This window comes from Pan troglodytes, chromosome 1, assembly GCF_028858775.2.
Source record: "Pan troglodytes isolate AG18354 chromosome 1, NHGRI_mPanTro3-v2.0_pri, whole genome shotgun sequence".
In the NCBI taxonomy this organism is placed as follows: Eukaryota; Metazoa; Chordata; class Mammalia; order Primates; family Hominidae; genus Pan; species Pan troglodytes.
Window position 1 is genome coordinate 101,142,483 of NC_072398.2, and position 72,089 is coordinate 101,214,571.

Here is a 72,089-nt window from a genome sequence, read left to right on the forward strand (position 1 = left end):
ATTCGAGTCCATTTGATGATTCCATTCGATTCCATTTGATAATGACTGCATTCAGTTCCATTCGATGATGATTCCAACAGATTCCATTTGGTGACTCCATTCGATTCCATTCATTGATGATTCCATTCGATTCAATTCGAAGATGATTCCATTTGATTCCATTTGATGATGATTCCATTTGATTCCATTCGATGATGATTCCATTTGATTTCATTCGATGATTCTATTTGATTCCATTCTATGATGATTCCCTTGTATTCCATTTGATGACTCCATTCGATTCCATTTGATGATGATTCTATTCGATTCTATTTGATGATGATTCTATTCAATTCCATTCACTGATGATTCCATTCGAGTCCATTCGATGATTCCATTCAATTCCATTCGATGATGATTCCATTCGAGTCCATTCAATGATTCCCTTTTATTTCATTCGATGATGATTCTATTCAATTACATTCGATGATTCCATTCTATTCCATTCGATGATGATTCCATTTGAGTCAAATCGATGATTCCATTCGAGTCCATTTAATGATTCCATTGGGTTCAATTCGATGATGATTACATTTTATTCCATTCGATGATTCCATTTGTTTCCATTCATTGATGATTCCATTCGACTCCTTTTAATGATGATTCCTTTCGATTTCATTCGTTGATGATTCCATTCGTTTCCATTCGATGATGATTCCATTCGATTCCATTTGATGATGATTTCATTCGATTCCATTCAATGATTATTCAATTCCATTTCATTCGATGATTCTGTTCGATTCCATTCGGTGATAATTCAATTCTATTGCATTTGAGGATTCCATTCGATTCCACTCGATGTTGATTCCATTCGAGTCCATTCGATGTTGATTCCATTTGATTCCATTCGATGATGATTCCATTCGATTGCAATCGATGATGATTCCATTTGGGTCCATTCGAATATTCCATTCAATTCCATTCGATGATGGTTCCATTGGTGTCCATTTGATGATTCCATTCCATTCCATTTGATGATTTTATTCAATTCCATTCGATGATGATTCCATTCGTTTCCATTTAATAATGATTACGTTTGATTGCATTCGATCATTCTATTTGATTCCATTCAAAGATGAGTCCATTCTATTCCATTCAATGATTCCATTTGATTCCATTCAATGATGATTCTATTCGATTACATTTGATGATGATTCCATTCGATTCCATTCGATGATGGTTCCATTCATGTCCATTCGATGTTTCCATTCGATTCCATTCAATGACGATTCCATTCGAGTCCATTAGATCATTCCATTCGATTCCATTTGATGATGATTCCATTTGATGCCATTCGATGATTCCATTCGATTTCATTCAATGATGATTCCATTCTAATCCATTTGATGATTCCATTCCATTCCATTTGGTGATGATTCCATTTGAAACCATTCAATGATTCCATTCGATTCCATTCGATGATGATTCCATATGAGTCCATTAGATGATTCCATTCGATTCCATTTGATGATGATTCCATTTGGGTCCATTAGATGATTCCATTTGATTCCATTCAATGATGTTTCCATTCGAGTCCATTCAATGATTGCATTCGTTTCCATACGATGAAGATGCCATTTGATTCCATTTGATGATTCCATTCTATTCCATTCCATGATGATTCCATTCGGGTACATTAGATGATTCCATTTGATTCCATTCAATGATGATTCTATTCATGTCCATTACATGATTCCATTCGATTCAATTCGATGATGATTCCATTTGGGTCCATTAGATGATTCCATTTGATTCCATTCGATGATGATTCCATTCTATTCCATTCAAAGATGATTCCATTCGGGTCCATTAGATGATTCCATTTGATTCCATTCGATGATGATGGCATTCTATTCCATTTGATGATGATTCCATTCGGGTCCATTAGATGATTCCATTCGATTCCATTCGATGATGATTCCATTCGATTCCATTCGATGATGATTCCATTCTATTCCATTCAAAGATGATTCCATTCAGGTCCATTTGATGATTCCATTTGATTGCATTGATGATGATGGCATTCTATTCCATTCAATGATGATTCCATTCGGGTCCATTAGATGATTCCATTCAATTCTGTTCGCTGATGATTCCATTCGGGTCCATTCGATGATTCCATTCTACTCCATTCAATGATGATTCCATTCAAGTCCATTCGATGATTCTATTAGAGTCCATTAAATGATTGCTTTTGATTCCATTCGATGATGATTCCATTCCATTCTGTTCGATGATGATTCCATTCGATACCATACTATGATTCCTTTCTATTCCATTTGATGTTGATTCCATTCGATTTCATTCGATGATTCTATTCGAATCCATTCAATGATGATTCCATTTGATTCCATTCTATGATTCCACTTTATTACATTTTATGATGATTCCATTAGATTCCATTCAATGATTCCTTTTGATTCCATTCGATGATGATTCCATTCGAGTCCATTCGATGATTCCTTTCGGTTCTATTCGATGATGATTCCATGCCAGTGCATTCAATGGTGATTCCATTCGATTCCATTTTATGATTCCATTCGTTTCCATTCGATGATGATTGCATTCGATTCCATTCGATGATTCCATTTGATTCCATTCCAAGATGGTTCCATTTGATTCCATTCGATGATGATTCCACTCGAGTCCATTCGATGATTCAATGTGATTTCATTCTATAATAATTACATTCGATTCTATTCAATGATTCCTTTCAATTCCATTTGATGATGATTCCTTCCAAGTCCATTCAATGATTCCATTCAATTCTATTCGATGATGATTCCATTCAAGTCCATTCGATGATTCCATTCGATTTCATATGATGATGATTCAATTTGATTCCATTTGATGATTCCATTCAATTCCATTCATTGATGATTGCATTCTAGTCCATTCTATGATTCCATTTGATTTCATTCGATGATGATTACATTCGAGTCCATTTGATCATTCTATTCGAATCCACTTGATGATTGTTTCAATCATATTTGATGATGATTCTATTCGAGTCCATTCGATGATTCCATTCAATTCCATTCGATTATGATTCCATTCGTGTCCATTAAATGATTCCATTCAATTTCATTCGATGGTGATTCCATTAAATTCCATTCGATATTTCCATTCGATTCCATTCGATGATTCCAATGGTTTCCATTTGATGATGATTCCATTCGCGTCTGCTTGATGATTCTATTCAATTCCATTCGATGATGATTCCATTTGATGATGATTCCATTCCCGTCCGTTTGATCATTCCATTCAATTCCATTCAATGATGATTCCATTCGAGTCCATTCAATGATTCCATTCAATTCCATTCGATAATGATTCCGCTCGAGTCCTTTCGACAATTCCATTCGAGTCCATTCGATTATTCCACTAGATTCCATTCGATGATGATTCCATTTTATGCCATTCAATGATTCAATGATGATTCCATTCGTGTCTATTCCATGATTCCATTCAATTCCATTTGATGATGATTCCATTTGAATCCCTTCGATGATTCCACTCAATTCCATATGATGATGATTCCATTCCAATCCATTCGATGATTCCCCTCGATTCCATTCGATGACTCCATTCAGTCCCATTCGATGATTCCCTTCTATTCCATTCGATGATCATTCCATTTGATTCAATTCAGTGAATCCATTTGATTCCATTTGATGATGATTCCATTCGAGTCCATTCAATGATCCCATTCAATTCCATTCAATGATTATTCCATTCAAATCCATTTGATGATTCCTTTCAACTCCCTTCGATGATTCCATTCGATCCCATTCGATGATTCTCTTTGATTCCATTCGATTATCATTCCATTCTATTCAATTCGGTGATTCCATTCGATTCCATTCAATGATGATTTGATTCAATTTGATTCGATTATGATTCCATTCAATTCCATTCAATGATGACTCCGTTGGGTTCCATTTGATGATGATTCATTCGGTTCCATTCGAAGATGATTCCATTTGGTTCCATTTGATGATTCCATTCGATTACATTTGTTGACAATTCCATTCGATTCCACTCAATGATGATTCCATTCAATTCCATTCGATGATGATTCCATTTGATTCCATTCGATGATGATTCCATTTGATTTCATTCGATGATTCTATTTGATTCCATTCGATGATGTTTCCCTTGTATTCCATTCAATGACTCCATTTGATTCCATTTGATGATGATTCTGTTCGATTCCATTTGATGATGATTCTATTCAATTCCATTCGATGATGATTGCATTCGAGTCCATTCAATGATTCCGTTTGATTTCATTCGATGATGATACTATTCAATTCCATTCGATGATTCCATTCTATTCCATTCGATGGTGATTCCATTTGAGTCGAATCGATGATTCCATTCGAGTCCATTTAATGATTCCATTGGGTTCAATTTGATGATGATTACATTTTATTCCATTCAATGATTCCATTTGTTTCCATTTGTTGATGATTCCATTCGATTCCTTTCAGTGATGATTCCTTTTGATTTCATTCGTTGATGATTCTATTCAGTTCCATTTGATGATGATTCCGTTTGATTCCATTTGATGATGATTTCATTTGATTCCATTCAATGATGATTCCATTCCATTTCATTCGATGATTCTATTCAGTTCCATTCGATGGTGATTCAATTCTATTGCATTCGAAGATTCCATTCAATTCCATTCGATGATGATTCCTTTTGATTCCATTTGATGATGATTCCATTCTATTGCAATCAATGATGATTCCATTTGAGTCCATTCAAAGGTTCCATTCGATTCCATTCGATGATGGTTTCATTGGTGTCCATTCAATGATTCCACTCCATTCCATTTGATGATGATTCTTTTCAATTCCATTCGATGATGATTCCAATCATTTCCATTCAATGATGATTCCATTTGATTGCATTCGATGATTCTATTTGATTCCATTCGAAGATGAATCCATTCTATTCCATCCGATGATGATTCTATTCAATGACATTTGATGATGAATCCATTTGAATCCATTCAATGATGATTCCATTCATGTCCATTCAATGTTTCCATTTGTTTCCATTCTACGACGATTCCATTCAAGTCCATTAGATCATTCCATTCGATTCCATTCAATGATTCCATTTGATGCCATTCGATGATTCCATTCGATTTCATTCAATGATGATTCCATTCTAATCCATTTGATGATTCCATTCCATTCCATTCCATTCGATGATGATTCCATTCGAGTCCATTCAATGATTCCATTCGATTCCATTTGATGATGATTCCATTTGAGTCCATTCAATGATTCCATTCGATTCCATTCAATGATTCCATTTGGGTCCATTAGATGATTCCATTTGATTCCATTCAATGATGATTCCATTCGAGTCCATTCGATGATTCCATTTGATTCCATTCTCTGATTATTACATTCGAGTCCATTCAATGATTGCACTCGATTCCATATGATGAAGATTGCATTCGATTCCATTTGATGATTCCATTCTATTTCATTCCATGATGATTCCATTCGGGTACATTAGATGATTCCATTCGATTCCATTCGGTGATGATTCTATTCGTGTCCATTACATGATTCCATTTGATTCCATTCGATGATGATTCCATTCTATTCAATTCGATGATGATTCCATTCGGGTCCATTAGATGATTCCATTCGATTCCATTCGATGACGATTCCGTTTTATTCCATTCAAAGATGATTCCATTCGGGTCCATTAGATGATTCCATTCGATTCCATTCGATGATGATTCCATTCTATTCCATTCAATGATGATTCCATTCGGGTCCATTAGATGATTCCATTCGATTCCATTCGATCATGATTCCATTCGTGTCCATTCGATGATTCCATTCTACTCCATTCGATGATGATTCCATTCAAGTCCATTCGATGATTCTATTAGAGTCCATTGAATGATTGCTTTTGATTCAATTCGATGATGATTCCATTCCATTCCATTCAATGATGATTCCATTCGATTCCATTCTATGATTCCTTTTGATTCCATTTGATGTTGGTTCCATTCTATTTCATTCGATGATTCTATTCGAATCCATTCAATTATGATTCCTTTTGATTCCATTCGATGATTCCATTTGATTACATTTGATGATGATTCCATTTGTTTCCATTTGATGATTCCGTTTGATTCCATTCCCATTTGATGATGATTCCATTCGAGTCCATTCGATGATCCATTTCGATTCTATTCGATGACAATTCCATGTGAGTGCATTCAATGGTGATTCCATTGGATTCCATTCGATGATTCCTTTCAATTCCATTCAATGATGATTGCATTCATTTCCATTCGATGGTTCCATTCGATTCCATTCAAAGATGATGCCATTCGATTCCATTCGATAATTCCATTTGATTCCATTTGATGATTCCAATGGATTCCATTTGATGATTCCATTCGTTTCCATTCAATGATTCCATTCAATTCCATTAGATGATTATTCCATTTGAGTGCATTCGATGTTTCCAATCAATTCCATTCAATGATGATTCCATTCGAGTTCATCCGATGACTCTATTCGATTCCATTCAATAATGAGTCCCTTCGAGTCCATTTGATGATTCCATTCGAGTCCTTTCGATGATTCCATTCTATTCCATTCTATGATGATTCCGTTTGAGTCCATTCGACACTTCCCTTCCAGTCCATTTGATGATTCCATTTGAGTCGAATTGATGATTCCATTCAATTCTGTTCTGTGATGTTTCCGTATGATTCCATTTGATGATGATTCCATGTGATTCCTTTTGATGATGATTCATTTTGATTCCATTTGATTATGATTCATTTCCAGTTCATTCAATGATTCCACACGATTCCATTCGATGATGATTCCGTTCGAGTCCATTCGATGATTCCTTTCGATTCCATTAGAAGATGATTCCATTTGATTCCGTTCATTGGTGATCCCATTCAATTCCATTCAATGATTCCATTCCATTCCATTCAACAGTGATTCCATTTGATTCCATTCGATGATTCCGCTCAATTCCATTTGATGATGATTCCATTCGATTCCTTTCGATGATTCCATTTGATTCTATTCGATGATGATTCCATTTGATTCCATTCGATGATTATTGCCTTCAATTCCATTCGACGATTCAATTTGATTCCATTCGATTCCATTCGATGATTCCATTCGATTCTATTCGATGATGATTCCATTTGATTCCATTCAATGACGATTGCCTTCAATTCCATTCGATGATTCCATTTGATTCCATTCGATGACAATTCGGTTTGATTCCATTTGATGATTCCATTTGAGTCCATTCGATGATTCCATTCGATTCCATTTGATGATGATTCCATTTGAGTCCATTCAATGATTCCATTCGAGTCCATTTGATGATTCCATTTGATTCCATTTGATGATAATTCCATTCGTGTCCATTCGATAATTCCATTTGATTCCTTTCGATGATTCCATTTGATGATTCCATTCGATTCTATTTGATGTTTCCATTTGAGTCCATTTTTTCATTCCTATCATGTCCATTCGATGATTCCATTTGATTCCATTTGATGATGATCCCATTTGATGATGATTCCATTCGAGTCCATGTGATGATTCCGTTTGATTCCATTCGATGATGATTCCATTCGAGTCCATTCGATGGTTCCATTCTATTCCATTCAATGAGGATTCCCTTCAAATCCATTTGATGATTCTATTCAAGTCCATTCAGTGATTTCTTTTGATTCCATTCGATGATGATTCTCTTTGATTCCATTCGATGATGATTCCATTCGATGTCATTCTATGATTCCATTAGATTCCATTCGATGTTGATTGCATTCGATTCCATTCAATTATTCTATTCGATTATTTTCGATGATGATTCCATTTGATTCCATTCAGTGTTTCCAGTTGATTCCATTTGATGATGATTCCATTCGATGTCATTCTATGATTCCATTCGATTCCATTCGATGTTGATTGCATTCGATTCCATTCGATTATTCTATTCGATTATTTTCGATGATGATTCCATTTGATTCCATTCAGTGTTTCCAGCTGATTACATTTGATGATGATTCCTTTTGATTCCATTCAATGATTCCATTTGATTCCAATCGATGATGATTCCATTTGAGTCCATTCGATTATTCCATTCGATTCCATTCAATGATGATTCCATTCGAGTCCATTCAGTGATGATTCCATTCAATTCCATTCCATGATTCCATTCGATTCCATTCGATGATGATTGCATTTGATTCCATTTGATGATTCCCTTCGATTCCATTCAAAGTTGATTTCATTCGAGTCCATTCGATAATTCCATTCGATTCCATTCTTTGATGATTCCATTCAAGTCCGTTTGATGATTCCATTCAATTCCAGTTGATGATGATTCTATTCGAGTCCACTCGATGATTTCATTGGATTCCATTCGATGATGATTCCATTCGAGCCCATTCGATGATGATTCCATTCGAGTCCTTTTGATGATGATTACATTCGCGTCCATTCGATGATGACTCCTTTTGGTTCCATTCGATGATGATTCCACTCGAGTCCATTCGATGTTGCTTCCATGCGATTCCATTCGTTGATGACTCCTTTCGGTTCCATTCGACAATGATTCCATTCGGTTCCATTTGAAGATTCCATTCGAGTCCATTCGATGATTCCATTTGATTCCATTTGATGATTATTCCATTCAGGTCCTTTCGATGATTCCTTTTGATTCCCCTCGATGTTGATTCCATTTGAGTCCATTCGATGATTCCGTTTGAGTTCATTCCATGATTCCTTTTGATTCCATTCGATGTTGATTCCATTCGAGTCCATTTGATGATTCCATTTGATTTCATTCAATGATGATTTGATTCAATTCTGTTCGATGATTCCATTTGATTCCATTCGATGACAATTCCTTTCGAGTCCATTCGATGATTCCATTCAAGTCCTTTTGATGATTCTATTTGGTTCTATTCAACAATGATTCCTTTGAATTCCATTCGTTGATGATTCCATTCGATTCCATTCGATGACAATTCCATTCAATTGCTTTCGATGATGACTCCATTTGATTCCATTCAATGATGATTCCATTCGATTTCATTCGATGATTCTATTCAATTCCTTTCTATGATTATTCAATTCTTTTCCATTTGATGATTCCACGTGATTCCATTCGATGATGATTCCATTCAATTCCATTCAATGGTTCTATTCGTTTGCATTCGATGATGATTCCATTCGGGTCCATTCAAAGATTCCATTCGATTCCATTCGATGATGATTCCATTCGAGTTCATTTGATGATTCCATTCGACTCCATTTGATGATGATTCCATTCGATGCTATTTGATGATTCCATTCGATTCCATTTGCTGATGATTCCATTCGACTCCATTCGATGATTCCATTCTATTCCAATCCATGATGATTCCTTTCAACTCCATTCAGTGATTCCATTCGATTCCATTCGATGAGGATTCCATTCGAGTCCATTTGATGATTCTATTTGATTCCATTCAATGATGATTACTCTCGAGTCCATTTGATGATTCCATTCGAGTACATTCGATTATTCCATTTGATTCTATTCGATGATGATTCCATTCGATGCCATTCGATGATTCCTTTCGTTTCCATTCAATGGTGATTCCATTCGTGTCCATTTGATGATTCCATTCAATCCCATTTGATGATGATTCCATTCATGTCCATTCGATGATTCCATTTGATTCCATTCGATGATGATTCCATTTGAATCCATTCGATGATTCCTCTCGATTCCATTCGATGACTCCGTTCAATCCCATTCGATGTTTCCCTTTGATTGCCTTCGATGATCATTCCATTTGATTCAATTTGTTGATTCCATTTGATGATGATTCCATTCGATGATCATTCCATTCGATTCCATTTGATGATGATTCCATTCGCTTCCATTTGATGATGATTCCATTCGAGTCCATTCGATGATTCCATTCGATTCCATTCAATGATGATTCCACTCAAGCCCATTTGATTATTCCATTCTAGTCCATTCAATGATTCCATTAGATTCCATTCAATGATGATTCCTTTCGATGCCATTCAATGATTCCGTTCGATTCCATTCAATGATGATTCCATTCGTGTTCACTCGATGACTCCATTGGTTTCCATTTAATGATGATTCCATTAGAGTCCATTCCATGATTCCATTCAATTCCATTCGCTGATGATTCCATCTGAATCCATTTGATGATTCCATTTGATTCCCTTTGATGATTCCATTTGATCCCATTCGATGATTCCATTCGATTCCATTCGATGACCTTTCCATTTGATTCAATTCAATGATTCAGTTTGATTACATTCGATGATGATTCCATTCAATTCCATTCAATGATGACTCCATTCAATTCCATTCGATCAAGAGTCCATTTGATTCCATTTGATGATTACTCTGTTCAGTTCCATTTAATGATGATTCCATTCAGTTCCATTTGATGATGATTCCTTTAGATTCCATTCGATGATTGCATTCGATTACATTTGTTGTTGATTCCATTCGATTCCATTCAGTGAGGATTCCATTTGATTCCATTTGATGATGGTTACATTCGATTCAATTTGATGATGATTCCATTCGATTCCATTCAATGACGATTCCATTCGATTCCATTCGATGATGATTCCATTCGCTTCCATTCAATGATGATTCCGTTTGATTCCATTCGATGATGATTCTTTTTGAGTCCATTCGATGATGCTTCCATGCAAGTCCATTGGATGATGATGCATTTTGATTCCACTCGATGATGACTCCATTCGATTCCATTCGATGATGATTCTGTTTGATTCCATTCGATGATAATTCCATTCGATTCCATTCAATGATGATTCCATTCGATTCCATTTGGTGATGATTCCATTCACTTCCATTCAATGATGATTCCATTTGATTCCATTCGATGATGATTCCTTTCGAGTCCATTCGATGATGATTCCATTCAAGTCCATTGGATGATGATGCCTTTTGATTCCATTCGATGATGACTCCATTCGATTCCATTCGATGATGACTCCATTCGATTCCATTCAATGATGATTCCGTTTGATTCCATTAGATGATAATTCCATTCTATTCCATTCGATGATGATTCCATTCCATTCCATTCCACTACATTCCATTACATCCAATTCCATTCCACTCCATTCCACTCCTCTCCTCTCCACTCCACTCCAGTCCGTTGCATTCCATTCCATTCTATTCCACTGCTTTCCATTCCATTCCTTTCTTTCAAGAGTGTGTCTCTCTGTCACCCATCCTGTAGCACAATGGCACAATCTCATCTCCCATTCCATTCCATTCTTCTCCATTCAATTCCATTCGATTCAATTCCATTCAATTCCATTCCATTCCATTCTATTCCATTCCATTCCATTCGAAAAAGAAAAAGAGTTGCAAAGTCATACTCACTTTTCTGCTCTTGTCAGACAATTAAGGGTTCTTTGAATACTTCAGCCCTAATAATTTTCTTTTTATCATACATATTGCAGTGCTTATCTAATTTTAAATATATTTTTGTTTCAAAACACAGTTTCTTATTTGTTCTATCTGTATGTTTGCAATATATTTTACTCTCTGTTCATTCTTTGATTTCAGAACTTCAACCTTTCTGAAGCATATTTTCAGAGTTTCTCTGTAGTTTCTTTAGTGGAATTCTGCTGGTGGCGTTTTGTTTTTTATCCCCAAATATGTTATTTAGCCATAGGTTGATGAACATTTTTCTTCATTTAGAAATTCAGAATGGCATTATTATTCTTAACAAATAATATTGTTTATCTTACCTTTCATTTTTTTCAGATTTCAAAATGATTAAAAGTAATTTCATTTTTCTAGTGCTAATTGAAATATTTTTCCCTTCCTCGTTGTTTACTATTTCTCTAGGAGATACATAGGTGTAGGTTTATCTCCATTGTAGCTTGCTTAGCATGCATGGAATTTTTGAACATGCAGATTAGTGTCTTACAAAAGTCTAGGGAACTTTCAGCCAAAATGCCATCACATATTGTCCCTTCCCAATTCCCTTCTTCTATTAGAACACTCACTAAACACATGCTACACTTTCTCACTGTATCTTCCATGTCTCTTCATCATTCTGTCCACATTTTACATTTTTTAAAATTTTCAGTAATGCATTCTGAAATATTTATGAACTCTCACCTTGGCCATGTCTAATCTGATGAGTTCATTTTTGAGTTTTTAATTTAAAATAACTATATTTTTATACAAACTACTTTCCAAATTTACTACATGAATTTTTTAGTCTCCTAACAATATATTCATTTTTTAAAAAAAATTTTGAAAGCAAATATGCTTTATAATCTAACAGTGATATTTCTACTAAAGAACCTTTGTGGATCTGTTTGTACTCTTTTTCTGCTTTCCTTTCAAATGGTGGAATATCATTTCCTTGCATACTTAGATGCCTTTGAATGACAAATATTTATTTTTCTCTGAAAATTATTTTTGTGCACTTTTGTGGATTAGTAAATAGAAAATTTGCCAAAGAGAATTTCAATTTTTTTGTGATTCTACTAAAGGCACCACCATTCTGGGACCACATTATGTTAATTCTTGGCCTAAAGGTGTTCAGACGTATGTTTGGACTGCACATTTAAACAATTTTTAAATTAGTTGCTGTAAATCATTAACGATTGAGTTTCTTTAAGTCTGTCCAATCTCAAGTCATTTTTATTTGCCATTTCCAGGGAATGTGAAATGGGACTAATTTACCTCTGATTCTTCTTTATACTGAGGATATAAATTTTGGTCCTAGCTTTAGGGAGGAGCTCCTGTGTGATGCCCTATCTTGGGAAAAACTACGTATTTTTTTACTGTCCTATGTGATGTATGACAGTAGGAATCTGCACTCATTCATTTTGCTACATGTCTGTAGGGCAAAATCAGTTTCGGTGTTTAGTTATATTTTGTCTGCTCCCTGCATTCCCATGGTTTTGACCTTATATTTTACTTTTATTTGTGAACATACCAGTGCTTCAAATTTTTTCCAGTAATATATTCAACTATATTATGAGAAAGAGAAAAATTTTGATAAAACACAAATTTCATGTTTTCCTTCTCTAATTGGCTTTTACTTAAAAATACAGGTAAAATTTATTTGTGCTTTTTTGCTATTTCTGTTTTGCTATTCTCTGTTTGTCTATGTCTTCTCCACATAGACACAATTAGGGAATTTTGTACAACCTTGGGCCAACTGCTTTGATAGTAACAAAATGTATTTCTCGAACTCCTAGGTATAAAACTCAAGTATCCACAATTTAAATTCCTTTTTGCTCACTTCTATTATGTTTCCAGTCTCAATAGAAATCGATGCCAATCCAGAAATACAAGCATTATTCTAATACTTCTCACACATTACAGGTATAGATTAAATTTTCTAGATCTCCTTAAATACTATCATTTTCACTACTTGTATCTTAACTGTTAAGTTCAGCATTTTCTATAATATTAATAAGTTGTGAAAATTTCCTTACTTTCTTATATGTCCCAAGTTCAAGGTTTTGCAGTCTCTACCTCACCCTGTGAAGCATAAACATTGTACTATGCTGTACAAATATTACATAGTTCATGTGCTTAGAGATTACACAATTTTTATTTGGTTGACAATAGCTAAAGTTTTCTTCTTCATTTTCTATTTCCTGATTTTTCTTTATTTAGTATATGCTACATTATCATAAAAATGAGAACGTTTTACAAACTAAAGCAAAAGAAACCCTAGGAAAAAAATGCACAAATAAAATATGAAAACATACATTTAGATGTACCATGTACACTTCTAATTTATTTAGACTTTTAATTGTAGTACAATTTTAATTAAAGTCTGTGTATTATCTGCCATCGTCTTAGTATTTTTTATATAACAAATTGTGTAAATTAAAAAGCCTCAATGTCATTATAAACTATCTTGGCAGAGGTTGATGTCCAAGGAATAATTTCTCTCCCAAATTATGTCAATCAGAATTTCACTCTACCATAATTCTTTTAATCAGTTTCAGAGGAATCATAAATTTCAAAACTGTTCAAGGTAGTTGTTGTAGTTCAAGTACATTTAGACAGGTGTAAAACTGTAGACAGACTGATCCAAACATATTCTAATTGACACAAAAGTATATGGGACCTATTTTAAAATCTAGATTTTAAAATGTCGTGTCAACGTACACATGTTCTCCTTGTGAAATAATTGCTTTTTATTCTCTGGATAGTATAATTTAATCTTTAAACCTTCAATTCACTGTTAAAAACAAAATATTACATAAGGATATGCTTATAAAATAATTCACAACTAGCTTTTCAATTCAGAAATATATGTGAAAAATCATCAAGCATCTAATGGATTTCAAGGAGAAATGGGTTAGTAATTTATTCCATATGTCTCAATTTTTCCTAGATTCAAGGCTTCCTTTAAAACAATTGTAGGCTTTTAAGAAACCACGTAAACTAAAAAGAAGAAATTGTGACACTACTGCTTAGGTTTTTTAAATCTTTGGACATGAATCAATATACATTTTAATTTTATCTTAATTAGACATTGTGAGTTCACTATCTTCCTGTCAGTATAGCATCCAAGCTGATTATCATAGATTACAAGTTCAACTATCAACTGTGTTCTGAGACTCTAAAAAAATAAATGAATGTATTTGTTTGGGTATTCTTAAAGCAGGAGTGAGGACACAGTGAAAGTGAGACAAGGAAGAGAGAACAAAATAAAACAGGAAAGTTAGAAAAGCCAGTACCACACGTGTTAAGAGGCAAGTTCCTCTGTTAGATATCTGGGCTTAATTCTATGGGAAGCTATGTGGAACATGCCTCAGAATTACATTACTGAATCCAGGGAGATTCTTCTTAGTTACCCTCACCTTTTCTTCCCACTTCATGCCCAGTATCAAACTGCCGTGCTGCTAGAGAAAGTCCTCAGTTAGAGACAGCTGCAAATTCTGGAGATGAGACCCTGTAGAGTGTTAAGAATGGTTTTCTTCCAGGCAGCTACAGGTAAGGAATAGGGTCTGGGCTATTAATACATCTGCTACAAATCAATATACCCCTTATGCTCCTTTTGGTGATCGACGATGTATTTTAAAATATTAGATGATCAAGAAGGGCTGCAGAAAGGAGGAAAAAGAAACAAACAACACACCTCTTTGTTTATTTTTATTCATTTCATCAGTTTCAAGGAAAATGTGTTGGGAGTTCCTGGCATAGAGAATGTCACAAAGATATGTTTTCAATAGTGGTGCTATCCCTAGGGCAGAGAAGATCCAGAGAAAGCCCAAGTGGCTGCTGGAACAAAGTCAGACACCGTGCCACCTGTCCACACTCCTTGGCTCTGCCATCATGCTGAAGATTGGTTGAAAGGGCTGGCTTCCCTCCCAGCAAAATGAAAAGAGCACAAACTGAGAAACTGAATGTGGGAGGCAGCAGTGGATTATGCTGTTCTCAGGGGTCACCTCAGGTTTGGAAGCATTCTTTCAAATTAACCCATCTCAGGCCATCTGCAGAGAAGAAAGGTGGTACCTAACTTTTTTTCTTGTCAGCACTTGGTAGGGGTGTTTTATTGACCAAATATGTTCCCACAACCTAGTTTTTTGTAACTAACTAAATATAGTAGATTTTTAAATTTTATCATCAAAATCTATAGACAATTTTTTATTAAAATAGGCTCCACATCTATGTCCTGCTTTTCTTCTTATTAATTACATTGCTGTATAAAAGAACAAGACTTCAGAATCAAGAATATCTTGTCTGTTGGCATTGAATTTATACAAGGTGCTCTTTCTTTAATGCTGTCTCAAAGGACATATTTTTACTCATTAAAAAGGAATATCGGAATCTAGTTGTATGCACTGCTCCAACATATTAATAATTAAAATTAGGATGTAAATGTGGTCAAAGCTATAGAAAGACTTGGGATGTCATTTATATTGATTACTGTATAACACTGTATAAACAGAAATTGTGAAATAATAGTTTATATAAATATTTTGTAGCATTTCAAATATTGGAGTGCCTGAAGTTTCTCCTCTTATATAGTTCAGATTATCAATTTGAAGTCTTACTCCGCTGGTTAAAAAGTTTTTAGTCTCTTTTGAGTATTATATAAAAGCAATTTTCAGCTAAATGTGTTCTGCTTACATAAAACATTAGAAATTAGTTAGTATTTAATAACATTTTCGTGTTCCTGTAATGCCTTTAGAAGATTTTCATATTATTACCTATCAATATATGTATGCTTTGTCTAAGAAAAATCAATCATATACATCATTGAAATTGAAACTTTTTAAAAGTACTTATTAATTCTATTGAAAAACCACATCCATAGGAGCAAATACAATATAATATTGTGAACATGTAAATATATATCCTATGTCTATTTTATATATAAGCATATGTGATTAAAAATATAGTTAAGAATTTTTAAACCTAGTATTATAAAGTAAAAATTAATTAAACTTCTGATGATTATTTGTTAATTAAGATAAAATTATTTTGATTTGGGTGATTTTAAATGAACAAAAATATTAAATTACATGACAAAAATTCTTTATAAAATGTTTACGATTTTTACATTGGTTTTATCACTTTATTCCACTATTTTATTTTAAGATGACCTGCCTTGTTTAAAACACTGTATTCATCTCAGTTAAATTAAATTCCATTTGTAAAAAAGTTAACAAATGATTTGCTCTATTATACAGTGCGGTTATAAACTGAGTCAGTATCTCAAGATTTGATCCCCATTATCGTCATCCGTGGCCCTATTTGTTTGATAAATGTAGTGTCTTTTTCCATGCCTGTCACATCTCTATTGCTCATTTATTTTTCTCCTTGTCCCTTAGAGGGAGCATTGCCTATCTCTAGATTAAGCAAAAGTTGCATCTTAAAAAAGCACAATAACCTGCTCAATCTTTCTCACACAGAGAAATGTTTGTTAAGTAATTAAAGTGTAGATTATGATACAAAGAGCTTGATTAAATAAGATGCCAAAGTACCCTTGTGATTCAGAATATGAATGGTATTTAATGCCTTTGAAATCAATAATTGCTGAGTGACATTAATTAATGCCAATATTTCAGAAGTTGTTCTGGTTAGTGAAATGTGTACAACATGTAAAAATTTCCGAACTCTGAAGGGCAACATTATTCTATAATTAAGAATTAAGAATTAATTCACATTAATTGTTGGGGAGAAATAATTTTAAGAATTAATGACTGAGAAAACGTTTTTATTTTTTATTTAGAAAATTATTTTGTGCATGAGCATTACTGCAAGTTTTGCAAGAAACATAAATTTATAGAAACAATTATGTGCACAAGATGAATTTAATAACATCTTGATATTTTCCACTATTACAGTTGTATTTGGTAGATCTTTAAATGCCCATCATCTAAAGATCATAAATGAATCTTGGAAATCTTGTAGGTAAGGGTAAATATAAGGATGTATCCAATTACATTTACACACACATACAATTATATTTACACAAACATGCATGCACACACGCTCACTGATACAGGTATGCATATAAATGCATGAATTTACCAATTGATTTTAACTAATATTTATAAGAGCCTGTAGGATTGATATATATTGTTGAACCTGAAAAATATTTATTATATACATGTTTAAAATACACAAAGAAATAAATAGTAATTGCACTAGGCATTTGAAACTGTACTTAAATATAAGCTGTGATCATTACAAATTCTTACACTGAATAAATATTTTTATTTTTATAATAATATGTTTGATACATGTGTACATTTTTTAAAATGTATAATTTTTGTCATAGAGTCATGTCATGTATAATAATATTTCAGTCAAAGATGGATTACATATACAAAAGTGGTCCCATGAGATTATAATACATATTTTTACATACTTTTCTATGTTTAAGTATGTTTACATACATAAACTCTTACCACTGTGTTCTTATTGCCTGCAGTATTCAGTATATTATGTAGTACACAGGTTTGTAGCCTAGGATAGAGAGGTTATACCATATAACCTAAACGTGGTAGGCTGTACAAACTAGGTGTTTGTAATATTCTCTCTGACGTTTGCAAAATGATGAAATTGCCTATGGATGCATCTGTTAGAACGTATCCCTGTCATTCAGTGATGCGTGACTGTGCTAAAATGCTAAATCTAAGTTTCAATGACCTCCATAAAATTGTTGTACTGTGAAATACAAATCTCTCACCTACGGCCTGAATATGTTTGCAAACTAAGCAGATAATGGGAAGGAGAATGTGCTGGCATCGCAGGGATGATTTTCTCACACTACATGAATAATATCTCCAGACTTTGTGAATATGAGCCACTTGCATAGAGTTAAAGTAAGCATCTCTTTGCTGGGAAATTTATCAAATGGGAGTATGAAGTGTTTTTAAAAGATACTTGTTTGTTTGTAGCTGGTAGGCCTACAGTGGCTCATGGCAATGGTTGAGGTTGCTAAGATTTGGTGGAAGAAGGCAAAATGAAATGGCCACTTATATGGTATATGGATCACTTGTTTCTGTTGAGTTACAGATTCAGCTGGCTATTTCTCCCAATGTTAGTTATTTGGATAAAAGAAACATGATAGTAATTTTGGGATAACAAATACAATATTTGATGAAAGCAAATTTATTGAGGGTTAGACAAACTACAAGATAATTTAGGCTGCAAAGTCAACACGAGACTTCTGGCCCAAATTCTGCAGAGTTTGCGTCCAGCTGCAAAGTTCAAAGGAAGAGGCCATATAAGATGATTCGCACTTTTGTCACCAACTGCCAGTTCAGGGGTTTCCCCAGAACACTCTCAGTTTCAAGAATTTACTAAAAAGACTCACAGAACTCATTGAATGCCATTGTACTCATGGTTTATAATAGAGAAAGGGTAGAAATTAGGACCAATCAAAGGAAGAGACATATCACATAAGGTGGTATCTAGGAGGATTTTGAATGTTAAGTTTCCATTGTCTTCAGGACATATTACCTGTCATTGTTGTACAGCAATAAACATGGAGTACTACCAACCTGGGGAGCTCACCTGATGCTAAAAAGACACTATTTAGAAAATGAAAAGACAAAGGAAAGGAGGAGATAAGATGACCTTCCACTTTAAGGCACTGGAAAGAATAGCAAACTAAACCTAAAGCAAGCAGAAGGAAGAAAATTAAAATTAGAGAAATTAAGAATTTATAATGTTAATCATATTTGTTAGTATTGACTAATTGATATTAATTCTTGACTGGCTTTTTTAAAAAAGAGAAATATTCACTTCCCAATTTATTCTGTGAGGCCAGTGTTACCTTGATACAAAAATTAGTCCAAATAGCATAGAAAAATAAAACCACTATAAGTATAAATGCAAAATTCCTTAAAAAATACTAACAAATCAGATCTAGCAACATATAAAAGAATTATACACTATGACAAAGTGAAATTTAGACTAGTAATCTCAGGTTGGTTTAACAGCCCAAAATCCATTAAGGTAATACATCTTATCCATAGAATAAGAAACGAGAATTGCATGATCATGTCGATAGATTCGGAAAAGACATTTAACAAAATCCAAATGCTTTAACGATTAAAAATAAAAATAAAAACTCAATAAACCAGGAATAGAGAACTTTCTACACCAGATACATGGCACCTGCAAAAAGCCAACAGCAAGCACGCAACTTAATGGTAAAGGATGCTTTCCCGCTATGGTCAGAGATAAGAATAGGATATATACTTTGACCTCTTCTAGTGAACACTGTACTAAAGATTTTATGCAGGGCAAATTGGCAACTAAAAAAAAAAGAGTCACCCATATTGAACGGGAAGAAATAAAACTTTATTTGAAAATAACATTCTTGTATATAGAAAATTTTAAGGAATCCATTGAACGATAGAACTAGTAAATTATTTCAGCAATATTACAGCATACAAGATAAATGTACAAAAATCAATTGCACACATCTACAATGAAAACCCCAAAATGAAGTTAAGAAAACACTTCAATTTAAAATAGCATCAAAAAAAGAAATAATAATTAATTTGGAAAATGTGATACAAGATTTTACTCTGAAAATTAAAATTATTGTTTGAAGAATATCTAAATAATTAGCAAACATCTTCCACCCATTAATTGGAAGATTTAATATTGTAGTACTTTACAAGTTGAACTACAGATTTCACGTAATCCCTGCAAGTATCCCAACAGACTTCTGTCTAGAAACTGACAAGCTGATTCTAAAATACACATGGGATTGTAAGGGACTCAAAATAGCCAAAATAGTCTTGATAAAAGAAAACATGTTAGGATAATTCACACCCCCGTGCTCCAAACCTTACGGCAAAGCATCAGTAATCAAGACAACACAATAGTGATGAAGGAAAAATACATAGATTGATGAAGTGAATTGAGAGTCCATATATAAAACTATGTATCTATAGTCAATGGATTCTTAAAGTGGTGCCATGTGCAATTCAATGAGGAAGAGACAGTCTTTGAACAAACTGGGTCAACAACGTACACGTGGAACGCCACTTGCAAAATAGTAAATTGGAAGCCTTACCCCCAAAGCATACAAAAATATTAACTCAAATGAATTAAAGACATACATGCAAGAGCTAGAATAAAGCATATGCGAAAATCTTCAGGATTTTGGATCTAGCAAAGAAATAGCTGTAACACCAAAAACATGAGCAACAAAATAAAAATTAGATATTTAAAATTTCTTAAAAATTAAAGACATTGGTGTTTCAAAGGACAACCAAGCAAGTCAAAAGGCAGCTCAAAAATTGTGAGAAAATATTTGAGAAACACATATCTATATGTCTGCATATATATGTATCTTGAATATAGAAAAATTGTTTTAACTCAGTAACAAAAATCCCAACTCAAAACTGATAAATGATAGGAATAGATGTATATCCCAAGAAGGTACACGAACGGTCAATAATCCCATAAAAAGATACTCAACAGCATCACTCATCAGGCAACTACAAATCAAATCCATAGTTAGATACTCTATGGCTAGAACTGGCCACTTTGGAAAATAGGTTGATGGCTTCTAAATATATTAAACATAGTATAGTCATATGACCCAGAAATATATTCCTAGGTATACCCCCAGAGTATTGGAAAGAGGTGTTCAAACGCAGATTGTGCACAAGTATTTTAACAGCAGTATTTAAAATAGCCAAAGGCTGAACACAACTCAAATGTCAATAAAAATATTATTGGATAAACAAAATGTTATATCCATGAAATTGAATGTTATACAGTTATAAAAAGAAATAAAGTACCAATACGCATATGAACCTTGATAGCATTATGCCAACTGAAAGAAGCCAGGCACAAAAGGCCACCTATTGTATGATTCTATTTAGATGAAAATAGAATAGGAAGATCTACAGAGACAGAAACCAGATTTGTGGTTGCTTAGGATTGAGTAGGGGATGAGTGCATAGGAAGTTAACAGCTAGGGAAGGTGGGGTTTCTTTTGGAAGTGATTAAAATGCTCTCAAATTCATTGTGATGATGGCTCCACTTATCTGTGTATATACTAAAAGCCATTGACTTGTAGACATTAATATGTGCACTCTACAGTATGTAAATTATATCTCAATAAATCCTTTCAAAAATACACAGAAGACCAAGGGGTTTTGGACTGTTGCACCTGGGAGGCAGTTTGAAATACTGAATAGGTCTCATCGAGAATGTGAGGTTTCAGTAAAGACTTGAGGAAGTTGAATGAGCTGATCAATGGATATATGGAAGGTTATCTTTCAAAGCCAAGAAATTAACTAGAGTCTTGATCATAAGACAGCAGCATGTTGGCATGTACAGAGGACAGTGAGGTGGCCAGGACCACTGGTAAGATCAAGGGTGAAGACATAAAAGAATTTTGGCGGTTAACATGCCGCAGATCACGATGGGCTTGCAGACCATTGTAAGAATTGTGTCTTTTAGTGTAAATGAAATGGGGAGACAAATCATTATCCCATTATCAATATTTTAACAAATTGGATCCATGAACCAAACACGATGAGATTAAATCAATTAGTAATAATATGCAAATTTGTATTAAAATTACAAGAATTCCTTGCACATTTGAGAACAGGAGAGTCATGATTTTTTATCAGCAATAATAAACTATTAATTTTAATTGTCATCAACTAATTGAGATTAATTGCAATACCTCATGCTTTAGAATGTGACTGTCAAAAGGAAAATATGATTGTAATCTTAAATTACATCTATCAATGTCTTTGATTCATAGGACTATAGACTAAGCCCCTAGTTTTCAAAGCCAACTGATGAGGCAGCGACATCTTATGCAAGTTTGCTGCTTTCTGCCACAGTGGTCCTTGGTCAGCTGGCACAAATTGTTTTACAAACACCAATAGGTCTAAAAAAAGTTTGGATCACAATGAACACAGAAACACCTTCGTCCCTTCAGAAATACCTATCAATTAGTTCCAATACAGAATGAAAAATTGACAATGGAAGTATGTTGATTGTAAAAATGCCAGATAGCTTGCATCTACATGAAAGAAAAATGCCATTTTTATTACAATAGATCATTGTTTTACATGAGTTTTGGTATAGCACAATGTTGAACCAAGGGCAAAGAGAGATGAATTAATGAAGTCTTAAGATATCAAGAATTTGAAAGAAAAGTCAGGTCATCTTTGAAGGTTAGTGACATAGCATTCATCTTCTGTTGTCACCTTTTCCGTCATTCCCTGTATGCCTGATGGACAGCTTTCACTCAAGTTCAGAGAACAGCATGCAAAGATTAGCTACCAACTAATTTTTATGAAGTGAGCTTAATTTCTAGCCAGACTGAGCTTACGTTTTAGCAGGAAGCATTTTTGGGAAATGTTTATGTTAGAGTTTGCCCTTCTTGACAAGGTGAGACATAAATGTCTACTTTATAGACATGAATTAAGATGGGAAGATATTTGGGGGAAACATTTTCTCAAATGCTAAATAACACAGGTACACAAAGGGGAAATTATACTAGATTTATTTCCCACTTGTTTTCTATGTCTCATCCAATTCTTCTTGATTCCCTCCCGTTTCTGTTTAATGTAGAAAGTGGCATTTTTATTATTTTAAGCTTCTAGCACAATGAAAGAATTTCTCTTTTTCATGAACTGCATCATAAATGAAAGGGAGGAAGAGTGTCCAATATCATATTTATTGTTCAACAAAACACTGCTCCACTGCTTAAATTCAGTTTAAAAAAGAGAATTTATTGAACATCTGACACATACAGAAAAGGCAGTAAAGACAAATGAGAAGAGGGCAGGATATTGAAGTATACAGACTTTAATGCTGAGTTTTGTATCTTAGTAAGTTACTGCACCTTACAGAGACTCAATTTCCCCTGATTTAGGAAGGCGATGCTAATGGATATTGCATAGGTGTAAGTATAAAAATGTTGTATTTAAGAGAATCCCACAAGCTTGGTATAAGGCAGAAAATAAATAGATGTGACATTAATGAGTAGTGTATTACATTTGTATGCTACCTGCAGACTAGAGGAAGCAAGAAACACAGCCACTATGCTTGATTAGCATTATATTCTAATTTGGAATATAAATAGAAAAGAGAAAAATAGAAAGCTATGCATAAATACATGCATTAAAATGAATTTTATGTGGACTCTTTCAGGAAAATGTTCCTAAGGTATTTTATATTTTTATTGTGGTAAAACACACATAACATAAAATGTACTCTGTTAACCATTTTAAGTGTACAGTTCAGTGGTACTAAATAGAGTCATAACATTGTGCAGCCATCTCTACCATCCATCTCCATAACTCGTTTCATCTTGTGAAACTGAAACTCTATACCCATTAAACAGTACTTCCCCATGTCTTCCTCCCCCCAGCTTCTGGCAATCATCATTGTACTATCTCTATGATTCTGTCCACTTTAAGTCTCTTATACAAATGGAATTATACTGTATTTGTCCTTCACTGATTAACTTATTTCACTTGGCTTAATATCCTCAAGTTTCATCCAAGTTGCAACATATGTGAGAATATTTCCCTCATGTTTAAGGCTGAATAATTTTCCATTGTATGTATATATCGTGTTTTGCTTATCCATTCATCTGTTGTTGGACACTTCAATTGCTTCTACGTTTTAGCTATTGCCAATAATGCTGCAGCAAACATGGATGTGCAAATATTTTTTCAAGACTCTGCTTTCAATTCTTTTGCTATCTTGAGATGTGGGGCTGCCGAGTCATAAGGCAATACCATTTTGATGTTTTGAGGAACTACCATACTCTTTTCCACAGCAAACATAGGGTTTGTCATTCCCTCCAATATTGCAAAAGAATCGCCACATCCTTCCCTGTGGATTTTATTCACAAGTCCTGTGGATCTCTCTACATCCCGGCCACCATGTGTTATTTCCTGTTTATATATATGACATCAAAGTTGCAGGAAGTAATGAACTAAATTGGAAGGATAAACATGTAGAAAAATAGAGGTAAATACTGACTACATAAAACCATAAGAATAAGAATTTTGGATGATCTATTATATATCTATTTATCTAACATCTATCTGTTCCTCCATCTGTAATTAAAATATATTACAGTTAGAGAACAGAGAAAAAAGTAGGAATACATGAATTTAAATTTTATTTCTTCTTAGATTGTCTCACAGCATCATTATATGACAGAAAATTTATAGGTCAGTATCTGTTAACTATAAATGTAACATTTTTAAAGTATTCAAATACACTGAATTACAGCATGAATAACATATTACAATCCATTCAAGTTTATTTTATTCCAGGAACACAAAAATACAAATTTCATTTGCAATTCAAGAAAAACAGAAATCGATACATATGATTGATGTATATACACATTTAATGTATTTTTAAATATACATTTTTAAAAAATAAAATTTTTCTAGGACAACTACTTAAAGTATCACTGAAAATAGTGTTATTAGATAATACCTTCCTAATAACTCTGGTATTACATAAGAAAAGAAAATTAAAATTTCAGATAAGCTGAGAAACTAAAAATTTTAAAAATATTATTCTGTTCTCCATATGTTCATATTTAATATTATTTCTTGTTTTCATTCTTCTTCAGTGTTGCTCTACTAAAATATAACATACAATAGTTACTTTTGATTTCTGTTCTTATTACTCAAAATTGTATACATTTTCTCATGCTCTTAATTTAGCTATGCTACTTGTCTTTACTCCTGGAATTTTCACATTTGTGTTCACTCTCTTTCGAGTTCCCATAGTATCAAATAAGCTTCTTGCCCTCTTTCTGATTTGAAGGTTCATCTTCTCATAATTATTTTGTCCACTCAGTTTCTTTTCATTCTCAGTTAAGTGCCTCTCACCTGGCTTCTTTTCATTTGTAAGGTTTCCTTTCATCTTAAGCCAGTCTTTTATTTATATTTTGATTATGTTTTTTGGAGGACACGCTTCCCTGAATTTTAAGGAAGAGTCCAAAAGGTTTGTTCAAGTTTTTACCTGATACATTGGATTAAATTATCTAATGTACACACTCTTAATTTAAGTCTAGGGGCGACTGTCTACTCTCGATTTTGTATAGTATTATTTTTCTTAACATCCAAGTCCATCTTCATCTATTTGTATATGATCAATAAAAATATATTTGTCCAGAACCCTGCTTTGGTGGAGTTACTTCTTTCTAAGGAGGAGAGGTAGCAGTTGAGACATGAGCTGGGTTCTGGGTCAGTTTAGAGGGCTGGGCGACATTCCTCCTTTTGGTCTGTATGACTGAATGAATGCGGTTCTTGCTGTCTCGCTCCTCTCCTTAACACATTGAGCCATTGCAGCAGATAAGAAGGAATAATCCTGATCTGCCATTCAGGTGGAACACTTGTTCTCTCCAACCACATCCATAGGTTGTACTCACACTCGGCCAGAAGGTATCCTGTCAATGATATGGAGATGTATCTAGCTATCTAGATAGATATCTACTTTGGTTTATGCTCTCTGGTTGCCCGTAAATTATCTCCTTAAAGTGAATATCAAAAGAGAGCTTAGTGATGGCAGTGTTATAAAATCCTCAAAATGCAGTACCCACACCCAGAGGAATTTGTAGATTCTGGGATTCTAATTCAGATACCAAACTATATAAAAGGGGCATTGGTCATTGAGGGTTGCTAGGCTCTTTGTGGAGCATATTTGCTCTTTTCATGACTTTGAAATTATTTTAAAAATCTAACCTTTTTCTCGGTGTGCTGCAAGATGATTTGATTTTAATGCACAAGCACTAATTCTCCCCTAAGATTTGTACAATATATTTGCTCTGACAAGCCATAGCCAGCAACTCACTTCACAGCAATTTATAGCATTTCCACGACAATTTGAATTATTTTTAACTAGACTCTCTTTGCCTTAATAAAAATATGAAGAAGCAATATACTTGTTCTAGTTAGGTTCAAAAGTTGGCAGTCTCTCTCCTGGAAAGAATAATAAAACTTTTCAGCAGCCTAATATGCATCTATAGACACACACACATGCAAGCACTATTCATAATATTTAAAGCACATTCTGTTCTATGACTTCATTTGTCTAGCACAAAATAAAACGATCTCAGTATATGTCAAGTACCAATTTTTTCGTATGGCCAATTATAGGTATTTTATTTTTTAAAGATTAGAGTGTTCTTGAAGCTCTTTCTATTTCTTTGTCAATGAACTAAACATTGGCAAATATGTAGGGTTTCCCACATAAGAACATTATTAACATCAAAATAGAAAGCTGGTGGTAGAAATAATGATTGGGAACACAGAGTCTCTACTCAGCGTTCTACTTCTGCCATACCATAACTTTGTGATCTCATGAAATATCTCTCCATGTTCTCATCCCTATGTATAGTTCTGTCATTTTTCAATAAGAGCTTTTTGCTTAATTATGAAGTACTAGTTACTATAACCATTATTTTGAGCTTCATGTAAATCAAGAACACATGGATTCCACTTGCAAAACATTGAAAATGTAATTAGGGTTGGGGGCACAAAGCAACATTTTAAAATGTGTAAAGACAATGAGTAAGCAACAAAGTGTCCAATTTTTTAGGCGAAAGTTGCATACATCAGGAAAAGGCAGGATTAAGTAACAGAGAATTTGAATGATAACTGGCCAATTGGTGTCCTTTACAATTGCAAGTCATACAAATGAAGTTTGCTTTTTTAAAGAGAAAAGGAGTTAGTTAGAATGGGTCAACCTATTGGGGAAGCAATGTAGTTAGAGACAATGCCCAAAACCATGTGAGCAAATGCTCTGTAGAGCGCACCCCTGCAATGCTGCCATTGTGAGACCAAGTCTCTCCTTGTCTTGGTACTGAGCCCTCCATTCTGCCTCCATCATTGCCACTGTAGCTGCCACAAAATGATCCCTCAACCACCGTTGCCCAGGAACAAAGAAAGATTTCTGTCCTTCTGCGCTCTCAGATCAATTTCCAACATCAGGTGAGACTTTGATGGGCACTATTCAGTTCCCATATCCCTGAAATAGATGCAGTAAAAACATAGAAACTGCCTATGTGTTTCCCAATAAGACACATATGGAAGCCTGTTTTCCCACAACAGGAAGGGGTTTCCACGATGGGTGTTCAAAGGAACAATATTCCCTGTAAACCATACTTTGCCCATATGAAGAAGAGCAATAAAGATTATTTAGTAAATAGACATGGAAACTCATCCAGGGTTGGCTGATGAGAAGCTGGTTAGCAAGGGGGTCTGCCTTCAGTTAGGACAGGCCTGTGCTTCCCACGGGTTCTCTCCACAGCAGGAGGGATGCAAACTTCCCTTTCCTCCCCTGCACCTACCCTCAAATGGCCCAGAGGTCTTCAGGTGCTAGAATTTCTCAATTAATGCTGCACAAAATAACAGACAGCCTTGACTGTCACTGTCTGTTCTCATGAAGCTAGTCTCTGCTTACTACATAAAACAGAAGAGTAAGAACAAGCGAGTTAAACACTACCCTAGCTCAAACAAGTTTCTCTCTGTAGGATGCCAAGAACCTGGGAACCAGTGCATCTGCTGCTTTCCCTTCTCGGATTCTAGCCCAGACAAAAGAGGCAAGGGGCATTTCTTCAGAGGCCTTGAGCTTCACTACACAATGCCCCAGGCTCTACATGCACCCTCTTTATATATTTCTACCTTGAAAAACAATTTTTATATAATATTAATAATATATATTTTTATATAAGGAACACATATGTTTATTTTATAGATAGATATAGATATACATAGATAAAGATCTCTAGTCTGCCTTTTTTAAGGCTGGGCTGATTGCGGTGCCCCAAAACTATAATCCCAGCACTTTGGGAGGCCAAGGTGGCCAGATCTCTTGAGTCCAGGAGATGGAGATCAGCCAGGGCAACATGGTGAAACCCCATCTTTACAAAAATTAGCTAGTATGGTGTCATGCACTTGCAGTCCCTGCTACTCAGGAGACTGAGGTGGGAGAATCGCTTGAGCACAGTATGTGAAGGCTTCAGTGAGGTCTGATCACATGACTGCACTCCATCTTGGGTGACAAAGTGAGACCCTCTCTCAAAATAAAATAAAATAAAAAGGCTACCACCATACTCACAGATAAGTGTGTCAGGTATATTTGCAGCTATCTTTCCTATATTCTATTTGGTAAAAAAAAAAAAAAAAAATGCAAGGAACTCTTCTCATTCTAGATTTTTGTATTAATTAGACATTTGAAGTTTATAGCAGAAGAGCTATAATCATGTTTGGTATGTGTACTCTATACACCAGATAGTGCAAACATATATCAATGCTTTTTAAAAGTATATAAGGTTATTAGAAATATTTTAAACTACCTATAGGTATATATGTATCTAATTGAACTATCAAATGCAAGTAAGATCATTTCCTTAGCGTGTGAAATGCACTCAATTTATTAAAATATTTTCTAATGTCTATAATAATATTTCTTAATTAGCTAACATAAGAGGAGTTTTAAGACATTTATTTATGTGTACTTACTAGATTCAAACTCGATTCCACTATTTTCAGAAATCATGCTCCGAGACAAGTCCTTTTTTTATCTAACTATGTTTCTACCAATATTAAAAGACAGATACGGCAATTTTGCTAATCATGCTGTTCCAAACCTCTCCATCCTATTTTTTGGTTTGTTTTATTAGTCATTCAGAGACTTACTTATATTCAAATTTCTCTCTAGGTTTAACATTTCTGTATGTCTTCTTGTGTTTTTGTCTATTTTTGCTGTATATAATTTAAGACATTTATTGACATATATCATACATGCAGAAAAGTACAATGATTAAATATGGATAGCTTCATTAATGAAACACATGTATTTGCTTATAACCATGTATGAAAATAGAACATTACTAAAAATAGAGATACTTCTCCTGCCCCTTTCCAAACACTAACCCTCATCCTCAATAGTAACAGAATTTTTTTTATCATAGAGTAATTTGGTCTATTTTCAAATTTTTATTAAATAAATCAGAGTATCTACTCTAAGTCTATGTTTCTTTCACTGTTGTTATTTTGCTTATAGTATTTATCTGCTAATGGACATGGTAGATTAAAGACGGCTACATACACATTTTTTAATTAATAGATTTTTTGAGCACTTTGTGGCTCATGCCTCTAATCCCACCACTTTGGGAGGCTGAGGTGCGTGGATCATGAGGTCAGGAGATCGAGACCATCCTGGCCAACGTGGTAAAACCCCTTCTCTACTAAAATACAACAAATTAGCTGATAGATAACATCAAGATAACATCTGGGTTCTTAGCTGCACTGAGTCAAGCCTACTTACATCTTTGTCTTCCTCTGCACTTTTCCTTCCACATCACACTCCAGGAATGCCAAGCTGTGCTGGCCTTCTACCCCATTTCCACTATTTTGCCCCGCCGACGCGGCTTTTTGCCGCCGTGGATTTTTGACCCCGCCGCTGCGGGTTTTTGCGGCTTTATGCCCCCGCCGCCGTTGCTTTCTGCCCCCGCTGCCGCGGCTTTCTGCCCCCGGCCTCGCGGAATTTAGCCCCTGCCGCGGCGGCTTTTTGGGGCTCTTTACCCTGGCCGCAGCGGATTTTTCCCTCGCCGCCGCCACGGCTTTTTGCCCCCGCCGCGGCTTTTTGCCGACGCAGCTTTTTGCGTCTTTCTCCCCCCGCTGCCGCGGCTTTTTGCCCCTGAAGCCACGGCTTTTTGCGCTCGCCGCCGCGGCTTTTTGCGACTTTTTTCCCCCTGCTGCCGCAGCTTTTTGCTCCCGCCACCGTGAATTTTTCCGCCGCGGCTTTTCATGGCTTTTGGCCCCCAGCGCCGCGTCTTTTTACTGCTTTTCGGCCCCGCCGCCGCAGGTTTTTCCCGCCGCGGCTTCTTGCCCTGCCGCCGTGGCTTCTTGCCCTGCCGCCCCGGCTTTTTGCGGCTTTTTGCCGCCGCGGCTTTTGGCCCCCGCCACCGCGGCTTTTTACGCTTTTTTCCCCCGCCGCCGCAGGTTTTTCCTGCCGTGGCTTCTTGCCCCCACTGCCCGGGCTTTTTGCGGCTTTTTGCCCCTGCCACCACAGCTTTTTACCCCCGCCGCCGCGGCTCCTTGCCCCCTACGCGGCTTCCTGCCCCCGCCGCCGCGGCTTTTTATCACCCCAGCAGCTTTTTGCCCCCGCCGCCACGGGTTTTCGCCCCTGCCGCCGAGAGTTTTTGCGGCTTCATGTCCCCGCCGTCATGGCTTTTTGCCGCCCCTGCTTTTTGCCCCCTCCGCCGCGGCTTTTTGCGGCTTTTGGCACCAGACGCCGCGGCCTTTTGAGGCTTTTTGCCCCCGCCGCCGCGGCTTTTTGCAGCCGCCACACCGTTTTGCCCCCGCCGCGCCTTTTTGCCCACGCCGCCGCATCTTTTTGCCGCCGCATCTTTTTGCCGCCGCGGCTTCTTACCCCGCCACCGCGGCTTTTTGCCCCTGCCGTCGCGGCTTTCTGCCCCCGACGCTGGGGCTTTTTACGGCTTTTTGCCCCCGTCACCGCAGCTTTTTGCCCCCGCCGCCGCGGCTTTTTGCCCCCGCCACAGCAGCTTTTTGTCGCCGCGGCTGTTTGCCTTGGCTGCCGTGGCTTGTTGTCCCCGCCGCCGTGGCTTGTTGCCCCGTCGCCCCGGCTTTTTCCCTCACCGCCCGGGCTTTTTGACCCCACCGTTGCGGCTTTTTGCGCCCGCTGCCGCGGCTTTTTGCGGCTTTTTGCCCGCGCCGCCGCGGCTTTTTGCTCCAATCACCGCGGCTTTTTACCCGCTGCCGCGGCTTTTTGCCGACACGGCTTTTTACTCCCGCCGCCACAGGTTTTTACCGCTGCGGCTTTTTCACCCCGCCGTCGCGGGTTTTTGCCCCCACCGCCGCGGGTCTGAGGGCGGGATCGGCAGACTCGGCTGCCAGATCTACCGGCGTCCTGGATAAGGCAGCACCGAGGGTCACTCCTGGTCCAGCTCTCCCGGTTCGGGGGTTCCTTGCCTAGACACCCGCGCCCCAGGCTCTGTTCCTGGGCTGCTGCAGCCTGCATAGAGCGGCGCTGCGCTCGGCCCTGATGGGAGAGAAGAAGGAGAGCGGTGGCGGGGGTGACGTGGCTATCGCGGAGGGAGGTGCAGGGGCCGCAGCCAGCCGGGTGCTGCAGCAGTGCGGGCAGCTCCAGAAGCTCATCGGCATCTCCGTTGGCAGCCTGCGCGTGCTGCGCACCAAGTGCGCTGTGTCCAAGGACCTCACCCAGCAGGAGATACGGACCGTGCAGGTAAGGGGGTCGGGGACCAGGGCTGGGCTCCAGCACCGGACTGGACATCTCCCTCGGGGCCCCAGTTAACTCCTGGCTGAGTTGCATCCTTGAGCCCGCGTCGCCCCCTTGGAGGCTTCTCCTCCCTCCTGCACTTGCTGATGCGGCAGCCAGAGGACCCGGGACCAGCCCTCACCTTGGGCAGGATTTGTGGGGTGGGTGCGTGTTGGGAACTGTGATGGAGGCTCAAGGGGCCCGTCGGTGGGGTGGGCTGCGCATGGACATCCCCTTACGCCCCGAATTTCCATCTGATGCAGCCTTCTCATCTTGTAGGTGAGGAAACCGAAGACCTGAGGGAGAAATGACTTGCCAGGAACCCCTGTTAAGGAAAATTAACAAAGTGTGGTTATCAAAGGAGAACTGAGTTCGGATTCAGACCTGGAGTCCCACACCCTTGGTTAAGACATTATACCACCTTGAGTCTGGCCTGTTGACTGAGGGTGAGCCACTCCATCCTCGTCTGATTGTGGGGTCTTGACCTCAAGTGGTTTCCTTCAGGAAGAAGCAAATGGGTTTGCTTTCCTACCTCTGTCCAGTACCTTAGGGACCCTGAGAACTGGAGAGATTCTTGGAGAGCCATCTGGTGTATGTCATGGGTGGGCCTTGTTTGAAAGTCAGTCTGCCCAGTGGGCTGGCTCAGCCCGAATGAACTGTCTTGAATCTTTGGAGATGTCTGTGTACTTTTAAGGGTTTCTCATCCTTGCACCAAAAGATCCCCTGGAAATTAGGTGGGAAAACCTTAATTTTTGTGGAGCCTTGTATTTGTCTTAAAAGTTCATGCACATAGCCAGGTGTGGTGGCTCACGCCTGTTATCCTGTCCTGGATCCCTTGAGTCAAGGAGTTTGAGACCAACCTGGACAATATAATGAGACCACATCTCTACAAAAAATAAAATATTAGCCAGGAGTGGTGTGCACTACTGTGGCTGAGGTGGGAGGAGCACTTGAGCCTGCACTGAGCTGTGATCTCACCAGTGTGTTCCAGCCTGGGCCACAGAGCAACACCTTGACTCAAAAAAAAAAAAAAAAAAAAAAAACCAACAAGAAAAATTCTTGAAGATTTTGCATTCTGTCCCACTATCCATTGGTTTTCATGTCAAGATAATGTCAGAAATTCTTTACAATTGCTTCCAGAAGGAGTAGCCTTTTGATCTAGTGCACAGGTGTCCAGTCTTTTGGCTTCTCAGGGCCACATTGGAAGAAGAATGCTCCTGGGCCACAGATAAAATACACTACTGCTAATGATAGCTGATGAGCTTAAAAAAAAAAAAAAAGGTTTGTGCATAATTTTCATGATACCCACCACCACAGATAGGCGGAAAAGTCCTTGTAGTCAAAGGGTTGGACACGGCTGATCTAGTGTCTTGTCGTCAGTTTTGGCTTTCTCCCTGATTCCAGAATGCAGGTAGAGATGTAGAGACATGCTTTCAGGACAGCTGTTGAGATTAAAAAATTCTTGTCATTTATTCCCAAGGACAGCTGTTTGCCATTTGCATTGAAAAAGTCTCCATTTCAAACTGCTGTCACATATAAAATCTATTTACATGTATATATTTTTCTGTTGTCTTGGCCTTTGTGGGCAGTAGTGTGTTTTAACCGAGAAAACTATCCTTCCAAATAATGAAGCCGAAGTCAGCCTACCTGCTTGCCATTTTTCTTCCCCTTCCATTTTTCTAACCTCAGGATAATTGTAAGAATGAATTAAGATTTGTCTCTAAGGCCGGGCACAAGGTCTCAGACCTGTAATCTCAGCACTTTGGGAGGCAGAGATGGATGCCTCAGGAGTTGAAGACCAACCTGGGCAACATACTGAGACTCCGTCTTGTATAATTAAATTAAAATTTAAAAAAAGGAGAGAAAAGGACCTGTGTTTAAAATTCTAAAACAGGAGGGAAGGTGTAATGCAAAGTGTGGACTATGCTAGCTATGATTGGGAAAAATAATTTTTCATACAGCATTATCTGTTGACTTGTATTAGCAGCATACTGGTCATAAGCGTTTTGCTTTCCTCAAATATGATGAGGTAAGCTACTTTAAAGTGTGGTGGGGCTTTCTTCTGCATGGCTCCTGGAGGTGTTGAGTCCCAATTTAGCCAATTAATTTGGGTTTAGTTTTGATATGGGTAAGGGAGACCGGCTTCATTCATGATGCACACACAGTTTTGCCAGTAAGGAAAAAAAAAAAAGCAACCTGAATGTTCCTACTCATTAGATGCTATCTGGAGAGCTCCTACCTCACCGCCACAAAGGCCCTGGCCCTTAAAAAGACTCAGTGCAGCCTTTCTGCATCTCATACTGTATTCTGCAAGATGCTCCTGGGAAAGAAAGTTGTGCTGCATCAGCCATCTCCCTCCTGAATATCCCTGTGGATGAGGATTTTTGTTTTAAAGGTTCTCAGAAGTCCTGCAACAACAGTTCTCAAACTTATTTGTCCAGGGGATCTTTTCTTCCACTGAACATAGTTGGGGAGAAACGGCATTAAGCCTTGAGCAGAGAAAGAGACAAGAAACTGTTGGCTCACTTACAACCAAATGTTGTGTTTATGTTTTAGGTTTTTATGAAACTGATTTGCTGTTTGAGGTTCTGAATCAAATTGGGTGGTTCAAGAGAGGCTGGTATCCCTGTAGACTTAGCCAGCCATGAGAGGTTGAGTTTTGTTGAAGGAGGTGTTTTACAAAGGGAAATAGGGTGTTTCCTGGGCATCACATTAGCACTTAAATACATGTATCACTGAAATGAAATGAAATGATGAAATGATGACATGAAATGAAATGAAATGATGAAACGAAATGATGAAATGATGAGATGAAATGAAATGAAATGAAATGATAAAATGATGAAATGATGAGATGAAATGAAATGGTGAAATGATGAGATGAAATGAAATGCTGAAATGATGAAACGGAATGATGAAATGACATGATGAAATGAAATGGTGCAATGAAATGAAATACTGAAATGAAATGATGAAGTGAAATGGTGAAATGAAATGAAATGATGAAATGATTAAATGAAGAAATGGTATGAAATGATAAAATAAAATGATGAAAAGAAGTGAAATGATGAAATGATGAAATAATGAAATGAGGGGTGGAGCCAAGATGGCCTAATAGGGACAGCTCCGGTCTACAGCTCCCAGCATGAGCGACGCAGAAGACAGGTGATTTCTGCATTTCCATCTGAGGTACCGGGTTCATCTCACTAAGGGAGTGCCAAACAGTGGGTGCAGGACAGTGGGTGCAGCCCCACCGTGTGGGAGCCGAAGCAGGGTGAGGCATTGCCTCACTCAGGAAGCACAAGGGGTCAGGAAGTTCCCTTTCCTAGTCAAAGAATGGGGTGACAGACGGCACCTGGAAAATCGGGTCACTCTCACCCTAATACTGCACTTTTCCAACAGGCTTGGAAAATGGCACACCAGGAGATTTTGTCCCGCACCTGGCTCAGAGGGTCTTATGCCAATGGAGTCTTGCTGATTGCGAGCACAGCACTCTGAGATCAAACTTCAAGGTGGCAGGGAGGCTGGGGGAGTGGGGCCCACCATTGCCCTGGCTTTCTTAGGTAAACAAAGCAGCCAGGCAGCTGGAACTGGGTGGAACCCACAACAGCTCCAGGAGGCCTGCCTGCCTCAGTAGGCTCCACCTTTGGGGGCAGGGCATAGACACACAAAAAGTCAGCAGTAACCTCTGTAGACTTAAATGTCCCTGTCTGACAGCTTTGAAGAGAGTAGTGGTTCTCCCAGCATGCAACTGGAGATCTGAGACTGGGCAGACTGCCTCCTAAAGTGGGTCACTGAACCCCGAGCAGCCTAACTGGGGGGCACCCCCGAGTAGGGACAGACTGACACCTCACTCGGCCGGGTAGTCCTCAGAGACCAAACTTCCAGAGAAATGATCAGACAGCTGAATTTGTGGTTCACAAAAATCTGCTGTTCTGTAGCCACCGCTGCTGATACCCAGGCAAACAGGGTCTGGTGTGGACCTCTAGTAAACTCCAACAGACCTGCAGCTGAGGGTCCTGTCTGTTAGAAGGAAAACTAACAAACAGAAAGGACACCCACACCAAAAACCCATCTGTACATCACCATCATCAAAGACCAAAAGTTGATAAAACCACAAAGATGGGGAGAAAACAGAGCAGAAAAACTGGAAACTCTAAAAAGCAGAGTGTCTCTCCTTCTCCAAAGGAATGCAGTTCCTCACCAGCAACGGAACAAAACTGGACAGAGAATAACTTTGAAGATTTGAGAGAAGAAGGCTTCAGATGATCAAACTACTGTGAGCTACAGGAGGAAATTCAAACCAATAGCAAAGAAGTTAAAAACTTTGAAAAACAATTAGACGAATGTATAACTGGAATAACCAATGCAGAGAAATGCTTAAAGGATCTGATGGAGCTGAAAGCCAAGTTTCGAGAACTACATGAAGGAGGCAGAAGCCTCAGGAGCCGATGCAATCAACTGGAAGAAAGGGTATCAGTGATGGAAGATGAAATGAATGAAACGGAGGGAGAAGGGAAGTTTAGAGAAAAAAGAATAAAAAGAAATGAACAAGGCCTCCAGGAATCATGGGACTCTGTGAAAAGACCAAACCTACGTCTGATTGGTGTACCTGAAAGTGACGGGGAAAATGGAACTAAGTTGGAAAACACTCTGCAAGATATTATCCAGGAGGACTTCCACAATCTAGCAAGGCAGGCCAACATTCAGATTCAGGAAATACAGAGAATGCCACAAAGATACTCCTCAAGAAGAGAAACTCCAAGACACATAATTGTCAAATTCACCAAAGTTGAAATGAAGGAAAAAATGTTAAGGGCAGCCAGAGAGAAAGGTCGGGTTACCCACAAAGGGAAGCCCATCAGACTAACAGCTGATCTCTCAGCAGAAACTCTTCAAGCCAGAAGAGAGTGGGGGCCAATATTCAACATTCTTAAAGAAAATAATTTTCAACCCAGAATTTCATATCCAGCCAAACTAAGCTTCATAAGTGAAGGAGAGATAAAATCCTTTACAGACAAGCAAATGCTGAGAGATTTGCTTGCCCTAAAAGAGCTCCTGAAGGAAGCACTAAACATGGAAAGGAACAACTGGTACCAGCCACTGCAAAAACATGCCAAATTGTAAAGACCATTGAGACTAGGAAGAAATTGCATCAACTAATGAGCAAAATAAACAGCTAACATCATAATGACAGGATCAAATTCACACATAACAATATTAACTTTAAATGTAAATGGACTAAATGCTCCAATTAAAAGACACAGACTGGCAAATTGGATAAGGAGACAAGACCCATCAGTGTGCTGTATTCAGGAAACCCATCTCACATGGAGAGACACATATAGACTCAAAATAAAGGGATGGAGGAAGGTCTACCAAGCAAATGGAAAACAAAAAAAGGCAGGGGTTGCAATCCTAGTCTGTGATAAAATAGACTTTAAACCAACAAAGATCAAAAGAGACAAAGAAGGCCTTTACATAATGGTAAAGGGATCAATTCAACAAGAAGAGCTAACTATCCTAAATATATGTGCACCCAATACAGTAGCACCCAGATTCATAAAGCAAGTCCTGAGTGACCTACAAAGAGACTTAGACTCCCCCACAATCATAATGGGAGATTTTAACACGCCACTGTCAACATTAGAAAGATCAACGAGACAGAAAGTTAGCAAGAACACCCAGGAATTGAACTCAGCTCTGCACCAAGCACACCTAATAGACATCTGCAGAACTCTCCACCCCAAATCAACAGAATATATATATTTTTTTAGCACCACACCACACCCATTCCAAACTTGATCACATAGTTGGAAGTAAAGCTCTCCTCAGCAAATGTAAAAGAACAGAAATTATAACAAACTGTCTCTGAGACCACAGTGCAATCAAACTAGAACTCAGGATTAAGAAACTCACTGAAAACCACTCAATTACATGGAAAATGAACAACCTGCTCTGGAATGACCACTGGGTACATAACAAAATGAAGGCAGAAATAAAGATGTTCTTTGAAACCAATGAGAACAAAGACAAAACATACCAGAATCTCTGGGACACACTCAAAGCAGTGTGTAGAGGGAAATTTATAGCACTAAATGCCCACAAGAGAAAGAAGGAAAGATCTAAAATTGACACCCTAACATCACAATTAAAAGAACTTGAAAAGCAAGAGCAAACACATTCAAAAGCTAGCAGAAGGCAAGAAATAACTAAAATCAGAGCAGAACTGAAGGAAATAGAGACACAAAAAACCCTTCAAAAAATTAATGAATACAGCAGCTGGTTTTTTGAAAAGATCAACAAAATTGATAGACCACTAGCAAGACTAATAAAGAAGAAAAGAGAGAAGAATCAAATAGATGCAACAAAAAATGATAAAGGGGTTATCACCACCGATCCCACAGAAATACAATCTACCATCACAGAAAACTACAAATACCTCTATGCAAATAAACTAGAAAATCTAAAAGAAATGGATAAATTCCTCGACACATACACTCTCCCAAGACTAAACCACGAAGAAATTGAATCTCTGAATAGACCAATAACAGGCTCTGAAATTGTTGCAATAATCAATAGCTTACCAACCAAAAAGAGTCCAGGACCAGATGGATTCAGAGCAGAATTCTATCAGAGGTACAAGGAGGAACTGACACCATTCCTTCTGAAACTATTCCAATCAATAGAAAAAGAGGGATTCCTCTCTAACTAATTTTATGAGGCCAGCATCATCCTGATACCAAAGCTGGGCAGAGACACAACAAAAAAAGAGAATTTTAGACCAGTATCCTTCATGAACATTGATGCAAAAATCCTCAATGATATACTGGCAAACTGAATCCAGCAGCACATCAAAAAGCTTATCCACCATGATCAAGTTGGCTTCATCCCTGGGGTGCAAGGCTGGTTCAACATATTCAAATCAATAAACATAAACCAGCATATAAACCTAACCAAGGACAAAAACCACATGATTACCTCAATACATGAAGAAAAGGCCTTTGACAAAATTCAACAGCACTTCATGCTAAAAATTCTCAATAAATTAGGTATTGATGGGACGTATCTCAAAATAATAAGAGCTATCTATGACAAACCCACAGCCAATATCATACTGAATGGGCACAAACTGGAAGCATTCCTTTTGAAAACTGGCACACGAAAGGGATGTCCTCTCTCACCACTTCTATTCAACATAGTGTTGGAAGTTCTGGCCAGGGCAATCAGGCAGGAGAAGGAAACAACTGGGAAAAGAGGAAGTCAAATCATCCCCGTTTGCAGATGACATGGTTGTATATCTAGAAAACCCCACTGTCTCAGCCCAAAATCTCCTTAAGCTGATAAGCAACTTCAGCAAAGTCTCAGGATACAAAACCAATGTACAAAAATCACAAGCATTCTTGTACACCAAAAACAGACAGAGTGCCCAATCATGAGGGAACTGCCATTCACAATTGCTTCAAAGAGAATAAAATACCTAGGAGCCCAAATTACAAGGGACATGAAGGACATCTTCAAGGAGAACTGCAAAACACTGCTCAATGAAATAAAAGAGTATACAAACAAATGGAAGAACATTCCATGCTCTTGGGTTGGAAGAATCAATATCGTGAAAATGGCCATACTGCCCAAGGTAATTTATAGATTCAATGCCATCCCCATCAAGCTACCAATGACTTTCTTCACAGAATTGGAAAAAACTACTTTAAAGTACATATGGAACCAAAAAAGAGCCCGCATCGCCAAGTCAATCCTAAGCCAAAAGAACAAAGCTGGAGGCATCACGCTACCTGACTTCAAACTATACTACAAGGCTAAAGTAACCAAAACAGCATGTTACTGGTACCAAAACACAGACATAGATCAATGGAACAGGACAGAGCCCTCAGAAATAATGCCGCATAGCTACAACTGTCTGATCTTTGACAAACCTGACAAAAACAAGCAATGGGGAAAGGATTCCCTGTTTAATAAATGATGTTGGGAAAACTGGCTAGCCATATGTAGAAAGCTGAAACTGGATCCCTTCCTTACACCTTATACAAAAATTAATTCAAGTTGGATCAAAGACTTACATGTTAGACCTAAAATCATAAAAAACCCTAGAAGAAAACTTAGGCAATACCATTCAAGACATAGGCCTGGGCAAGGACTTCATATCTAAAACACCAAAAGCAATGGGAACAAAAGCCAAAATTGACAAATGGGATCTAATTAAACTAAAGAGCTTCTGCACAGCAAAAGAAAATACTATCAGAGTGAACAGGCAACCTACAAAATGGGAGAAAATTTTTGCAACCTACTCATCTGACAAAGGGCTAATAACCAGAATCTACAATCAACTCAAACAAATTTACAAGTAAAACACAAACAACCCCATCAAAAAGTGGGTGAAGGACAGGAACAGACACTTCTCAAAAGAAGACATTTATGCAGCCAAAAAACACATGAAAAAATGCTCATCATCACTGGCCATCAGAGAAATGCAAATCAAAACCACAATGACATACCATCTCACACCAGTTAGAATGGCGATCATTAAAAAGTCAGGAAACGGCAGGTGCTGGAGAGGATGTGGAGAAATAGGAACACTTTTACACTGTTGGTGGAACGGTAAACTAGTTCAACCATTGTGGAAGTCAGTGTGGCGATTCCTCAAATATCTAGAACTAGAAATACCATGTGACCCAGCCATTCCATTACTGGGTATATACACAAAGGACTATAAATCATGCTGCAATAAAGACACATGCACACGTATGTTTATTGCGTCAGTATTCACAATAGCAAAGACTTGGAACCATGCCAAATGTCCAACAACAATAGACTGGATTAAGAAAATGTGACACATATACACCATGGAGTACTATGCAGCCACAAAAATGATGAGTTCGTGTCCTATGTAGGGACATGGATGAAACTGGAAATCATCATTCTCAGTAAACTCTGGCAAGGACAAAAAACGAAACACTAAATGTTATCATTCATAGGTGGGTATTGAACAATGAGAACACATGGACACAGGAAGGGAAACATCACACTTCGGGGACTGTTGTGGGGTAGGGTGAGTGGGGAGGGATAGCATTAGGAGATATACCTAATGCTAAATGACGAGTTAATGGGTGCAGCACACCAACATGGCACATGAACACTTATGTTACAAACCTGCACATGGTGCACATGTATCCTAAAACTTAAGGTATAATAATAAAATAAAATAGAATAAAATAACAAAATATACACTAATACAGATTAACCAACTAAAAAAATTGTAGAGAAAGGTCATTTAAAAAATATGAAGGATAGAGTAATAATCTAACACGTTGAAATCTAAGAAGGAGAAAACGGCTTGTCTGAACAGCATTTTAAGTGGCAATGTTAGAGGTTTTATCAAAATTGACCAATAATATTAAACGACAGGTTCAGGAGGCTTTTCAAAGCAAAGGAAAACACACACAGAGGACACATCTAGAAACATAATGGGATAATTTCTGAAAAGTAAAAGGAAAATGTAAAGAGCACTTGATAAAAAATTGGGCTAACTACAAAGAGAAAGAGTTGACTGATAACAACTTTCTCAAATGAAACAACGAAAGCCAACAAGTGAGGTATTGATATCTTTCAAGTCCTGAAATAAAATAAGTGCTGACCTAGAACTGTCTACTTGGTGGACATATCCATCAAAAGCAAAGATACAATAAAGAATTTATCCCAAACAGACCCACAGGAAAAGAAATACTAAAGATTATTCTTCAGGTAGAAGAGCCATGATCCCTGATGAAAGTTTGCAGTTAGAAGAACATTTTTTTAATGAAAGAAATAAACATAGAGAGAAATTTAATTGGATATTGACTGTATAACAGAATGCTATCTCATAAAGTTTAAAATGTATCTTCCATACAACGGCAGAAGCATATAAGTTGTGAGTTGGATAAATTAATTTTAAAATATTGTCAAGTTTTTTTTTTTGCAAATAGACAGATGTACCAATTATATTAGACCCTGAATTCAAGAATGCACGTTGTATTAAACCAGATAAAACATAACCAGACCTGATTTTTTAAATGGACTCTCTTAAAGTTTTTATAATTTATATTCATAGTTCACATATGTTGAAAGTAAATAATGGAAAAGCATGCAATGCAAATATTAGCCAAAATATAGCTTTAGTTGTACTTACACTCACATTTTAAAAGTTGGACACAGTTAAGTCTCAGTGATTTTTTTACACAACGGAGGCAACCTGTGCAGTTATAACTAGTATTATATTATGCTCTTGGCCTGATTACAGAAGGGAAAGGGGAGATCATACCAGACAATGGCAGAATGAAGCAACAAGGAGTAGAGTTACAGAACATGATGCTGTAACTGGGACTGGAGTTACACTTTTAGAGTTAAAGAATAGTAAACTGGACAAAATATATGAAACATCTTTTTGAAGTACTGAACATCAGGCAGCACAGGACTGTGCTCTGCAAGAGAAGAGAAGGAGCCAGAATGAGTCCTGCTTTATTCCCAGACTCTCCGTGACAGCAGTAGAGAGGAATCCCAGAGAGAGCAGACATTGTCATTTCACTGAGGAACCAGATAAAAATCAAAAAAGGTTAAGAAGCTGGAATGTGTAGTAGAAGAGAACGTTTACAGAAAAAGGAACCAAGAATCAGCCTAAGGGTTCTCCCAAGTCCCTAAGCCAAATGTACATAGGATGAAATTCTAAGGAGCTCAGCAAAGGACTCTACCAGGGAGTTGGAAGAAGAACATTTCCCTGGCATCACATGACAGGAAGACACGTTAGCTCTGACCAGCCAGAGAAGGGAATCCCCTCTGTACCTCCAGGATATTCAGTAAAGACCACTGGAGGTTCATGCCCTAGTGACAGTGCTCATTTAGCTCAAAATTACTGATGGCTCTAGACTTACTCAACAAAGTTTAAAGAGAAGATTTAAAACAACAACAGAAAAATACTCATCCTGAAGGTACTGAACTGCCTTCCACAACATTGTTCAAAGGTTGCCAATCAAATCTAGATATTCAATAGCATAACACCAAAATACCCCCAAAAGAAACTCTGACATGCAAAGAAGCCGTAAGATATAATTAAGACATATATTAACAGGATAAAAATAAGTCATTTATAAATGACAGAGAAGAAAGAAATTTCAAGGTCCTAAAAGTAAATATATTTTATAAATACATATAGATAAATACATATATATGTCAGGGTACTTAAATGAAAATTGAACATAGGAGAAAAATAGAAGTTATAAAATGAAAATGTGACATGTATAGATGAAAAATAAATATTTGAAATAAAAATTCCATGAGATAGAATAAGTAATGGATTTTACCCTAACAACAGAAAATTTATAGAACAAAATAGAAGCTTTACAAACTAAAGGACAAAGGGTAAACTAAAATAAGAAAGCCAGAAACTCACTGATATGTCAGACAATATGCAGCAGTGTAACATACATGTAATCAATATCTCAAAAAGGATGGGTGGGGAAATTATAGGTGAATAAAGAATGGTACACTCATTCCTGAGGGCAGCGAGGAGGGAGGATAGCTTTAGATTCCTAAGGGCGGGTATTATCCATTCATGAAGGTCCAACCCCATGACCAAACACCTCCCAGTGAGCCCCACCTGCAACATTGGGGATCAAATTTTAACATGAGATTGGAAGGGTCAAGCATTCAAACCATAGCAAGAGTTAAATTTCCTTTTTTAAAAAAATCACTGATATGATTCCATTTCGCCATAGATAAAAGCTAGTATTTCAGCCTACCATTGAGTGTACTTATAGCTCACCAAAAGGGCACTCTGTCTCAGGAATACAGATTTGCCTAGAGGTATCCTATTGCAGTCAAAGAAAGCAATGAGGGATAGAAAAGGTTAGTGATGGAGACACCAGCGCTGCATTTTGCAACAAACAATGTAAAAACTTTACGGATTGGTTCTGCTAACTTACTACAGTTTACATTCCTCTCAGGTGGGAGAATTGTTGCGTTTTTCCTTAAGATAGAAAAGCAATTCAGATAATCTGAAATCTCCACAAGAAGGATAAGAAGCACAGCAGAAACTATTCTAGGCAGGAAGTCAATCCTTTCAACTGTCTGTGCTCCATAGAAACAATTGTCTGCACTGGGAGTCATATGAGGTACAGACCACAGCCAGACCTCTGATCCTCTCATTAGTGGTTTCAGAAGAAATTACCAGTCAACTGAGTAATTCACTGAGTAAAGTAAACATTTGGCACTGAAAGAGGTTAGACGGATAACTATTTGTATCACCATATTCATGAAGCTGGAATATGTTCCATTACTCGTATGACATCCGAATGGAAGATGTTGAAAGGTCTCTCATCTTGTAAGATGGATATGAAAGAACATTTTCTGAGAAATGAAATTATTAACACACCTGCGAGGTGGATGGAAGAGAAAAAAAAGAATAATCAGCTTGAGTTCTTCTCCTTGATAAGACAACTCACTAAAAACATAAAGAGAAAAATACAAGTTTAAAATAATTAACCAGAAGAAGGCGACTGTAGAGTTTTAAAATTGCTGATAAGATTTTAATTTGCTCCAAGTTGAAAATAATTATATTGCTTGTGTTTTAAGGCACATAATGAGCAATTATATCACACATGATAGTTTCAGCAGTAAAATATCCATTAACAGCTGGAACTCATAAAAGCATAGCACAATGTGAAGACGGAATTTGCTAAAATAAACCATCTGCTGAAAACTACTATTCTGCAAATTTAAAAATAAAGTTTAAATGTTATTTGTCTTATTTAATAGGTCTGTGAAAAAATGCGATATTTGAAAAGTAGGTGCTACCTTAATTAGTTCTTTATGTTAGAAGGCTGCTTACAGTAATGCACAGTAAGGTGCTACATAGATATATTGCTAATTTTCTGCACATACTATGTATTTGGCTTAAATTATTTGAAATTTTATAGTTAAGGTAACAAATGTATACTTAAATGTTTTGACACAAACTGCAAATATACCTTTAAAAAGCGTCTTACACTCTAAATATTATTTGTCACCTATATATTTGTCTTTTCTCTATAGGAAAGTTTCCATTTTTCCCTTGAAGCTTTAATTATTTGAGTCTATAAAATAATCTGATAATGTACAAATTAACAGGAAATAAAGGTTTACAGATATGTGCACAAGTATGCACTTGGAGTTTACATAATATATATAATATATCTATACAAATATTTGTATATTATAAACAGATATAAAAATATATACTATATATATAAAAATTCCGGGAAAGGCAAGGTAGTCAACACGCCTATGCTGTCTTGAGGTTACAGAAAACACAGAGCTGTAGGTTGGTAAATCAGGCTTTGCGGAAGACAGGTGACGACAAGGAAGAAAGAGGAGCCTGGCAGCAGAGGTGGTCTTGTTACATAGATGAAACCTCACAGGGAGCAGCCCTCCTCTTGGGAAGTATAAATACGAAATGGTTTTTAGAAATGTAAACGTGCCAGACTCAGTTAATCTTTCCTAAACCCAGACAAGGGAGTATCTCAAGGAAAGCCTGTCTATATCAATGCATATTTTCTCTACAAATACAAATCTCCCCAACAAACACAGCTTTTCAGCTATTTTTGTAGAAGAAGCTATCTCCAGTCTTCCGAGTAGCCATCTTGAAATATGTCAAAAAGCTGGCCAGGTGCACGCCTGTAATCCCAACACTTTGGGAGGCTGAAGTGGGTAGATCACTTGAAGTCAGGAGTTGGAGACCAGCCTGACCTACATGGTGAAACCCCGTCTCTACTAAATACAAAAAATTAGCCGAGTGTGGTGGTGCATGACTGTAATCTCAGCTACTTGGGAGGCTGAGCTAGGAGAATCACTAGACCCTGGTAGGCTGAGGTTGCAGTGAGCCAGGATTGTGCCATTGCACTCTAGCCTGGGCAATAAAAGCAAAACTCCATCTCAAAAAAAAAATGCATTTTTGGGTAATATTTTGAGTATCTTTACCTCCATATGTACAATAAATAATATTGTGATTTTTAATCTTTACTCTTCTGTGGAGAAAACACAGGTGTGATTTCTAGTGTAGCTGAACATCGTTTATTTGACAATATTGCAGTTGTGTGTGGGTGTGTGCCTGTGTAGCTACTCTTTAATTTTGTTCTCACATAATGATTAGATATTAACAATTAATTCAGTAAAAGGTATGTTTTGCAATATTTCTCCATGTTATTATGCTTTAAATTAGTTTAATCTTGCCCCTATGATGTGTACATTTTAACCTTTGACTATAGGTCTCAATCTTACTTTGGATCCTGTATTTCAATTTATGCTAATAAAGTCCTACAGCTAAAAAAGATTATATAAACTTATCTACATTTTTACTAGTATTCTGGCGTCATTTTAAATTATGTAATCAAATCAAATTTTAATTTGGATTATTGTTATCTGAGTTAAGGATCTAAATTTTTAATTTTCTTATAAATATTACATAATTATTTCTGAACCATATATTGACTAATCTGCCCTTTATATGATGTGCATTATAAGAGCTTGGGATTGTTTCATTTGCAAAGATGAATGCTTGAGAAGTAGATATTTAATCATAACATTTCAGAATCTACTGGATAACCTAGAATTGGAAAATAGCCTATAGGTTGAAAAACTCCTGTAGTGAAGAAAGAAAATAACGAATATACAGTGACAATATAACTATTATAAGTATTTATTTTATTATCGCCCTGAAATTTGATAATACAAACATGTAATATCTACGTATCATCCATATATCAGGTCATAAAAAATCAATACATTCTTCAAAAATTTAGCATAACAAAAGATGCACTCTCTCTCCTTGATAGAATTAAGTTACAAATAAAAGTAAAACTAAGTAGATAAGTAGATGGAAGCAGATGTTTAAAAACAAAGAAAAATATTTGTTTTAGATAACATAAAATCTCAATTGACAATTCCAATATTTCCAGAACTTTGCCTGTCAACTGGTGGAGTTTTCCCCAGGAGACATTTGTCAATGTCTAGGGTTATTGTGGGGATGTCAAGACTGGTGGAGTTGTGAAATTTAGAGGTCAAACGAAACACCTAGCATTGCTAGGGCAGCCTCCCACAACAAAGAATCCTCTGGTCCTAAAGGTAAGTAGCACCAAGGATCAGAAACCATAATCTAGACAGGAAACACTACGTAGCTATTCCAAGTGCTCAGGAAAACACATCATTGCCCTCGAGGGGAAAAGTGTAAACACTTTAATTGCTGTACATGGTGACACAAATCCATGTTGTTAATCTAAGTGGAAGGGGCTGAAGCACAAAACGTAATTCAAAGAGTTTACTTGAGCCACAATGAGGACAGCTGCCTGGAAGAAACAGACCCAAGTATCCTTGGATATGAACACCCTTTGGAGCTTTGTAACAAGCAGTTTGTTAAAGGCAAAAAAGGGTCCAGAAGAGGGATGATGCAAAGAGGTTTGTCACAAATTCTCATTGGCTTATGGAATTAACATTTATTATTGGGTGTGGATTATAGTGTCTGGTGTGGGGTTATTGGTTAATTTATAGCTACTGTGGCAACAGCAAGCAGCCTAGATGAACACACAGCTCAAAGAGGAGCAGGACAGAATTGCTGTCTCATTTGAATATCTCTCTGGACCTGATTATTTAAAAGGACTTGCATTTCTCACATGAAAGTTATTTTCTTTTCTCAATGTCCATAAATGAGAATAAATAGACGTAAAATAGATCTTTTCGAGGATGAAGTAAATGGAATGAAAAACAAAACCCAAGCTGACCAGAAATCATAAAGGGAAGAAAAGGTTATAAATAAATGGATTTTTCAATGTGATTTTAAGCTATTAGGAATCAGTTAAATGTTGGGGGATTTTGTCTGAGAATGGGCTAACGGAGAATGTCCCTTTTGCCTTCTGAAGTTTCCCTGAAAATCACTAATAGGAGGCAGATAAATAGTAGAAAAGGCATACAGGTTTCTGCAATATGTGTACACTGGAGCCCTTAGAACGAAGACCCAGACACACGATGCGTGCAGAAGCTTTTCTACCACATGAAGTTTACAAAAAGAATGGGGTCTTGGATCACAGGGGAAAAAAAAGAAAGGTTATGTGAGAAAACGACCCTGGTTAGCAACAGTGGACTTATTACCTAGGTGGAACCTCACTAGGAGCAGTCCTCAGAGAGAATAGACAGAAAATGTTTCTTTCAGACCTTTGGAGACCTCAGACTCTCAGTTAAACTTTCCTAGATCCAAACAAGGGGGCAGACCTCAGAGAAAGCCTGGCTGCATCAAGGCAGATTCTCTACTGATGCAAATCTCCCCAAGACAGCTTTGCAGCTAACTTTGCATTTCCAGCCCTTCTCAATAGCCATTTTGATATATATCAAGGAAATATATTTAGGGGTAAAATATATTAGTTTCCCTCATACAGCTATAAAACCTACAGGAATAATTTTTGTCAATGTCTACTACAAATCCAATATAGCAGTAATTATAAAACCCACCAGATATTGAAGAAAAAATATGTAGAGTACCTCAATTACAAATGTTGATACTAAAAGGCCAAATAAAATAAAAATAATATACAACAATATTTGAAACAGTAAGACAAGAAATTGGCAAAAATAATAAAACAAATATCCACCTTGGGGATGAAAGTGTGTTTCCAAATTTGGTAATCCAATACTATTAATAATCATATTGATTAGCCCAAATTAAAAATAAATAGGGGATTCTCAGTACATGCTAAAATATATTTGTTAAAAGGCAATATTCATGTCTTTAAAGATTTTAAATGCTATAACGGGTCTGATATTCTATATGCAAACATGTGTATGTCCATTAGAAGAAGAGAGGCCTGATTTTCATATGTTACTACATAGAGATAGAGAAGTGGATAGATTAATTTGCATATGCATAGAGAAAGCATAAAATAGAAATTTACTATCATATTAAAGGAATTTTAATTCAACAATAAAATAATTCAAGGGTAAAATTTTAAATATTTTTAACAGGTGCATTATTAATATTAGATAACATTTATAATAATTGTGAAAATATTCAATGCTAAAATAAGATACAATGTCTAAACATCAGTATTAAAACTAGTATAAATATTTGCTTGTTTATACAAGGAAAATTCAAGCTCGACCTAAAATTATATGGGAAATAAAAGAAAAATTTTAAGGGAGCTCTTTAATAACATAAACATATATATATACACACACACATATAACATGTATATATGTTATATGGGATAGATATAGATATATCATGTTATATCTATATTTGTATCTATAACTACAGCTGTATGTATCTATATTTCTATATATTTACTCAGTGATATAAATATAGACGGGAATAAATATAAGGACACATATGATTCTTGGATGAAAAGGATTTAGTATCATAAAGACAAATTCTTTCCAAATTCACTTATGAATTCACAACAATATACAATTTCATAAGTATAATTTAAAATTTTTAAATAAATTCCAAGATTCATTTAAAGGAATATACATGTATACAAGCAGTCAAGAAAGAAGCAAGAGTGCACTAAACTAACTGGCTATTAAAATACATTTTTAAACTTAGTCACTAAAACTGAGCAGTACTGATTTGGACTACTGGAATTTAGGTATATGGGATCTCAAAAGCACAGAGCTCAAAGGAGACCCCTGTATGCACGAGAGCTTAGGATGTGCTTTGGAAGGGCATTACCAAACCACGAGCAAAGTTACTTTAGTGTCTTAGTCTTACTAGGTTTGAAAAGCCAGAGAAAAGACTCAAGACCACCATATAAGAGCAAAACAAAAGGACAGGGAGAGAATGTGAAGATACTGAAACATTTTACATAAAGTTGTATAAAACATCCTTTAAAGAAAATGTAAAGTTTAGGATATACATCAAAATCAGCAGAGCCACTAAATAAATAAATAGGCATTGTAAAATAGCAAGAGAAAATTTAAATGAATTTCTAAAAAATATTGACACCTATGATTTTTAAAATATGTTTCAGAAATCCCGTATTTCACAGGGCAGCCTTTCACAACACAGATATGTTAGGACATAAAGGTCCTTTTGTTTTTAATTTACCAGTGTTTATAGGGTTACAAATGTCTTCTACCCTTGTCTTTTGTCTGATGGTGCAAAAAATTTTCATAAGCATGTATTTCTGAATGCCTGATGGATTGACATATATAATATGCTGCTAGTATTAAAATATGAGATGGAAATCGCATCCAATCTTCTCACTGTTTACATAAATTCTAGGTTTCTCCCATTTACCTCAAGCACGTATGGAGCGAATTCTTACCTTTTAATATTGCCATGGCATTCACATTGAACATAAGTTGAACTCTCTCATATGGTAGCTGGGTTCAGATTCCCTTGACAATTTCCAGTTCTAACCCTCACAGTTCCTCAGTGTGGCTGGCCCAGATATTGACCCTACACAGTTGCCTCCTCCTGGTGACTACCAGCTATGGAACCATTGGATACAAACTACCTGACTCACCCCACAGACCTCACAGCGCACATGGACGGCCCCCACACGCCAAAGTGACCTGCTCAGTTGCAGCAGGAGTCAAGAAATGTGCCTTGCTGGCACTCATCCCACTGACTAGTGCCCCATCAAAAACTTATTTGGGTAATGTTCTGGGCCCAATAAAGGCTGGAGTCCCACAGACCCCTTTTCTCTCTCCTGTTCCCCACTCATCTTCCCCATTTTGTTCAGCCCTATGAGGTGTGCTACTGTATTAGTCCATTTTCACACCACCGGTAAAGACATGCCCAAGACTGGGTAATTTCCAGAAGAAAGAGGTTTAATAGACGCACAGTTCCACATGGCTGGGTAGGCCTCACAATCATGGCGCAAGCTAAAAGGCACGTCTCACATGGCAGCAGACAAGACAAGAGAGCTTGTGCAGGGAAACCCCCCTTTATAAAACCATCAGTTCTTGTGAGACTTATTCACTATCAGAAGAACAGCATGGGAAAGACCTGCCCCCATGATTCACTTACCTCCCACCTGTTCCCTCCCACAACATGTGGGAATTCAAGATGAGATTTGGCTGGGGACACAGCTAAACCCTCTTCTCAGCTACCCTCTTCTCTCTGGATCTGTGAGTAATAAACCTACTTCTGTGATTTCCCATGTTTGGTTCTGTGGCCTCCATGTGTCTGAGCTGACCTACACTGGAACCTAACTCTCCTCCTGGCCAGGGTCTCTGAGAGTGGCTCTTGTCAGAAATACACAGGACACAGGTCAGGCAACAGTCACCAGGCATCTCCTAGTCTCAACAGATGTTCTGTGAGAGGGAGGCCTGGTTGTGGGATGCACACCTGGCCACTGCTGGGGTAAGGAAGTGTCCTGTGAAAGGCATATGTTAAGCGTCCACAACCCCCTGACCAGAACCCCAGAAAGGCAGGGCTCCAATTGACAGTCACTCTACAGAGACAAACCTCAAGCCCTAACTGGAGGAAAAGAAAACAATGTAAAAAGTTGAATTTATCTTACTATTTCAATGATGCAGTAAAGACATTCTATGCCTGTACACCACATATTTTCTTTGATTGTGGATTTATTTTAGATAGAATTTTAGGTCTGGCTTTCACTTTAGCCTGGTCCCTACCTCAAGCATAAGGTAAAGATTTTCCATGCATTCTTTTTTGGTACTACTACCTGCCAGTGTGGGGTCATGTCCTAGTCTATCTTGAGGGAATCCCCCTGTTCATTATTGTCAGAGTGAGACTGTTAAGTCTTGATTTCCCTGGACAACTTCACTGTATGACTTTTAATATGATTTTTTAATATACCCTTTACTGGACAATAAATTCTATAGTTATCTGAGTAAGAGATATGGTCAGGAAGAGGCATTGCCTCATTCAGCTTTTCTCTTTGGTGAACTGGCATATGTTCTCCTCACCCGCCAGTCACCTCTAAACCGTATTGTTCCAAGACAACAAACAGAACTCGAGTGTGTATCTTTCACCACTGGATTTGTGTTTGCTCCATAAAGCTTCATGCTTAATAGGGTTTCTGTTAGCATTTTCTCTATTTATTTTCCCATAAAATGTCACAGGCCTTCTTCATATGGAATTATGGGTGATTTCCTTCAATCTGCATCATATCAAGTTGAGGTTCATGTTGATGAAAAGTAAAACATACGTTGAAAATATCAGTAATGATGTTTTCCCCTCCTTTTTAGCACCTGTGCTTGTGATACAAGCACATTTTAATACAATTGTAGTCTCATGCTTTGATCATTTCTATGATGAAAACAACATTTTTAGATAAAATATCTGAGTTTTATGAGGCCTTTAGTATGTGATGTGATAGAATATCAGAAGACCATACTTTTTTCTAGTCGTCCGTGCAATTCTATCATTGTTTCAACTTTACTCCTACCAGAGTAATTTTGCAAAATAGATATCTTGTCATTCTTCCTGTTGTTATCAGTAAATAAGTGAAATGAAAAGCTAGATTATATAATTTATCTAGAACAAGAAAGTAGAATTGAATCTATATTCATTAATGAGACTAACCAGTCAATTACACAGATAGGCATTTTACATTTTGAAGATCATATGGATCCATTGTCAGAAATATTATTATTTATGTCTATATGGACATCTCCTGTGCATATTTACATAGAAATCAATGAGAGCTGATTTTTATTTTTATTATATATATTTTTTGAGATAGGGTCTTGCTTTGTTGTCCAGGCTGGAGTGCAGTGGTGTAATCACGGCTCACTGCAGCCTCAGCCTCCCAAGCTCAAGCAATCCTTCCACCTTGGCCTCCCAAATAGCTAGGACAACAGGTGCATATCACCATGCCCACTTATTGTTTTTTAACTTTTGATAGAGACTGGGTCTTGCTATGTTGCCCAGGTTGCTTTTAAACTCCTGGGCTCAAGGAATCCTCTCATTTCAGCCTCTTCAACTGCTGGTATTACAAGCATGAACCACCATATGGGCTGGAAGCTGATTTTTAAAATACTGAGATCATATAGATGACAGCACCTGAAAAATAGACAACACCAAGCTTTATGTTAAAAGGTGTGAGGGTATCAATATTGTTGTGGCTATTGGGGAGGAAAACATTAGTAAAACCAGTAAGTTAAAGCTCGTGCTTTAAACTTTGGCTTTAATTTAACAAATGTTCTATGGAGTGACAGTATGCTATGCCCATTCACAGATGCAGTAGAGGGAAGAATTTCTCAAAGACAACTGTTCTAAGACTCAAATTAAACCGTACTGGGTTTGAAAAGAGAGTCCAGGAATTACCAAATATTTTAGATATCAGATACAAGAGAATGCCAGGTATGCAATGATAATCCGCAATGGTTGTTCACACAATACATCAAATCAGTATTTGAATTAGCTTTTGAATTACAAGGACAAATGGATCAAGTCTAGACTCTTTAGTAGATAAATCTTATTAGGCTGAGATGTGTTTTCCGGTTTTTCCACAAGGAGATTACAAATTTGCAAACCTCAGCTGCTCTCATTTTATGCTCTCACCAAGCCAAAGGCTGAAGTTCATCAATCAGTGTGTCTAAGTGTTCACTGGTTATATACCATTTTGTAGTTTCAGCTATCTTTCCAACTTCCTACATCATCACCTTCATTTGATCTTGTTTTTTTCCACTATCACTTCTTTATTGACCATATAAAGAATATAAGTAAGTTCTTATTTTGTTATTGTTCATTTTAGGCTAATTTCATCAAAAGACCACAATCTTTTAATTTCATTTTAATTTCAAAGATTAAATGAAACCTACATAGAAGTGAGTGTAAGATTTGCATTTGCATTATTTTGGCATCAATTTGCTATCCTCCCTCATGCACATAGAGATCATTTCCATGTACGTGATTTCAAACATCCAAGTGCAGTATTAAAAGCAGTTGTAAATTATGGTTCTCATTTTCATGATACAATTACAATATAAACTTCTTCTTGCTGCTGTAATCAATTACCAAAAACTTCATATCTTACAATAAAGTGACCGTTAATCCTACAGTTCTGTAGTTCAGAAGCCTTAAATGAAACTCACAGGGCTAACATCAAGTTTTGGGCAGGGCTGCAGTCTTTCTGAGGGCTATGTGGCAGAATCTATTACTTGATTTTTTTCAGCATCCAGAGGCCACCTTTATTCCTTGGAACATGACCTCATTCTTAGATCCTATTTTTCTTTCTTTCTTTTTTTTTTTTTTTTTGAGATGGAGTCTCCTTCTGTCACCCAGGCTGTAGTGCAGTGGCACGATCTCAGCTCACTGCAACCTCGGCCTCCCGGGTACAAGTGATTCTTCTGCTTCAGCTTCCTGAGTAGCTTGGACTACAGGCACTTGCCACCACGCCCAGTTAATTTTTTGTATTTTTAGTAGGGATGGGGTTTCACCATGTTAGCCAGGATGGTCTCGATCTCCTGACCTCATGATAAACCCACCCCAGCCTTCCAAAGTGCTGGGATTAGGCGTGAGCCACCGCGCTGGGTCCTCATTCTTGTATCTTAAAAGTCAGTGATGTTGAGTAATTTCTCATGTCACCACCTCCAAGGTTGCCTTTCTTCTGCCTTCTTCTTTCACTTATAATTAAGTTTGTGATTTCATTGATCCCACCCATTTAAGACAATCTTTCTATCATTTTTCCGCAACCTTAATTTCACTTGAAATCTAATTTCACACTGCCGTGCAACCTAACATATTTGTATATTAGACTCTGGGAATTAGGACATGAAAATTTTGGGGAGGCCATTCTTTGACCTACAGCAGACATACTCTGTTTACCTGCAGATTAAAGCATTCTTTATTTTTCTCTCTCCCTCTCTTAATTTTTTTAAAATAATATTAATTGTAGTAAAGAGAAAGAAAGAAAAGAAAACAAAGAAAGAAAAAGAAGGAAGGAAAGAAGGAAGGAAGGAAATAAAGAAAGAAGAAAGAAAAGGAGGAAATGAGGGAAGGAAGGGAGGGAGGGAGGAAGGGAGAAAGGCAGGAAGGGAGAAAAAAGAAAGCATGAATACAAGAAAGAAAGAAGGAAAGAAAGAAAGGAAAGAAAGAAAGGAGGAAGGGAGGAAGGAAAGGAGGAAGAGAGAATGGTAAAAGGGAGGAAGGCAAAGAAAGAAAATAAAGAGGTGAAGGAAGGAAGGAAAAAGAGGAAAGGAAGGGAGGGAGCAAGGAAGAAAAGGAGGGCGGGAGGAAGGGAGAAAAAAGGAAAGAAAGCAAGAACGTGAGAAAGAAAGAAAGAATATGAGAAAAGAAGGAAGAAAAGGGAGGGAGAAAGGAAGGGAGGGAGGAGGGAAGGAAGAATAAGAGGAAAGAAAGAAGGAAAGAAGGTAGGAAGGAGGAAAAAAGAAAAAGAAGGAAAGGAAGAGAAAAAAGAAAATAAAAGGAAGAGGAAAAGAAGAAAGGAAGGAAGAAGACAAGGGAAGGGAAGAGAAGAGAAAGGAAGATGGAAAGAAGGAAGGAAGAATGCAAATATTAGAAATTCTGGGTTTGTTAGAGAATATGCCATTTTTTTTTCACTTGAAAGGAAAGAGTATCTGCCATTGAAGATTGGATGTCTTGTTGGTGATATTGTTGTTCTTATCTTCCACATGATTACTGAGTTTGTGCCTAGTCTTTCCATTACTAAGACAAAAGTGTTGAAGTCTGCAAATAAAATTTTGGATTTTTCTGCTTCACCTTTGATTTCTTTCCTGTTTTACCTCATGTATTTGGAGGTTCTGTTGTTAGCTGCATACCCTAATTAGCAGGATGTTTACATCTTCTTGAGAATTGATTATTCTATTATCTATTATCTCTCATCTCTGATACTATTTCTTGTTCTGAACTCTGTTGTGTCTAATATCAATGTAGTCCTTCCACAGCCTTATTTTAGTGTTTCCATGATATGGCTTTCTCCATATCTTGAAGATAACCAATTTATATCTCTATATATTTGGAGTAAGATATAAAATTCAGACTTGATTTTTTAAAGATTTTTCAAGATGTAATTCTTATTTCTTTTTGTTCTATTTGACATTCTCTGAGTTTCCTATATTTGAAGTTTGATTTTCTTCACTTCTTTTAGAATATTTTTGGCAGTTATTTTGAAAAATATTTCTTTTGCTCCATTATTTTTCCCTCTTTTCTTTTTGGGATTTCAATCATAACTAGAGTAGGTAATTTCATCTCAGTCTTATGCAGGCACTTTTTCTCAGGGTCTCAGGAATGTAGCCTTCTCACACTTCTGTTCTTTTCCTGGCTGTGTTGGTGAGCTCAGTGATATTCCTCCTTCACCTTCAAGAGCAGTTTTGTTTTGTTTGTCCTGTTTTCATACTCCCAGCATCAGGAGTATTCTAAGTGTGGCAGTTTTTTTTGCCTTCCCCTACATATTAAGTGGAATATCTTGGTCTATTTGGACTCTTATAACAAAATAACATAAACCGGGTAACTAAAAAACAACAGATATTTCTTTTTTCACACTTCTTGAGGCTGTAAGATCTCAGGTCAAGATGCTCACAAATTCAGTGTTGATGAGAGCCCATTTCATGGTTCATAGATGGTGCCTTCTTTCTATGTCCTCACATAGTGGAAGGCACACAAGAACTCCATTGAGCTTCTTTTATAAAGGCACTAATCCCATTCATAAGGGCTCGGCCCCCAAGACCTGGTCACCTCCCAAGTGTTCTGCTCTCCCTGATCTGTGTCATATACAGACTCTCTTGGATTCCTTACCAATTGCTTGAGAGATCGCAGTGGGTTTGTGGGGAAAAAGTTTTCAAGATGATGGATCTTTCCCAACTTCTGCAGCTGTCAGCGGTCTCCCAATCTCACCAGCCCCACTTTGTCTTTAGGAATTTATTGATTATTCCAGCTTTACTTGTCATAGTGGTGTCTATTTGCATCTGTCCTATGTAAGTGCATCTGTCCTCTTTCTCCTTGCAGGTGCAAGTACTCAGGAGTACACTGTTGTTACTAATTACTCAGTATTGGTTGTTACATTGTCAAAGATCAAAGAACATTTTTAAAGATAAAAAAATTCTTGGAGGTTGTGTAATGAAGGGTTAATTCTGCAGACATGGCTTTCCAAAACCTTGCGCATTCCAAAGGTCTTCAGGACTGGCCCTTGACAAGCTCCTGGGAGACGACAACCTATGAGATCTTGGTATATGTTGCCTGATGAGAATCTTTGTATACCTGAAAACGTAGGTCATATCAAATAGCTGATGCTAACAACGTGATTTCTTGTGAGCACCTGTTTCTGTATGCCTATGACTTTGTGTAATGCCATATTAATATGACCTCTCTTAGGGCATAGGGAGGTTGGGAAGTAAGTAGCTAAGTTCAGTCACAGGATGCTTGATGCATATGTGGTGGAATCCTAAAAAACCCTGGACTCAAGACTGACTGAGCTTCTCCAGTTGGCAACAAGTTCACACATGTTGTCTCACACCATTGTAAAGAAAATTAGTCAGTGTGAAGTCCCCACTATGAAAGGACACCTGTAAGCTCACATCTGGCTTGTCCTGGACTCAACTTTATGTGCTTTTATGCTTCTGATTATTTTAATCTGGTTTCTTTCACTGTTAGAAACTATAACCACAAAAATATCAGCTTTCTTGGGTTATGTGAATCATTAAACCAAAGGGGGACTTGGGGACCCCCAATAAAAAGTATATATATTCTTAAAAAGAAAAAGAAAACTGGCTATAGCAGATATTGCTGATGACTTGTCTTCTATGTCCTGGATTCAATGTGTTCACCTGAAATTCACCTGTTTCCAGCTAACTGAGAGCTCCCCACATCATGCCTGTCTTTCTGATTTTTGGGCCTGCCTGCAAGCTTCTTGAGGCTAATCAGTGCTTCTCAACCACATATAGGACCAAAAAGGAGTTAGGGGTGGAGAGTTAATGATTCTAAGGCAATCCTTAAGCAATAAGAGATGGGGATTCCAGCATCCCCATCTCTTTGTAAAGTTATTTTGACACAATCTCCATACCTCCATCATTACTGAGCACATAGCAGTAACTACTCATTCACACTGGCTTCGTGTTCTGTTTCATTTTCTCCACTTCTGTGCTTTCTCACTCAATTTCTGATTAAAGTATCTGACCCCAGATATTTGTTTCATAGTCTATTTTTGAGGGAATCCAGAGCCAAGACAATAACAATGGGAGCTTTGCAATGAGGGAGGGTGAGTATAATCATCAGAAGGTTACCTACCTCACTGGGAACATGAAGGCCTGGAGAGCTTACTGTTTCAATGAGAGAAACATGTTGAATCTCAGTTGAATACATATATATATATGTGTGTGTGTGTGTGTGTGTGTGTGTGCAATAAGACGTGCCCTTTACTTATATCAAAGGAAAGTGCTCTTTACCTCCCTTTGTTGTTGTGTTTTTATCACTATTGCCTACACAAGCAGAATATCATACCCAGGATTTAAAGCCCTCTCTGCAGGATTTTCAAGCTCATGTTTTTATCATAAGTCACTCTGCTTCCATGTGTTTTAAATCTAATCCTCATTCCTCTGCTTTTACACCAGAGAACTCATCACTGACTTATTTTTGACTGACCTCTTTATAGAGCTGTCAAGTACACAATTTCTGCTGTGACCTTTCTCTTAGAGTTCAGTCATATAGCCTCTCACTAGATATCATTTCCTCTTATCTTTCCTAATAATGAATTGTCAGTTAAAACTCAATATTTTTGAGATTGAGCTTACCATCTACACACACACACACACCATTATTGGTGTATTCTCATAGCCTTGAAACACTAATGTCACATTGATGTCTGCCTTTTCTCTCTCTGCTACCTCATTCCTCATCCTTAGATTATTCTAAAAGATTCAATTAGATCAAGTTGGCTAATTATATTTTTAAGATCCTCTCTACCCTTCCCAACATTTCGTTTAACAAAATTTAAAAATTTCTGGCAGGAGACTGTTGAAATCCCCATGGATGTCTATGGTTTTACTATTTTACCTTTCAGTTTTAATAAGTTTTGTATTATGTATTTTGAAGTAATGCTATTGTGTGCATACATATTTCTCATTTACATGACTTCTTGGTGTGTTTTCCCCTTTGTCATTTTGAAATGTTATTCTTCATCCCCAGTGATATTTCCTGTTCTGATGTCTACTTTGCTCATCTCAGTTTTAGGGGGTTTTGGTTTGTTTGTTTTTCTATTGTTTGGTTCAAGTAAGTTTCTTATAAATCTGTTCGATTCCATTTGATGATTCCATTTGTTTCCATTCGAGGATTCCACTCGATTCCATTCGATGATGATTTCATTTGAGTCCATTCAATGATTCCATTCGAGTCCATTCGATGATTCCATTTGAATCCATTTGATGATGATTCCATTAGAGTCCGTTCAATGATTCAATTTGATTCCATTCGATTCCACTCGATGATGATTCCATTTGAGTCCATTTGATGATTCCATTCGAGTCCATTTGAGGATTCCATCCGATTCCATTCAATGATGACACAATTCGAATCCCTTCGTTGATTCCATTCAATTCCATTCTATGATGACTGCATTCGGTTCCATTCGATGATGATTCCAATGGATTCCGTTCAATTTCTCCATTTGATTCCATTCCTTGCTGATTCCATTCAATTCCATTAGATGATGACTCCACTAGATTCCATTTGATGATGATTTCATTAGATTCTATTCAATGATGATCCAATTCGATTCTATTCAAAGATGATTCTATTTGATTCCATTCAATAATTTCATTCGATTCCATTCGAAGATTCCATTCGATTCCATTCAATGGTGATTCCATTCATGTCCAATTGATTATTCCATTCGATTCCATTTGATGATGATTCCATTTGAGTCCATTTGATGATTCCATTCGATTCCATGTGATGATGATTCCATTGAGTCCAATCAATGATTCCATTTGATTCCATTAGATGATGACTGCATTCGGTTCCATTCGATGATGATTCTAACAGACTCCATTCGAAGACTCCATTCGATTCCATTCATTGATGATTCCATTCGATTCCATTTAATGATGATTCCTTTCAATTCCATTCGATGATGATTCCATTCGATTACATTCGATGATGATTCCTTTCGATTCCATTTGAAGATGATTCCATTCGATTCCATTCAATGATGATTCCATTCAATGATGATTCCATTGGATTCCATTCGATGATTCCATTTGATTACATTCGATGATGATTCCTTTTGGGTCCATTCGATGATTCCATTCGAGTCCATTCAATGATTCCATTCGAGTCCATTCAATGATTCCATTTGATTCCATTCAATGATGACTCCATTCGAGTCCATTCAATGATGATTCCATTTGATTCCATTCGATGATTCTGTTGGATTCTATTCTTTGTTTTATTTTGATTTGTTTTGATGATGATTCCATTCAGTTTCATTTGATGATCCCATTCGATCCTATTCGATGATGTTTCCATTTGATTCCATTTGAAGAAAATTCCATTCAATTCCATTGATGATGATTCCATTTGATTCTATTCGATGCCGATTCTATTCGATTCCATTCGATGATGATTCCGTTTGATTCCATTCGATGATTAAATTCGATTCCATTCTATGATGATTCCATTCGAGACCATTCGATGATTCCATTCAATTCCATTCAATAATGATTCCATTCGAGTCCATTCGATGATTCCATTCAAGTCCATTTGATGATTCCATCTGATTCCCTTCAACGAATCCATTTGATTCCATTCTATGATGATTCCATTCATTTCAATCCAATGATGATTCCATTCAATTCCATTCAATGATTCCATTCGATTCCATTTGATGATGTTTCCAATCAATTCCATTCAATGATTCCATTCAAATCCATTCGATGATGAGTCCATCCATTTCAATTTCATGATAATTCCATTCATTTCAATTCAATGGTGTTTCCATTCAATTCCATTCGTTGTTAATTCCATTAGTTTCCATTGGATGATGATTCCATTTGAGTCCATTCTATGATGATCACATTCGATTTCATTCCATAATTCTATTCGATTCCATTCGATGATGATTCCATCTGATACCATTTGCTGATTCCATTCAATTCCATTCGATGATGATTCCATTCATTTCCATCCACTGATGATTCCATTTGACTCCATTCGATGATTATTCCGTTCGAGTCCATTCGATGATTCCATTCGATTCCATTTGATGATGATTGCATTTGAGTCCATGGATTATTCCATTCCATTCCATTTGATGATTCCATTCGAGTCCATTCGATGATTCTCTTCGATTCCATTCGAAAATTCAGTTTGATTCCATTTGATGTTGATTCCATTCGAGTCTATTCGATGATAATTCCATTCGATTCTATGCAATGATTCCATTCGATTCCATTTGAAGATGATTCCATTCGAGACCATTCAATGATTCCATTCAATTCATTCGATGACGATTCCATTCAATTCCATTTGATGATTCCATTGGATTCCATTCGATCATGATTCCATTCAAGTCCATTTGAAGATTAGATTTGATTCCATTCGATGATTCCATTCCATTCCATTTGATGATGATTCTGATCGATTCCATTTGATGATGATTCCATTCAATGATGATTCCATTTGATTTCATTCAATGATTCCATTTGTTTCCATTCAGAGATAATTCTATTCTATTCCATTTGATGATTCCATTCAATTCCATACGAATAGTATTCTATACGATTCCATTTGATGATGACTCCATTTGATTCCATTCCATAATGATTCAGTTCGTGTCTATTCGATGTTTCCTTTCGATTCCATTCGACAATGATTCCATTCGAGTCTGTTAGATCATTCCATTAGATTCCATTCAATGATGATTCCATTCGATGATTCCTTTCTATTTCATTCGATGATGATTCCATTCGAATCCATTTGATGACTCCATTCCATTCCATTCAATGGTGATTCAATTCGAGTCCATTCGATGATTCAATTCGACGATGATTCCATTCGAGTCCATTTGATAATTCAATGCGATTTCATTCTATGACAATTACATTCAATTCTATTCGATGATTCCATTCAATTCCATTTGATGATGACTCCATTCGAGTCCATTCAATGATTCCATTCAATTCTATTCGAAGATGATTCCATTGGATTCCATTCCATGATTCCATTCGATTCAATTCGGTGACCATTCCATTTGAGTCCATTCAACGATTCCATTTGATTTCATTCGATGATGATTCCATTTGAGTCCATTTGATGATTCCATTCAAATCCATTTGATGATTATTTCAATTATATTCGATGATGATTCCATTCGAGTCCATTCGTTGTTTCCATTCGATTCCATTCGATGATTCGATGATGATTCCATTCGGGTCCATTTGTTGATTCCATTCGATTCCATTTGATGATGATTCCATTCGAGTCCATTCGATGATCCCATTTGATTCAATTTTATGATGATTCCATTCGGATACAATAGATGATTCCATTCGATGATGTTTCTATTGCAGTCCATTAGATGATTCCATTCAATTCCATTTGATTATGATTCCATTCGAGACCATTCCGTGATTCCATTCGATTCCATTTGATGATGATTCCATTCAATTCCATTCGATGATTCCATTTGATTCCATTCGATGATGATTTCATTCGAGTCCATTCGATGATTCCATTCCAGTCCATTTGATGATTCCATTAGATTCCATTTGATGATGTTTCCATTTGATTCCATTCGATGATTCCATTCAATTCCACCCGATGATTCCATTTGATTCCATTTGATTATTCCATTGGAGTCCATTCGATGATCCCATTCGATACCATTCGATGATAATTCCATTGGAGTCCATTCGATGATGATTCCATTCAATTCCATTGCATTATTCCATTCGATTCCATTCGATGATTCCCTTAGATTCCTTTCTATGATGATTCCATTCGATTCCATTCAATGATGATTCCGTTTGATTCCATTCGATGATGACTGCATTCGATTCCTTTCGATGATGATTCCAATGTATTCCGTTCGATTTCTCTATTTGATTCCATTCGTTGATGATTCCATTCGGTTCCATTAGATAATGATTCCATTAGGTTCCATTCGATGATGATTCCATTCAATTCCATTCGATGATGATTCCTTTCGATTCCATTCAATGATGATTCCATTTGATTCCATTCGATGATTCCACTCGATTGCATTCGATGATGATTCCATTCGTGTCCATTCGATGACTCTATTTGATTTCATTCGATGATGTTTCCATTTGAGTTCTTTGAATGATTCCATTCCAGACCATTTGATGATTCCTTTCAATTCCATTTGATGATGATTCCATTCTTGTCCATTCGATGACTCTATTCGATTTCATTCGATGATGATTCCATTCGAGTTCTTTGAATGATTCCATTCAAGTCCATTTGATGATTCCTTTCAATTCCATTCAATGATGATTCCATTCGACTCCATTCGACGATGATTCCATGCAATTCCATTCGATGATGACTCCTTTCGGTTCCATTCAATGATGATTCCATTCGTTTCCATTCGATGATGATTCGTTTGGATTCCATTCGATGATGATTCCATTCGAGTCCATTCGATGATTCCATTCGAATCCGTTCAATGATTCCATTTGATTCCTTTTGATTAGTATTCCATTTGAGTCCATTCGGTGACTCCTTTTGATCCCAATTGAGGATGATTCCATTCGATTCCATTCGATGATACCATTCGATACCATTCATTGATGATTCCATTCGAGTGCATTCAATGATACCATTCGATTCCATTTGATTCCATTCGATGATTCCATTCAATTCCATTCTATGATGATTCCATTCGATTCCATTCGATTCCATTCAATGATTCCATGAAATTCCATTCTATGATGATTCCATTCGAGTCCATTTGATGATTCCATTGGACTCCATTTGATGATGATTCCATTCCAATATTCCATTCGATTCTATTTGATGATGATTCCATTCGATTTCATTCGACGCTGATTCCATTCAATTCCATTCGATGATTCCATTTGATTCCATTTGATGATGATTCTGATGAATTCCATTCAATGATTCCATTCAATTCCATTCGATGATTCCATTTGATTCCATTCGATGATTCCATTTGATTCAATTTGATAATGGTTCCATTCGAGTCATTTGATGATTCCATTTGATTCCATTCAATGATGATTCCGATCAATTCCATTTGATGATTCCATTCGATTCCATTCGATGATTCCATTTGATTCCATTCGATAATGATTCCATTCGAGTCCATTCGATGTTTCCATTTGAGCCCATTTGATAATTCCATTTGAGTCCAATCGATGATTCCATTCAAGTCCATTTGATCATTCCATTTGAGTCCATTCGATTATGAATCCATTCGGGTCCATTCGATGATTCCATTTGAGTCCATTCGATAATTCCATTTGAGTCCATTCGATGATTGCTTTTGATTCAATTTGATTATATTCAATTTGAGTCAATTTGTTGATGCCATTCGATTCTATTAGATGATGATTCCATTCGTGTCCATTCAGTGATTCCATTTGATTTCATTTGATGATGATTCTTTTCGAGTCCATTAGATGATTCCATTCGATTCCATTTGATGATGATTCCATTCGAGTCCATTGAGTGATTCCACTCGATTCTATTTGATGATGATTCCATTTGATTCCATTTGATGATGATTGTATTCGTGCCCATTAGATGATTTCACATGATTCCATTCTATGATGATTCCATTCGATTCCATTCGATGATGACTCCATTCAATTCCATTCATTGGTGATTCCATTCAATTCCATTCATTGATTCCATTCCATTCCATTCGACAATGATTCCATTCGATTCCATTCGATGATTCCACTCAATTCCACTTGACGATGATTCCATTCGATTCCATTTGATGATTCCATTTGATTCCATTCGATGATTATTGCCTTCAATTCCATTCGATGATTCCATTCGATTCCATTCAATGATGATGCCGTTCGATTCCATTTCATAATTCCATTTGATTCTATTCAAGGATTCCATTCGATTCCATTCAAAGATGATTCCATTCGAATCCATTTGATGTTTTCATTCGAGTCAATTCAATGATTCCATTCGAGTCCATTTGATGATTCCATTAGATTCCATTCGATGATGATTCCATTAGGGTCCATTTGATTATTCCATTCAAGACCATTCGATAATTCCATTCAAGTCCATTTGATGATTCCATTAGAGTCCATTCGATGATTCCATCCGATTCCATTTGATGATGATTCCATTCGAGTTCATTCGATGATTCCATTCGATTCCATTTGATGATTCCATTTGAGTCCATTCGATTATTCCATTCGAGTCCATTCAATTATTCCATTCGAGTCCATTCAATTATTCCATTCGAGTCCATTCGATGATTCCATTCAATTCCATTCACTGATACTTGCATTCGAGTCCATTCGATGATGATTCCATTCGAGTCCATTCGATGATTCTATTCGATTCCATTCTATGATTCCTTTCGATTCCTTTTGATGATGATTCCATTTGATTCCGTTCGATGATGACTGCATTCGTTTCCATTCGATGATGATTCCAGCAGTTTCCATTCGATTTCTCCATTCAATTCCATTCGTTGATGATTCCATTCAATTCCATTACATGATGATTCCATTAGATTCCATTCGATAATGATTCCATTGGATTCCATTCGGACGATTCCATTTGATTCCATTCAATGATGATTCCATTCAATTCCATTCTATGATTCCATTCGTTTCCATTCAATGGTGATTCCATTCGTGTCCATTCGATGATTCCATTCGATTTCATTCGACGATGCTTCCATTCGAGTCCATTCAATGATTCTATTCGATTCCACTCGATGATTATTCCATTCTAGTCCATTCGATGATTCCATTTTATTTCATTCGATGATGATTCCATTCGATTCCATTCGATGATTCCATTCTATTCCATTCGATGATGATTCCATTCGAGTCCATTCGATGACTCCATTCCAGTCCATTCGATGATGATTCCATTCGATTTCATTCAATGATTCTATTCGATGATGATTCAATTCTATTACATTGGATGTTTCCATTCGATTCCATTCGATGATGATTCCATTTGATTCCAGTTGATTATTATTCCATTCGATTTCATTCGATGATGCTATTTGATTTCATTCGATGATTCTATTCGATTCCATTCGATGATGATTCAATTATATTCCATTGGATGATTCCTTTTTATTCCATTCAATGATGATTCCATTCGATTCCAAACTATGATTATTCCATTCAATTACACTCGATGATGATTTCATTCGATTTCATTCAATGATTCTATTTGATTCCATTTGATTATCATACAATTCTATTCCATTGGATGATTCCATTCAATTCCATTCGATGATGGTTCCATTCAATTCCATTCGAGGATGATTCCATTCAATTGCATTCAATGAAGATTTCAATCGAGTCCATTCATAGATTCCATTCAATACCATTCGATGATGATTCCATTCGATGCCATTCGATGATTCCATTTGATCCCATTCGATGATGATTCCATTCAAGTCCATTCGATGATTCCATTAGATTCCATTTGACAATGATTCCATTCGAGTCCATTTGATGATTCCATTCGACTCCATTTGATGAAGATTCCATTTGAGTCCATTAGAAGATTCCATATGATGATGATTCCACTCGAGTCCATTTGATTATTCCATTCGAGTCCATTCAATTATTCCCTTAGATTCCATTCATTGATGATGCTATTCGTTGCCATTCGATGATTCCATTTGACTCCATTCGATGATGTTTCCATTTAAGTCCATTCGATGATTCCACTTGAGTCCATTCAATGACACCATTCGATTCAATTCGATGATGATTCCATTAGAGTCCATTCGATGATGATTCCATTTGAGTCCATTCAATGATTCCATTAGGTTCCATTTGATGGTGATTCCATGGGATTCCATTCGATGAATCCATTTGATTCCACTTGTTGATGATTCCATTTGATATCATTCGATGATGCTTCCATTCGATTCTCTTAATTGATGATTCCAATAGATTCCATTCGATGATGATTCCATTCGACTCCATTCAATGGTGATTCCATTCGATTTCATTCGATGGCTCCATTCAATTCCATTCGATGATGATTCCCTTTGGGTACATTAGATGATTCCATTTGATTACACTTGATGATGATTCCATTTGAGTCCATTCGGTGATTCCACTGGATTCCATTCCCCGATGATTACTTTCGAGTCCATTTGATGATTCCACTCGATTCCTTATGATGATGATTCCATTTGATTCCATTCAATGATTCAATTCTATTCCATGAGATGATGATTCCATTCGAGAACATTAGATGATTCCATTCAATTCCATTCAATGATGATGCTATTCGTGTCCTTTAGATGATTCCATTCGATTACATTTGATGATGATTTCATTCTATTCAATCCAATGATGATTCCATTCGTGTCCATTAGATGATTCCATTTGATTCCATTCGATGTTGATTCCATTTTTTTTCCATTCAGTGATGATTCCATTTGGGTCCGTTGGATGATTCCATTTGATTCCACTCAATGATGATTCCATTATATTCCATTAAATGTTGGAGTCCATTAGATGATTTCATTCGATTCCATTCTCTAATGACTACTTTTGACTCCATTTGATAATTCAACTCGATTCCATACGATGATGACTCCATTCGATTCCATTCTATGATTACATCCTATTCCATTACATGATGATTGGAGAGGAGAGTATGTCCCTCAAGAATGAGACAAGAAATGTACAGGAACTGCAACACCACCTGTCCTGGAACACGAGGCCTGTCACGTTCGCATAGGGCTCATTCTAGGCAATGCACCCACCCATGAGGGGAAACGTGGAGAAGTAGGAAGCTTCCCTGCCTGAGACACGCAGGGAAGCTGAGAGCTCCAGGGTCATGAGACCTGCCCAATGAAGCAGAAACACATATGGAGAGAGAAACAATCACGACACGGATCTCCAGGAAGTGTCTCCCTGACGGACTGGGAAGTCGTCTTTGTGGAAGACATTTGGCCAGAGCGAGAGGCATCCAGGCTCCTGAGAAACAGGGGAGGCAGAGCAAGAGGGAGGACAGAGCACAGGCCAGAGCCCAGGCAGGATACGGCACCATGCCACCGCCACGGGCATAAGGGGAGGTGTTCCAAAAGGGTGGCTTGTCCAGAGAGGCCAGCATTCCAGTGACAGGGATTGTTGCCATCTCCCACTCCTGGCTTCCTCTTGCAGACTGTATCATGGTGTGACTTCATTTCTCAGAGAAGAGGCGTGAAAAGATACAAGCATCTTCTCTGACGTGGGTCCGCTGCTCTCCTGTGGGACAAAGAGCTCCTGTGGGGCTCTTGTCCTCGGCTGCAGTGTGTTCATCTTGATCCTAGAAAGGAGGCCGCTCAGGATGTTGAGATTTCAACTGCTCCGGGAACGACGCATCTCCTCACCTGGGCCAGGCCCCCACACACCCAAAGCAGATCCACGGCAGCAGAAACCATTGACAACCGGCCTCATGACCCAGGCAGAGACACAGAAAGAGGCTCACCTGAGACAGACCGCCATGCAAGAAACCGCATTGTGGCACACAGGGCACATGCGGCCAAACACGCACATGCACACGTGCACACAGACACAAACCGACAGAGAGAGGGAAAGAAACATGCAGAGACTGAGAGACAGAGAGAGAAGAGAGAATGGGAGACACACACCCAGACACATGCAGACACACACACGCTCACACACACACACACACACACAGAGTCATACAGCAGCAGCATTGAAACACACACCCCCAGTCAACCCCTGAGGCTGCGGGGTTCTGCTCTCGAGAGAGAGCAGCCCAGGGGCACGCAGGCGTAACTGTCATCGAGATCACGGCAGCACGACTTTTGGGGAGACTGAACTCAACCAACTCCGTCTGGGCAGGCCTGAGGCTGGGATGCTGTGCTGCTTCTCCCGGACTCCGCCTGGGGTTTCCTCAGCCTGGTCTGCCCTTTGCGACTCCTGGCATCCAGAGACCTTCCCGTCGACCCCGTGGAGAGGTCAGGCCAGAGCCTCAGAGCCCCGACACCCAAGCACTGCCATGGAGGGCTCCTGCTTTGCCAAGCCTCGGGGACCGGTTTCTAAGACAACCATGGGAAGCACTGTGACAGGAGAAGCCGCTGGCGCCTCGCGCATGCTCATTGGCTGGGCTGACTCCCACACCGCTCCTGGCAGTCAGGCTGCCTCCCCTTTAAATAACGCCACCGACGAGTTACTTGGTGCAGCACACCAGCATGGCACATGTATAGGTATGTAACTAACCTGCACAATGTGCACATGTACCCTAAAACTTAAAGTATAATAAAAAAAGATTAAAAAAATAAAATAAATAAAAAAAAATAATATTTGCTTACACCCTAAAAAATAAATAAATAAATAAATAATGCCACCGCTGTGCGGACGCAGCGAGGCTCCTGCTGCAGCCGCGGGGGCGGCTGGATCCGGGGTCCAGTTTGGGGCGGCTTGGGAGAGGGGCCGCGGGTGTCCCATCAAAGGGCCAAATCCCCACGAGTGCTGTCCTCTGGGTGGACTGACTCCCTTGATCTTCTGGCCGAAACGAATGTCAGAGAACCAAAGGGACTGGGCTGTGTCTGGGGCTGGGGCTGGGGCTGTGGCTGGCTGCAGCCGAAGTTGCCTCAGGGCTACCAGGGCGGTGGAGGGTTGGGGGTGGGGCGAATTTTGCAGAAACCTCTTTGCTCCTCTGGTAGGCATTTGAAAACGTGGCTTTGGTCAGCCACAGGCCTCCTCAGCCCCCGGGTCCCTGGTGTTCTTCCATTTTCCTTGGCATTGATGGAAAGGTCACTCGTTCCCCCCCTTCCCCCGGCACATGCCTGGACACCGCCGTCTGTTTCGCCATCGCCCCGTATGCCTCCGGTGACACACATTCACACCATCTGCAGTGGGACACACCAGTGCCACACGTGGTCACATGGTCTCTACCTCGGATTTGCCCGTCTTCCTCTTTGCACATGTCCTGTAAAGCAGGGTCGGCTTTCCGGAGCCCCAAGACTTTTAGAAGCAGGGCAGGCCACTGCTCTTTCAAAGGACGAGGGAGGTGGAGGGCTGATGGATCAGTGCACTTGCAGCTGACACTTAGCCTTGATTCCTATGGGATCATTCTGTGCTGCAGCAAGGCCCTGCCTGCCTCAACAGATGAGGGGAGCCCATCCTATCTCACTCGGAGGGGGCCAAAATCGGATCTGAAGGGGAGTCCTGAGAACACAACAGGCGTCCTGAAGCTCCCCCTCCCTCGGTGGAAGTCGGCTCAAGGAGGTCCCGAGGACAGCACTCGTGGGGATTTGGCCCTTTGACAGGACACCCGTGGCCCCTCTCCCACACCGCCCCAAACTGGACCCCGGATCCAGCCACCCCCGGTGGGCAGTGGTGGCATTATTTATTTATTTATTCATTTATTTATTTTTTAGGGTGTAAGCAAACATTTTATTTTATTTTTTATTTTTTTAAACTTTTTTTATTATACTTTAAGTTTTAGGGTACATGTGCACATTGCGCAGATTAGTTACATACCTACACATGTGCCATGCTGGTGTGCTGCACCAACTAACTTGTCGTTGGCGTTATTTAAAGGGGACACTGCCTGACTGCCAGGAGCAGTGTGGGAGTCGGCCCAGCCAATGAGCATGCCCAAGGTGCCAGTGGCTTCTCCTGTCACAGTGCTTCCCATGGTTGTCTTAGAAACCGGTCCCCGAGGCTTGGCAAAGCAGGAGCCCTCCATGGCAGTGCTTGGGTGTCGGGGCTCTGAGGCTCTGGCCTGACCTCTCCACGGGGTCCACTGGAACGTCTCTGGATGCCAGGAGCCGCAAAGGGCAGACCAGATTGAGGAAACCCCAGGCAGAGTCTGGGAGAAGCAGCACAGCATCCCAGCCTCAGGCCTGCCCGGACGGTGTTGGTTGGGGTGAGTCTCCCCAAAGTCGTGCCGCCGTGATCTCGAGGACAGGTCCACCTGCGTGCCCCTGGGCTGCTCTTTCACCCGAGGGTCGTTCTCGTCGAGAGCAGAACCCCGCAGCCTCAGGGGTTGACTGGGGGTGTGTGTTTCAATGCTGCTGCTGTATGACTCTGTGTGTGTGTGTGTGTGTGAGTGTGTGTGTGTCTGCATGTGTCTGGGTATGTGTCTCTCATTCTCTCTTCTCTCTCTGTCTCTCACTCTCTGCGTGTTTCTTTCCCTCTCTCTGTCGGTTTGTGTCTGTGTGCACGTGTGCGTGTGCGTGTTTGGCCGCATGTGCCCTGTGCGCCACAATGCGGTTTCTTGCATGGTGGTCTGTCTCAGGTGAGCCTCTTTCTGCGTCTCTGCCTGGGTCATGAGGCCGGTTGTCAATGGTTTCTGCCGCCACGGATCCACTTTGGGTGTGTGAGGGCCTGGCCCCGTTGAGGAGATGCGTCGTTCCTGGAGCAATTGAAATCTCATCAACATCCTGAGCGGCCTCCTTTCTAGGATCAAGATGAACACACTGCAGCCGAGGACAAGAGCCCCACAGGAGCTCTTTGTCCCGCAGGAGAGCAGCAGACCCACGTCAGAGAAGATGCTTGTATCTTTTCACGCCTCTTCTCTGAGAAATGAAGTCACACCATGATACAGTCTGCAAGAGGAAGCCAGGAATGGGAGATGGCAACAATTCCTGTCACTGGAACGCTGGCCTTTCTGGACAAGCCACCCTTTTGGAACACCTCCCCTTATGCCCGTGGCAGTGGCATGGTGCCGTATCCTGCCTGGGCTCCGTCCTCTGCTTTGTCCTCCCTCTTGCTCTGCCTCCCCTGTTTCTCAGGGGCCTGGTTGCCTCTCGCTCTGGCCAAATGTCTTCCACAAAGACGACTTCCCAGTCCGTCAGGGAGACACTTCCTGGAGATCCGTGTCATGATTGTTTCTTTCTCCAAACGTGTTTTTGCTTCATTGGACGGGTCTCATGAACCTGGAGCTCTCGGCTTCCCTGCATGTCTCAGGCAGGGAAGCTTCCTACTTCTCCACGTTTCCCCTCAAGGGTGGGTGGATTGCTTAGAAAGAGCCCTAGGCGACCGTGACAGGCCTCGTCTTCCAGGACAGGTGGTGT

At 38.0% G+C, this 72,089-nt stretch overlaps 1 protein-coding gene across 1 annotated transcript; it reads left to right on the forward strand.

The window, feature by feature from the left end:
* The first annotated feature begins 22,009 nt into the window (after nt 1-22,009).
* On the forward strand, nt 22,010-33,246 carry LOC129138928 (uncharacterized). Its single transcript, XM_054677241.2, has 3 exons — nt 22,010-22,042; nt 29,917-31,866; nt 32,179-33,246. Exons 1-2 carry the CDS (start codon nt 22,010-22,012, stop codon nt 31,273-31,275), a joined length of 1,392 nt encoding a protein of 463 aa, XP_054533216.1. The 3' UTR covers nt 31,276-31,866; nt 32,179-33,246.
* The last annotated feature ends 38,843 nt before the right edge of the window (nt 33,247-72,089 follow it).

Bases quoted from the DNA above. Each gene is read 5' to 3' on its own strand.
- LOC129138928 (XM_054677241.2), top strand. From the start codon at position 22,010: ATGCCGCAGATCACGATGGGCTTGCAGACCATT. The intron at 22,043-29,916 runs GTAAGAATTGTG...CACTGAGTCAAG, and splicing joins CGATGGGCTTGCAGACCATT to CCTACTTACATCTTTGTCTT.